The sequence below is a fragment of the Tenrec ecaudatus genome, unplaced genomic scaffold, assembly GCF_050624435.1.
Source record: "Tenrec ecaudatus isolate mTenEca1 unplaced genomic scaffold, mTenEca1.hap1 Scaffold_230, whole genome shotgun sequence".
Taxonomy (NCBI): Eukaryota; Metazoa; Chordata; class Mammalia; order Afrosoricida; family Tenrecidae; genus Tenrec; species Tenrec ecaudatus.
Window position 1 is genome coordinate 196520 of NW_027458508.1, and position 72089 is coordinate 268608.

The window sequence follows — 72089 nt, forward strand, 5'->3', positions numbered from 1 at the left end:
GCAAACCCAAGAATACTCTACACAGCCAAATTATTGATCAAGATAGATGAAGAAGTAATTGTCTTTTAGAGAAGGAAAAACTCAAAGAATACATTAGAAGAAACCCAGCCTGGATCCTTGTCGATCCAGTATAGGCAGAAGAACAGCACTCACCAAGCATAAGTAAGAGACTGCCACAGAGAACAACCTCACCCAGAGGGAAACAAAGAGAAAACAGCCCCCAAGATAGCATTGGATTAAGGGTGAAAAGAAGTCAAGAATGAAACACACACACACACACACTACATTAAAAAGAAAGGGAGGTGGGAAAACACCCAACACAAAAGGTGTAAGATGACATCACAGAGTCCATGGATGGAAATAATACCCCTGAATATCTATGAACTAAACTCAGGCATTAAAAGACTGAGGCTAGCAGACTAGTTTAGACTAGTTTAGAAATACAACTAATCAATCTGCTGCCAACAGGAGACACATGTCAAGACTACAAACAAAACTAGGCTGAGAATCAAATGCTGGAGAAAAACATACCAAAGAAACAGCAATTAAAAATAACCAAGGGTTGCAATCGTAATCTTGGATAAAACTGACCTCAAAGTGCAAACCATAAAAAGAGATGAGGAACGCTATATAATGCTCAAGGGAACAGTAGGCAAAGAACCACTAAGCATTGTAAACATATTCCCCAAATGACAGACCTGCTGAATACGTCAAACAAATGCTTCAAAATATGAAAAAGGAAGTCACAGCCTCAACAATTATAGTAGGTGACTTCAATATACCACTCTCTGAGAAAGAAATATCACAGGGAAAGAAACTCAACAAGGAGGCCAGAGATCTAAACACTACAATTAGTCAATTTGACCTGATATATATTTACAGAGCTTTTCATGAAAATACAAAATATTTCACATTCTTTTCAAGCCCACATAGCACATATTCGAAGATAGACGACATGCTGGGGCATAAGTCAAATCTGCATAAATTTAAGCACATTGATATCATATAGACTTCTCTCACTGACCACTGTGCCATAAGGCTGGAAATTAGCAAAAGGAAGATGAATAAAACAAGGCAAACAATTGGAGGATGAATAACTCTCTACTGAAAAAGGAGTGTGTACTGGCTCAGATCATAGATGAAATTAGGAAATTTCTAGAAACCAATGAGAATGAGAATAAGACGTACCAAAACTTATGGGACACAGCAAAGGCAGTTATCAGAGGAAGTTTCATAGCAATACATGCACACCTGAGAAAGGAAGAAAGCCATATGATTGATATGCTGGCACAAAATTTACAGCAACTAGGGCTGAGTCAACAGCACAATCGTGCTAATAGCAAAAGAAAAGAAATAATAAAAATCAGGGCTGAGATTTAGGAGAGGGAAAATAAGAAAACTATGGAAAAAATTAATGCTGCTAAAAGTTGGTTCTTTGAAAAGATAAACAGAATCAACATATCGTGGGTAAACCTAACCAAAGAAAGACGGGAACAAATTTCAATAGCAAGAATGAGGGATGAAAGAGGGGACATTACAACAGACTCTAATGAATTCAAAATGACAATTAAAGAGTATTACGAAGGACTGTATTCCAATGAATTCAACAACTTGGAAGACATGGTCAAATTTTGAAAAACAATCCCTCCCTCGAATTTCCCAGAGGAACATCAAGAATGTCAATAGACCCATAGCAATAGAAGAAATAGACAAGGATATCAAGGGATTACCAACCCAAATTCCCTGGGCCAGATGGCTTCACAGGACAATTCTACCAAGCATTTAGGGAAGAAATGACACCAATCCTACACAAAATCTTCCAGAACATAGAAAAGACGACAACCTCTTGAAGCAAGTATAAATATGATACCCAAACAGGGCAGGAATCCTACAAGAATTGAGAACTACAGACCAATATTCTTAATGAACACAGATGCAAAAATTGTTAACAAAATACTTGCCAATAGAATACAAATGTATATAAAACTAATACCATACATACTTGAATATAAGCCGACCTGAGTATAAGCCTAGGTACCTAGTTTTTACCTGGGAAACTAGAAAAACTGATGACTTGAGTATAAGCCTAGGGTGGGAAATGCAGGATGTGAATTAACACAGAGACCAGAGGGGAGAGACGGAGCGCAGCCACGGACACATCCTGACCAGTTCAGCTGCCAGCGTAAGTGAATCACTATGGGTGCTTCTGCAAATTGGAGCCTTCCACGTCATAGGATGGCTCTGATTGGTTAGATGTGAGTAACAAACATTCAAAGCCCTGCAGTATCAGTGGGGCTTTGAATGAACAGCGGAGGAACGACAATCACCTGTGAGATATTACACCTCGTATAAGTTAAACCCCAGTTTTTCAGCACATTTTTTGTGCTGAAAAATTCAGCTTATACACGAGTATATATGGTAATTCACCATGACCAAGCAAGATTCATACCAGGGATAGTTCAACATACGAAAGACCATTAGTATCATGTGCCACATTGACATGAAAAACTCTAAGAACCACATGATAATATTGATAGATGTGGAAAAAGCATTCGACAACATCCAACACCAATTCCTTTTTAAGACACGTCAGGAGATAGGAATGGAAGGACAATTCCTCAAGACAATACAAGCTATATATGAAGAACCAACAGCCAACATGGTAGTCAATGCAGAAAAGAGGAACACAATTCCACAGAAAAAGGGTCCAGACAAGGATGCCCCTTGTCCCCACTCTTATTTAACATCGTACTGGAGGTTTTAGCTCGCAGCATAAGGCAAAGGAGAGACATCAAAGGTATTCATCTGGGGAAGGAAGAGGTAAAACTATCGTTATATGTAGATGACATGATTTTATAAATGGAAAATCCCAAAAGATCCAAAAGGGGCAGAGTGGCAGGATACAAGATCAACAAACAGAAGTCCACTGGACTGCTATACATATCAGCTAAAATAACAGAAGAGGAGGTCAAAAAGGTGGTACCCATCACAATAGCCAAGCACAAATTAAAATATCTAGGGAAATAGCAGACTAAAAGAACAAAAGATTTATATGAGGAAAACTATGGAACACTATTACAAGAAACCAAGAGTGATTCAACAAATGGGAGAATATCCCATTTTTGTCGATCAGAAGACTCAATATAGTAAAGATGTCAGTTCTCTCCTAGGCACTATATAACTTTAATGCAATCCTGAGAGAATTACCCTCATCTTTCTTGAAAGAAATGGAAAAACTGATTACCAAATTCATATGGAGAGGGAAGAAGCCCAGAATTAGCAGAGACTCCCTAAGAAGGACACAGTGGGAGGGCTTGCTTTACCTGACTTTAGCACATATTATAATGCCATCATGGTCAAAACTGGGAGGTATTGGTATTATGACAGATACTTAGACTACTGGAAAAGAACTGAAAACCCAGAAATAAAATCATCAGCATACAGACAACTCACTTTTGATAAAGCCCCCAAAATATCAAAAGCAGGTACCCTCTTTAACAAGCGGTGTTGGAAAAATGGATATCTACCTGCAGAAAAATGAAGCATGACCCTCATCTGACTCCATGCACAAGAATAAACTCAAGGTAAATCACAGACCTTGAGGTAAAACTGCAAACTATTAGGTCCATCAATAAGGGAACTGGGACCAATCTGAGAATTTTGGCACTGGGAATACATGGGATAGCAGAAACAGGGAAGGACACAAATGCACATGAGTCACAAATTGACATGTGGGATACACTGAAGATAAAACATCTGTGTATATCAAAATAATTCACCAAGAGAGTAATAAGAGAGCCCACGGACTGGGAAAACATCTTTAGCCTGACACATCAGACAAAGGCCTTATTACTAAAATCTACAATACTCTGCTAGTTTCCAAAGAGAAAAAAACTAATTGCCCACCGAGGAGGTGGGCAAAGGACCTGAACAGCAGTTCCACAAGGGTACAAATCCGAATGCAAGGAGTTGGAAACAACCCAAATTTCCACCAACAAATGATTGGATTAAAAAACAGTGGTATATACATACAATGGAGTACTACACATCACTAAAAAGCAGTGATGACAAATACTAAGAGGACGCCTGGCCCTCCCACCAGAAGAACTTATTTCAAAAGACGGCATTGAATCTGCAGCTCCAGGAGAGGGACATATCTGATGGGAGCACATGGGTGATGATGAAGGGGGAGGAGGAGAAAGTGGAGCACATCCTGGCCCACCAGGTCTTGAGGACGATTATCCCGATTAGAGCAGCCTGTCCACAGAGAGGACCACATGGCCAGCCCCACTATGAGACATGATGCCCCTCACTGACCCATAGCTCTACCGGGGACAACACTGGAGACACAGTGTGGGAACTACGCCTGATCTGATCCCGCCACACCGAGGCAAAACACTAAGGGGGTGCAACAGAATAGCAAGGGAATGGAACGGCGAGGTCCTCAGGGAATGATGAAGGTGGACTTTGGGGCTAGGGTGTGGTACCCCAATTGATAGAACTGGAAAACACTCCTAAAGGCCCACACACAATCCTTGAACTAACTACAAACTTTTCTTTCTTGTGTTTTTTTTTGTCATTGATTTATTGTTGTTGGTTGGTTGTATATTGTTCCTTGGTATTTTTATGTCTTGTTTTTGTGCATGTTATTATCTCCGCTGGTCTTTCTAAATAAGATAGGCTGGATGAACAATCTGGAGGATAAAACAACAGGACCGACAGTTCAGGAGGGACATAGGAGAGGTGGGGGAAAAGGTAGTGGTGTTAACAAACCCAGGGACAAGGGAACAAGTGATCTAAATCTGTGGTGAGGAGGGGCTGGGAGGCCTGGTAGGGCATGATCAAGGGTAATGTAACAAAGAGGATTTGCTGAAACCCTGGTCGGGACTGAACATGATAGTGGGACAGAAGGAAAGTCAAGGGAAATAGAGGAAAGAGCTAGGAGACAAAGGGCATTTATAGAGGTTTAGATAAAGACATGTATATATGCAAATATATTTATATATGAGGATGGGTAAATAGATCTATGTGCATATATTTATACGTTTAGTATTAAGGTAGCAGAAGGACATTGGGCCTCCACTCAAGTACTCCCTTAATGCAAGAATACTTTCTTCTATTAAATTGACATTCTGTGATGCTGACCTTTTCAACGCAACTGCTGAAGACAAAGCGGGTGCATAAGCAAATGTGGTGAATAAAGCTGATGGTGCCCGGCTATCAAAAGATATAACGTCTGGGGTCTTAAAGGATTGAAGATAAACAAGTGGTCATCTAGCTCTGAAGCAACAAAGCCCACATGGAAGACGCACACCAGCTTGTGTGATCACAAGGTGCCAAAGGGATCAGTTATCAGGCATCAAAGAACAAAAAATCATAACATTTTGTGCTTGCCTCCATGATATGATCGCTGAAGACAAATGGGTGCATAAGCAAATGTGGCAAAGAAAGCTGATGGTGCCCGGATATCAAAAGGTATAGCGTCTGGTGTCTTAAAGGCAAACAAGCAGCCACTTAGCTCAGAAGCAACAAAGCCCACATGGAAGAACCACACCATCCCGTGCGATCACAAGGTGTTGAAGGGATCAGGTATCAGGCATCATCAGAACAAAAAATCTTACCATAGTGAATGAGGTGGGGGGGGCGGGGTGCAGATTGGAGATCCAAAGCCCATTTGTCAGTCACCGGAATCCCCTTGCAGAGGGGTGTAGGGGAGGAGGCAAGCCAGTCAAGGTGTGATGTAGCAACAATGAAAAATACAACTTTCCTCTAGTTCCTAAATGCTTCATCCTCCTGCACTATCATGATCTGATTTCTACCTTGCAAGTCTGGCTAGACCAGAGGATGTACACTGGTGCAGATAGGAACCAGAAACATAGGGAATCCAGGGTGGATGATCTCTTCAGGACCAGTGGTGAGAGTGGCACTACTAGAAGCGTAGAGGGAGAGTAGGTTGGAAGGGAGGAATCGATTTCAAGGATCTGCATTTGACCTTGTTACTAGGGGGTGGACAACAGAAAAGTGGGTGAAGGGAGATGTCGGACAAGGCAAGATATGACAAAATAATAATTTATAAATTATCCAGGGTTCATGAGGGAGGGGGAAGCGGGGATGGAGGGGATAAAATGAGGACCTGATGCCAAGGGCTTAAGTGGAGAGGAAATGTTTTGAGAATGATGAGGGCAATGAATGTACAAATGTGCTCTACACAACTGATGTATGTATGAATTGTGATAAGAGTTGTGTGAACTCCTAATAAAACAATTAGGCCTCCACTTACTCAATGCAAGAACACTTTGTTCTATTAAATTGGCATTCCAGGATGCATACATTCCCGACATGATTGCTGAAGAAAAATGTGTGCATAAGCAAATGTGGTGAAGAAGGCTGATGGTACGTGGCTATCAAAGCGTCTGGGATCTTAAAGCGTTGAAGATAAACAAGCGGCCATCTAGCTGAGAAGCATCAAAGCCAACATGGAAGAAGCACACAGCCTGTCTGACCACAAGGTGCAGAAGGGACTGGTTATCAGACATGAAAGAACTAAAAATCATATCAATGGGTGCCCACCTCCCTGATACGATCAATGAAGACAAACGTGTGTGTAAGCAAATGTAGTGAAGAAAAGTGATGGTGCCCAGCTATCAAAAGATATAGCGTCTGTGTTCTTAAAGGTTCTAAGATAAACAAGTGGCCATCTAGCTCAAAAGCAATAAAGCCCACATGGAAGAAACACACCAGCCTGTGTGACCACGAGCTGTCGAAGGGATCAGGTTTCAAGCATCAAGGAACAAAAGATCATATCATTGAAAATGTGGGTGAGTGCAGAGTGGAGACTCAAAGCCCATTGGTAGCCAATCGGACACCCCTTAGTGAAGGGTTGTGGGGAAGAGATGAACCAGTCAGAGTGCAGGGTAGCAGCGATGAAACATATAACTTTCCTCTAGTTCTTAAATACTTCCTCTCCTCCACTATCATGATCCCAATTCTACCTTACAAATCTGGCTAGACCAGAGGATGTACATTGGTACAGATAGCAACTGGAAACACAGGGAATCCAGGACAGATGACTCATTCAGGACCAGTGGTGAGAGTGGCGATGCCTGGAGGATGGAGAGAATGTGGGGTGGATAGGGGGAACTGATTACAAGAATCTACATATAGTCTCCTCCCTGGGGGAGGGACAGTTGAGAAGAAGGCGGTGGGAGACATCGGACAGTGTAGTATATGACAAAATAATCATAATTTATTAATGATGAAGGGTTCATGAGGTAGGGGACAGTGGGGAGGGAGGGGGAAAATAAGCAGCAGATATTAAGGGCTCAAATAGAAGGCAAATGTTTTGAGGATGATGATGGCAACAAATGTACATATGTTCTTGACACAATGGATCAAGAATATATTGTGATAAGAATTCTATGAGCCCCCAATAAAATGATTAAAAAAATAAGAAAAAAAGTAATGATGAATGCATGAAGCACATTGGAAAGAATTGGAGGAAATTATACTAAGCGAAGTAAGCCAAGCAGAAAATGAGAAGTACTATATGAGTCTGATGAGGAAAGCTTAAAAAAAAAAGTGCAAAACGGGCTTAGGGAAAAAACTATTGTATATAAACATTCCTGGGTTCAGGTTCAGGGAGTATGGCAGGGACCAGACCAAATCCAGGAATACATATGGTAGACAACTAAAAAGGAAGGGGAAAGAGAGAAAAAACAAAAACAAATGAGTAGTTGGGGAACAGGGCACTAACTCCCCCAAGGGGAGTGTATTATTCATATCTTCTCAGGGAAAGAGGGACCAGACTACAAAGCGGTGCTCTAAGATGTGAATGCAACATACTGGCATGAAGCAGGGAACCAGTAGAGGGGTCTGAGAGACAGGCCCCAATCCCAACTATGTGGACAACCACCCCTGCCCCCTGAAGAATTTACCTTAGGGGCAGCACTGAAGCTACAGCTCAGGGAGAGGGACATGTCTGATCAGAGCACACAGGAGCAAATGAGGGGGGAGGAAGAGAGAGTGGAGCACATCCTGGCCCACCAAGACTTGAAGATGATATCCCTGCTCAGAGCAGCCAATAGCTAGAGAGGGCCATATGGTCAACCCCACTATGAGACATGACATCCCTCACTGGCCCATAGCCCTATAGGGGACAACACTGGATACACAGTGAGGGAATTATGCCTGATCAGACCCCACCACACCGAGGCAAAACACTAAAGGCGTGCAACAGAACAGCAAGGGGAGCAGAGCAAGGACGTCTCGAGGGAATACCAAAAATAGACTTTGGGGCCATGGTGTGGCACTCCATCAGACTCCACCAGAAAACACTCCTAAATGTCAATAGACCTTGAACTATTTTCTTGTTTGTTGCTTTGTTTTGCTCTGTCTTGGTTTGTGCATAGTATTATCTCTGCAGGTCTGTCTAGATAAAAGAGTCTGGATAAACAATCTGGAGGAGAAAACAACAGGACCGAAGGTTCCAGGGGACATAGTAGAGGGAGAGGTGGGGGAAAGGAAGTGGTGTTAATAAATCCCAGGGACAATGGAATAACAAGTGATCCAAAATCAGTGATGAGGAGGGTGTAAAAGGCCTGGTAGGGCTCGTTCAAGGGTAATGTAACTGAGAGGAATTACTGAAACCCAAATGAAGGCTGAGCATGATAGTGGGACAAGATAAAAGTAAAAGGAAATAGAGGAAAGAACTAGAAGGCAAAGGACATTTATAGAGGTCTAAATACAGGCATGTACATATGCAAACATATTTATATATGACAATGGGGAAATAATCGATCTATGTGCATATATTTATAGTATTAACGTAGCAGATGGACATTGGGCCTCTACTCAAGTACTCCCTCAATGCAAGAACACTTGTTCTATTAAACTGGCATTCCATAAGGCTCACCTTCCCAACACGATCGCTGAAGACAGCACAGGTGCGTAAGCAAATGTGGTGAAGAAAGCTGGTAGTGCCTGGCTATCAAAAGATATAGCACCTAGGGTCTTAATGGCTTAAAAATAAAGAGGCCATTTAGCTGAGAAGCAATAAATCCCACATGGAAGAAGCACACTACCCTGTGTGATCATGAGATGTTGATGGGTTCAGGTATCAGGCATCAAAGAACAAAAATATTATTATCACTGTGAATGAGGGGCAGTGCAGAGTGGGGATCCAAAGCCCATCTGTAGGCAAGTGGAGATCCCCTCACAGAAGGGTCACAGGGAGGAGATGAGCAAGTCAAGGTGCTGTGTAGCAATGATGAAACATACAACTTTACTCTAGTTTCAATGCTTCCTCATCCCCACTATCATCATCCCAATTCTACCTTACAAATCCAGCTAGACCAAAGGATGTATACTGGTACACACAGGAACTGGAAACAGAGGCAATCCAGGACAGATGACCCTCTCAGGACCAGTGGTGAGAGCGGCGAAACAGGGAGGGTGGAGGGACGGAGGGGTAGAAAGCAGGAACTGATCACAAGGATCTACATGTAACCACCCCCTGGGGGACAGACAACAGAAATGTGGGTGAAGGAAGATGCTGGACAGTGTAAGACATGGCAAAATAATAATAATTTATAAATTTATCAAGGATTCATGAGGGAGAAGGGTTAGGAGGGAGGGGAAAAAGGAGGAGCTGATACCAAGGGCTCAAGCAGAAAGAAATATTTTGAGAATGATGATGGCAAGAAATGTACAAATGTGCTTGACACAATGGATGTACGTATGGATTGTGATAAATGTTGTACGAGCCCTCAGTAAAATGATTAAAAAAATAAAAAGCAATGGATGGTAATTAAAATAGGAAAAATCCCACAAAGAATGGTGTCTTGCTAGGCACCCGGTTGAGTAGTACTGCCAATCCCATGGGTGTCAGGGTAGAACTGTGCTTCACAGGGTTTTCGATGGTGATTTTTCAGAAGTAGATCACCAGGTCTTTCTTTCGATATCCCTTTCAATGTGGGTGGACTCAAACTGCCAGCCTCGCAGTCGGCAGTGGGATGCGTCAACTGTGTGCACTTGCAGCTCATTTCCCTTTCCACTGGGCAGCACGGATCTTGGAAGCAGCATCCACAGTCATATTTATCTGGTGGCCTGCTTCTTGTGTGGTTCTTCTTATATTCCAAATAGGTATTCTGAAAATGTCCACTGCTGATAACAAGTTGATTCTGACTCACAACGACCATATAGGGCAGAGAACTACTTCTTTCGGTTTTTGAGGTGGAAAATCTTTACAGGAACAGACGGCTTCATCTCGCTCCCACAGACTGGCTGATGGGTTTGAACGACTGACCTAGATTTTAACAGCACCCAAACATAGCCACTAAGTACCACTAGGACTCCTTTAGACACATCCCTACCACTCAGCAGTGTGAGAAAGCTGATGCCTGATATACAACGAGTCGAAGTCTCTCTGTCTTGAGATTTAGTAACACAAAACCTAGGAGCATAGTCCATTACAACTGGTAGAGATGTGTGGAGCCTGAGCTGGAGCAGCAGGGCCTTAGCACGTCTACTTGGTGGCTCTCTGGAAGGATGGAAGTCAGACTACTGTTTTTAAGTTATCACTTGCTTAAGTGGGTGGCTGTGGATGTTGAAGGTGATAAGGAATCTGGGGAAAGTCTTGTGAAGTAGCAAGTCCACTAAGGTCTATCACAGCATTAAGAACAAAGGACTCTGGGTTTCTTACAGAGGCCACAGAAAGCCATTATGGTGTCCAGCAAAATACACAGCAGAAAAAAGTATCAAACCAAAGATAGCGGGTTACCATCTTATATTTCCTTTTATCAAAGGCAGCCTCACCAGGAAAATCAAGATGGACAGTTGGGAAAAAAAAGAAAAAGCTGAAATGATGCTTAAAGAGAAAGAACATTTGATAAATCCATTGTAGTGTCCACAATAGCAGTAAAAACTGCCACTGAAAGCGATCTGACTAAAATCTTATATTTGCCAAGGGCAGCCTCATCGAGAAAACAAAGATTACCAGCTGAGAGAAAGAGAAAGAAAGTTAAAATGATAGCTAAATTGGAGGAAAATTCAGCGACAAAGGGAAGAAGCATGGTTGTTGTGCTTTGCAATATGCATTGTAAATTACAGTGAAACTTTACGCTAAAATTTGGAAAAGAATGGGCGCTACGCAGGGGGAAAGGTCATGCTATTTCTCCTTCTGTAGAATGAGTGTAAGACACTGAGTTCAGCCAACAAGCAAGGATATCCCTGTAGCAATGAGCCCATCTGGTAACCTAATCGACCTCAAGAATCATTCTCTTGTCAAATGAACCGGCAGTCATTGGAGAAATGGCAGATTCTGGGGTAAATGGCAGCAATGTACAAGGTAAATCTGGAGTATCTCAGGAACCACGTAATAAAACAACCAAAACAATGATGGTGCAGTGCAAAAACTTAGCAGATAGGTTGACCTGTCTGGCACAATTTGAACACCAGAAATCTAAGCACAGTAATGAATTATAAACCTTTGGTAATAAATCGGAAATTCTTTAATTCCATAACAACAGGTAAAAACCCACTGCCTTCAAGTTGATTCTGACTGTTCGTGTCCCTATGGGAAGAGTAAAACTGCTCCCCATGGTTTCTTGGTTTCTTTTTTTACCCTAGAGTTCTGAGAGCATACATGTTTATGGGAGCAATAGCTTGATCTTTCCCCTACAGAGAAAGATGGATGTGAATTGCTGACTTGTGGTTAGCAGTATCACACCAATCTGCACCACCAGGGCTCCTTATACCAATATGTGACACACGCCAACCGATAGATGGCATCGCCCTACTTTAATTAAAAAGGAAACAACAGAAAAGCACTAAGTCAAGGCATTTCTTTGAAACAGGGAAGAAGAGTCCCAAATAACCAGAAGCCTTGGGAATTTGGCAATACCAGACCAGCCCTACATGTACTTAAGGAAGTTTTCTAAATGGAAAGGAAAGAACATTAATCAAACACTCAAATGTACACAAAGGGGGAGGAAGGAGTCAGACAGAGATCTCAGAAAATAAGTACATATTACGACTACTGGATGTAGGGTGTACATTACTGTCACTGGAGGTTCACCAACAGAAAAAGGAGAGGGAACAGTAAACCAGGAATACTTAATATTTCACATTCATTGTTGATTGCATGCTAAATGTTACTGTAATTGCATGTTGTATAGTATAATATTTGTAGTAACCACTAAGAGAATATGTAAAGAGGAATTAAAGCTCATAACAAAAGATGCTAAATACAAAAAATAACAGGAAAATTGATAAAAAGAGAAACCAGATAAAAGAAACTCAAAACCCAATTAGCTAAAAGAATGAAGAAAATGTAAATAGCCAAAATATTGACACAAAAGGCAGAGTGATAGACTGGATAAAAAACATGATTCATCTTTTGTTACCTACACAAAACACACATTCACATTAGGACACAAACTGACTGAAAATAAAGGATGGAAAAAATGTTCCGTGCAACCAGCACCCAAAAAAAGGAGTGTGGTCATACTGATAAAGGCTATTACATAATAAAAGGGCTAATACTTCAAGAAGATACAACAATTATTAGCATATATTCACCTAACCTGTCCAAAAACATGACACAAACACTAATATCAAAGAAAAAAAATTACAGTGCCGCTATTAATATTTGTAGATTTGAAACCTTCAATTTCAGTTCTCGACAGAACATTTAAAAAGTGAATCAATAAGCACATTAAGAACATAAAGAAAATCATAAGCCAATTTAACTTAGAACACTCCATCCATCATCAGCAGACATTTTCACAGGATAATTTTTCCAGAACCAACTACAGATTAGGCCACAAATCTCAAGTTTTAAAACATTAAAATCATACAAAGCATACTTTCTGACCATAATGGTATGAAGTAAGAAATCAATCACAGGAAGAATAAAAATGAATAATTATTATTATACCAAAATTAAATATTGTACGACTAGAAAACAATTTCTCTATGTAAGAAATTAAAAGTGAAATAAAAATATACTTGGTATCAAATATAAAGGAAAGCACAACATACCAAATCCTTTGGGACACAGCACAAACCATTCTCAGAGGGAAATTCATAGCAATACATGCCCATATTTAAAAAGATGGATGAAAATCAATTGTTTAAATGAAAACTTGAACAAAAAGGAAAGGAAGAGCAAGAGGCCAAAGATACTAGCTGAAATGAATAATAAATACCAGTGAGAAAGAAATGCAATAGAATACAGTTAAACAACAGAAAAAAATCAATCAAACCAGAAGTTGGTTCTTTGAAAAGGATCACTGAAACAAACTACTGGATATACTGGGGGGGGGGGGGGGTGGAGGGCAAATAATCAAAAGAAATGAATCTGGAGACAACACAACATATTCATTGAATAAAGAATCATAACACTATGAAAAAGAACTGCAACAGATTTGAAAGTGCAGATGAATGGGACAAATTCCTGAAAATATACGACATACCTAAACTAATATGAATAGAAATAGGTTTAAGCAGAGTAATTATGAAATAAGCAATTCAGAATGTGATTAACCCCCTGCTCCACCCCTTCAAAAAAGGCCAAAAATATATATAAAAAGAAAATCAATGGCAAGATGGCTTCACTGGGATATTTCATAATAAATTCAGAAGTGCTGACACCAGTTCTATAGAAACTTTTAAAAACATTAAAGAAAGGGGACTAGAACATGTCCAACTGAACACATACACACAGGTAGATCCTTATGTAACAACCAGGATAGACTAGGCCCTAAGAAAAGACAGGTGGCCTGTGATCTCAGACAATGGCTTGAAAGTGAAGTAAAAGGAGGCTTCCATATATCAGAGACTGTGGGAGCAAGCAGAGAAGGGAAGGAAAGAGCAGGTCCACTGAAGAGGCGCCCAGTGGTCTCCTGCTACCCATCTGTAGCTCCATTCTGCACTGCTGGCTACAGCAACCCAGCTCCACTCCTCAAAGACTATCATTGTGAGCAGGGTCCAAAGCTTCACGTGTAATAAGCACGCAGGTCCCATGTGGTTTCCAGCTCTCCAAGCAAGCTGGCCTGCACAGTTCCCGGAGCATAGGTCCCAAAGGACCAGCCTAGGCTATCCCAAGGACAAACTTGGCACCATGATGGTTTTCCTGAAGATTGCCTGTGCTTTGACGGACTATGTTAAGAAGCTCTTGGCCTTAGGGAAGAATACACTCAAGTACAGTGTTCCTCCCCCTCCCAACTTTTCTTAGTACAGCCTTTTACTGCCCAAAGCCTTTTTTCCCTCCCCCGTCCCTCTTCTATTATTCATTTCTGGCACTACTCAACAAAGTCATCGACTCCCACAAAATCTAGCAGCCCTCCCAACCGTAATACCCGGCCACGATGCTGCAGTGGCAGCAGTCACTCCTGATTCATCAGAAGAAGGATTAACAAATGAACAACACTCAGATCTCAAGGAATTTTCTTAAAAAGAACAGGCTCTGAAACTATCATAAATTGAATTCAGAAAAATGTTGTCATGTACTTTCAACAAAGAGTTTGCGAGAACAATGGTCAGAATAGAAAAGCTAGATATCTTCAACAAAAACCTCTAAAAAGAAATGCAGAAAATATTAAGATAAGAGAATTAGGCAACAATTTAGAAGAACAGAGTAAGAGAATTGAAGAAATGGAAAGCTGAATTGGTGAGTTTGAAGGCATATCTCTTAACTCCAATTTATGAGTGATACAATCAGCTAAAAGAACAAAAGAATCTGAAGAAAACATAAGAATGAAGTGGGATTCTATCCATATAAGAAATTCCGGAATAATACTTCCTTAACAGAACAGAGGAGGAGAAAATAATTCTCCAGGAAGCAGAGAGAACCCAAAACACCACAGATCCCAAAAGAAAACACTGGAACATATTGTCGTTGAAATTTCCAAGACAGAAACAATTAGCAGGCTGAGAACAGCTTGGAAAAATTGTTTTAATTCATTTACAAAAACACTTTTATTGGCATATGACTCACATGTCATACAATAGCTCAATTATATTAAGATAAATTGTAATAATCATTATCACCACAATCAATTTTAGAACATTTTTTCTTTATTGTATTCATGTTATTTCCCCCAACCTCCCCTGCCATAGCCCCCAAAACCATTGTCTATATAGATTTAGTTATCCTGGATTTCATATACAGAAAAATGTATTTTTAAAAGCCTAACAACAATAACAAAAAAAAACAGATTAAAAAAAGCTCTAGAAAAGAAAGCAGAGGTTAAAAGAACTGGAATATATTTAAAATGAGTCAAAAGGGAGATGTATAAATTTTAACTTAAATACATCTGCAATAACCAATTTTACAATGCTATCTGTCTGATAACAGGGCTGTTCACATCCCATGGCTCTGGTCAGAGAGGATTCCCCAGAGCTTGCAAATGTTATCCACAACCTTAAAACCAGGTGTTCATAATTGAAGCTGATATCATTCCCTCCTTCAGATTTGAATTTCATGAGATAAAATCCTAGGATCTTACAGGCTGGTGTGCTTCTTCCACATGGACTTAGTTGATTCCTCACTTAGATGGCTGTTTAAGACCAGCTTTTAAGACCCCAGAGGCTATTTTTTTCTGATAGGTGGGCACCATCTAGTTTCTTCATTACACTTTCCTATAGCATTCATGTCTTGAGTGATTTCTCCATGAGGACGAGCATCAAATAGGACCATTTCATAAGAACTAATTGTACTTAGATTGAGGCTAGAATTAAGTGCAAGCTCAAAATCCATTCACATATTTATGGTTCATCTGGCTCTGGTTCACCTCAGAGATATAATTGTTATTTTCTGTTAGAGAACATTATCAATCATCCCCTTGGGCATAAGGCAATTTTATTGATAGTGTAATTAATTTAGCCAATGGTATAGAATTTAAAACAAAAATATGTCTTGTAAATTTAAATTTTATGTTTTCTTCCCATTGTCTCTCTTTTGTTGCCTTTAATAGATATTTTTATTAATTTATTTCTATTTCCATCCTTTTTGTCTTTTTTCTCATATTTTTCTGTGTTACCAATGTTCTTAGGAACCAAGACACCGCTCCTCTATCTGTCTCTAGGTGGGTCCGCCCACATGCAGATACACCCACATGTGAGTACCGTGAGTGAACATTGTTACCCATGCTGCACCATGCTTTAAGACAAAATTTCATTTATTTGTCAACAGAAATAAATATTTCAAACAAAACAAAACTGTAAACCAATATCCCTTATGAATATAGGGGCAAAATCTCAAAATCCTGGCCAACAGAATCCAACAATCTATCAAAAAGCTAAGCAAAAGAACCACAGCAGGTGAGATTGGTTCCAGGGATGCAAAGATGGTTTGAAATGAGAAAAATAATGAATGTGATCTACCATATAAAAAAGAAAAACAACCACATGAGCATTTCAATTGATTCAGAAAAGGTATTTGATAATATCTAACAGCCATTCTAGATACAAATACTAAAAAATAGGAATCGAAGGGAAATTCTCAGTGAAATCAGGGACATATATGAAAAACCAACTGCCAGCATCTTACTCAATAGGGAGAAACTGAAATTTTTTTAAATCTGGATGAGAAAGGCCAATCAGCTGCAGACAGACATGGACAATGGCCAAAGCCACCAAAGGAAATGGCCCAATGGAAAAATGTCCTAGACAACAAATGGTATGGCCCGGACCCCATATTAATCAGGTCCAGGGGAGCAATTTGTGTTTTTCCACAGAAAGAAGAAAACCCCATCTGGGTGCCAGAGAGACTGGTGAGATTAATTAAGGAGGATGAAGATCGTGCGAGCAGGAAGAATGAAGAAGACGATGATCAACCTAATAATGTTGCTGATACTGATGGTAATATGGACCCCAATAGTTAAAGGAATTTTTTTATGGGCCATAGCTAAAACTTGGCCTGTACCTATTCCCATACACTCGAAGGCGTCAATATTACCCTTATTCTTATCAACGCAATGTGATTTGGGAATACCATGTATTACGCCTAGAGGGGAGCCTCCTAAAGTATATAAGGCAAGCAATTTTACATTGGCATATAGTTTGTGTTTTACCACCATCAATACTAGTGCACCTTGTATATATGTAAGAAATGGATCTTTAGTCAATTGGGTGGATCCTTCTGGAGACTCTACATTTAATAATATTATATCCACCCTTATGAAAGTTGCACAAGGTGCTACAGGTGGAAGTGGCACCTCTGAGAAAGGAAAACGTGTAAATACAACAACACTTATGGTGATTCGTGAAGGATCCAGGCCCTCTGGGCCCATTAATGGATCAGTAGTGCCACCTTATGTGACCAGACGTGTCATATTACCTAGTTGCTCACCTGAAAAAAGTTTTCCGCCTACTTTTACTCAATGTCAGTCTCCAAATTATCGGAGCAACCCTATTATACCAGGTTTTGATATGACTCCGACTTTAGGTAAAGCAAAATGGAATAGTAATACTAATACCACTGGTCCTGATAATACCTGGCCATGGTATGAATGGATGGTATATAATCAACGTGGAGCATCTACGATAGTAACTCCTTTTGCAAAAATGTTTGGAATTAATGATACTTTATACAATGTCACTGGTGTATACAATACCACTACAAAGAGGCTGAAAGTAAATACTATGGTTAATATATCAAGAGTGCAATTTCAGCCATCACCTGTTTGTGTCCAGCCCCCATTTTTCTTTCTGTTAACATTCAACTTTAGTCATGCAAATGATACATTTTGGGAAGCTTCATGTAATAGCTTTAGCAGTCAGTGTTGGCTTGCTGAATGTTGGAATGGCTCTGAGCCATTTGCCTTGATAGTAAAGATTCCCACTATGATACCTGTACCGGTTGAAGCAGATCCCAATACTTTTCCTATTGCTACACTTTATAGATATAAAAGAGATTTTGGCATTACCGCAGCAATTATTACAGCTATTACTATCTCAGCTGCAGCAGCGGTTACAGCAGGATTGGCTATGTCTAATCAAGTAATGACAGCAAATGTCATTAGCAATATTACGCAATCTACATCAGAAGCTTTATCTACAGTCCATATGTTGGATGCTCGATTAATGTCTGGTTTACTGTTAGTGAACCAGAGAGTTGATTTATTACAACACCAAGTGGATACTCTTACGAGCATGGTGCAATTAAGTTGTGTTTCTTCAGCACCTAATTTGTGCATAACACCTTTAAAATTCTTGAATGAGTCTTCTTTTAGCAGCAAGAATATATCCCAGTATCTTACAGGACAATGGACAGCTGAGCTGGAAGAACTTCAAGAACAACTCCGGATGCAGATTACGACTCTTAATGGCACAAGAATGAAACCCATAACTGTTGGAGATTTTACTTCTTGGCTTTCTACTGCCTTTTCCTACTTTAAAGAGTGGGTGGGGGTGTTTACATTTGCTGCAATAATGTGCTGTGGAGGAGTGTTGTTGCTATGGTTGCTCTGCAAGCTTAAAGCCCAGCAAAAACGTGACAAAGTCATCATCACGCAGGCGCTCTTAGCGATTGAGCGCGGTGGTTCCCATGATCTTTGGCTTTCTTTGTTAAGAGAAAATTAACCCCCATAAGTTGTCAGCTCCTGCACCCCAAGGGAATTGTCCCATTGCACTGGGAAGAGTGACAGAAATTGGATCTTGGTCAGCCCTTGCACCATGTGGAGCTTTGCTCATTGCACACATTAGGGTGACCAGATTTGGGTTTTTATATCCATCTTGATCTCCTGGGGCTGCTGGAGGCTCCGGGATGGATCGATGGACTTTATATCAATCTTGATCTTTTGGAGCTGCTGGAGGCTCTGGAATTGATCGATGGATTAGGCTTAAAATAAAAAAGAAAGGAGGAGATGTGGGAAGCCATAGCTCTCGCGAGATGTGGGAAGCCACAGCTCTCTTGATGTGGGTAGCCGCAGCTCTCGCCGCCATTACTAGATGGCGCCGGGCAGTCAGGGCGGTGGTCCAACTAAGTGATAAACAACCACTTAGCGCATGCGCGATGCTGAGATGACGTAGTCATAACTCCACCCTGGAGTATGCAAACGAAGGTTCTGGCGAACTCACCAATCCATGCATGAGGTTTTGGCAAATGCACCAATCAGGGCACAGCAGGTCCCCATAGAGCATATATAAGCAGCAGTAGTTTGGGGTTTCGGGGTCTTTTACCGCATTATGAAAAATTAAATGCTTGTGGAAGAATCCTGTTGTGGTGCGTCTTTTCTTGCTGGCGAGACCTGGCGCGCGACAATCATGATTTTGTGTTTTGCCCCACATTTCCCTTCTACTCTAATCAAGCCCTTCTAATGTGATCTCTTTCATAGCAGTCGATAGTGAGAGCTAGGCACCATCTAGTTCTTCTGGTCTCCAGTGGTGGAGGGTGATCGTTGCTTGAGTCACTAGTCATTGATTCATTGTGCCCAATCAGTTCTCCTCTTCTGCTGTCCTCTGGATGGGGAGAGACCAACTGTTGCCCCTTTCCTGATTGCTCAGGAACTTTGAAAATCCCAGAGACGATGGTCCTGATCCCCCAGGCTCAACAACTCATTCCCTCACAGTTTTTGCATCTGTCTCAGAGATTTTTTCCACCCCCACCCCGTTTTATGACATTGGTCCCTGTATGCTCCACCATATACCTGGATCTATTTAACAACCTAGGTCAATACATTCTATAAACTTTTCAATGGCCGAGGATTCTGAAGAAGATTGCCAGGCTTCTCTTTCACAGCTCCTCTAAGTGGGTTGGGAATGACAACTTTTCCCTTAATAGCAGAGCTCATTAACTGTTTACACCCCTAGATACTTCTTACTCTTAGAAAACTCACTGCCATCGAATCCATGCTGACTCACAGCCAACTTATAGGGCAGCGTAGAATTGCCCCTGTGAGTGTCTGAGACTCGAACTCTTTATGGGAGCAGAATGCCTTATCTTTCTCCCACAAAGCAGCTGGTAGTTTCAAACTGCTGATATAGCAATTAGCAGCCCAACTTGTAGCCACTAGGCCACAAAGGCTCTTTTTCTTCTAAGCAAAGAGAGGGAAAATAAGCAAACGGAACATTCCCCTGGTGCTTCCCGTGGATGCTGCGATGGGAGCTGGATCCTGAAGGCCCGGATTGGCTAAAGCTCCATTTACACAGGAACACATGCCTCCCTTGTTAGTATTTGCATTGGGCAAGCCATTTCCTGCGCTGACATTTTGCATCTAGTTAAATGCCAGCAACTCCAGAGAGATGTAGCTTTTACCTGTGGCTCTGCCCTTCTGGACAAGCCTTTGGTGCTCGATGGGGCTACTTTCAGTCTATGATCTTACATGTCCTTTTGGATCCCTTCGTCTCTTGTTTTTGTTTTGATTAACACAAACTGGATGAACAGCTTCAGGCTTAATATAATCGCTGCTGAATATTTCATTGGGAAATGTTAAGAAGGCAGTTGGCATCCATGATCTAAGTGTATGCATAGAGATTTCTTTTCAGATGGTAAAGTGGCTTTGAATAATTATTGTTATTAATAGTGAATTAAAGACAAATGTGCCTCAAAATGTGAACATTAGGTGTGTGTGTGTGTGTGTGTGTGTGTGTGTGTGTGTGCATGTTTTAAAGAGCACATGGCTTGGTGATAGAGAGGGCGAAGCACTGGTGAGGAGCACATGAAAGTGTTCAGAGAGATGACAAAGGGTAGTGATGAAACAAAACAGATTCCAACCTCAAATCCTCTGCTCCCTGCCTCAGAGGGAGGTCGCAACAAGGAGCAGAAAAGCCAAGGGCATTTCCTGCCCTCTCACAGCTGGCAAGCGCCACAGAAGGCACAGGGTTTTAATGCCGAGGCGTTGCTGCTGTGAGGCAGGGAGGGGGGCTTGCCATAGTTTCCACACGCTGACATCACAAACATACCGCAAGTGGGTGCCTTTAACACACCAAAGTCAATGTTCTCACAGCACCGGAGGCTGACAGCATCATGCCAGTGCACCAGCTTGATGGGCACGCTCTCTTTGTCCATCCCTGGGGGCTGAGGGCTGGTGGGCGGTATTCTTGTTTTGGCTTCAATAACCTCCATGGTTGGTGGTCCTTGGAGCTCTCTGCATGGCAGCTGCCTTCTTCCCTTGGAGTTGGTTTGCTTCAGTGTTGAATTGAATCATTTTGTATCAGCCAAGTCATTGGTGTAAGGTACAGCCTCTTTAAGTCACAAAGAAAATCTCTGCCCAGGTGGGATTATATCCACAGTAAAAAATCCCACTCCTGTAGAGCTCACTCCAGCTCATCATGGCCCTCTCCAGGGGGGTTCCATGGCTGGGCATCTTTATGGAAGCACACAGCCACAGTTTTTCTCCAGAGAAACAGCTAGTGGGTTCTGAACTACTGACCTTGTTGTGAATAGCCCCCTTCTTAACGTGTGCGCCAGAAGCCCTGCTCTGCGGTTTGATGAGCAGCCCTTCTGGCCATTGCTAAGGGCTACATGGCAAAGCCATTTGGTACAAGCAACGTTGTCATCAGCAAAGAATGAGTTTAGCTGGCCTCAGTAGGATACTCAGCCGGGAAGTGATAAACTGCTTGGCTTGGGTTTTATGCAGGAGAACCATGGGAGTTGAGATGTGCAGTCTCTTGATTTGAACCCAGACACTCTATCTCCCAGCCTGAACTCTCACCATCATACTCAACTTTTGGGGGTCAAATGTTTGACTCACCTGAGAGATGTGCAGGTGAAAGCGTGCCCCAGGAACATCTCCCTCTCATCCCTGTCATCTCAGAGAGTTCTCCAGATAAGGATTGGTGGTTCATGTGAAGGGACATATTGTAGCATTTCCCTTGCACTCCTCAAAGGCAAGAAAATGACCCACAGCACCTCGAGTTGCCAGCAGTGTCAAAGGGGATGTGCTCCTTGAGACTCAAGCTGAGTCCCCAGGAGACAAGCTCTCAACTGTGGAATTAGCGCTTTTGAAAAGGGGCAAATCTTCCAGCAGTTCTCTCTTCAGAGGCCTGGCCGTACGCTCTGCAGACTTGTGGGCACGCTCACTCTGGTGAACCCAAATTCTTGGGAGAGGCTGATCTGTCCCTAGAAAACTGGCCACATGCAAAAGCATAGAGACCAATAGCTGCCTCCTGCTGGAAGGATCTGGAAGGAGAAGGGTGGCTGGAGTCCTCTAGGAGGGAAGTTGAGAGGCAGGAGAGGCAGCAAAGCCACAGTTCCAGCAGGTGGTGTCCTAAGGCTAAGGGAGCTTGCCAAGGATCAAGTGAGTCCTGGAGGTGTCTGCAGCCCATCTTGCTGAGGGCCTCCATTTATTTCATATATCTATGGATAATGGGAAGGGCCCCCAAGGCCCGCTGGCTGACCTCATATGATACGCCGTGAACTATCCACCTTGGCATCCTCCAAAGTCTCTGAAAGCTGCAGCCCCTCCCACCCACTGGCAGCCTTCTTGGACAGGATCTCCTCCACACTGCTGCAACCATGGGCTCACACACAAGGACCATTGTGAGGACGGTGCAGGACCAGGTGGTGCTTCAATCTCTTGTGTGTACTTTTGCTATGAGTCAGGAGCTCACTCAATGGTATCTAACAAGTTATTGTGAGATGACATAAGAGGACTTCGTGGAGGCCCTTCCAAGAGAGGGTTGGAACATAGCATGGTAAGAGGCCTGGTCAGGAATGTGCTCATTGTGCTCATTGTTTCCATCCCCTTCTCCCGGAAGCCAATGCTCTAGGAAGGAAAGGCAGGCCCAGAGACAGGGAAGGGCTAGGGAAGAGGGAGCGATAGGAGAGCAATAGAAAAGACAGGTTACTCTCCCTCATTCCCAGTATAGCTCCTCAAACCTCAGGTAAAGCCTCTGATTCTGAGGCTGAGGCTTATAATAGGATCAGACTGAACATTTAATCCCTCAAGCTTCCTGGAAAGTGTGGGAGCTGATTAAGATGGCAAGAGATGAAGAAGGAGGAATCTACTGGTTACAGATGTGAAAGCACCTGTTAGTGAAGCCTTCTCAGTTTCTTATTGCCTTATCAATGTCATCAGTCCACTTAATGTACTCACTTTCCAAACGCCTATTAACCAATTGTACATACCTTGAGTTCTTTCTAGGAGGCAATAATAATATTCTCATTTCCGAGTTGAGGCCACAGAAGTTTGGACAACTTCTGGTTGTTGTTGTTGCTGGCAGGTGCTCATCAAGTTGGTTCCAACTCATAGCAACCCCTGTGCATACCGGAAGGGAGCATGGCCCCGTCCTGTGTCCCCCTCTCTGAAGGGCACTTGCCTCAAATCTTTAAATTCAAAGCTTCTTGTTTTGTCAAATGAAATCATTTCTTCAGTCAATCTCAGAAATCTTTATGTAAAAACGTTGGAAACGCCTTTCACTCAAGGTCTAGGGAGGCTGAGTAAGGTGGGAGGGGCTCCAGGACAGATGGTGGGAATCACTCCTGCAGGTGGGTGGTAGGTTGGCGAGGCCAGTCTCACTTGCCTCCCTGGTGACTGACCTCAACCAGCACTGTGCAGCTGGACACATGGCATGAAGTGACCTCTGGTCTTCGTGGCGGTGGATGCCAGTAGACCGTCAGGTATGGGAGACCCATGAGAAAATAGGTAACTTTTCTCTTTCTCTCCAAGTTTCTCTGTGATCTCTTTATGCTGCCTGAGCCCGCATGCATACTGACAAAGGCAGACATGTGCACACACATGGCAAAGTAAATAGAGACGCCCACATTCACAGACGTATTCATCCACGTGCAAATAGGCACATATGTGCACATGCATGCCAAAGCAGACACAGACATCCATGAATGCACATGTATTCGTGAAAGTTGATTTTCATGGGGAAAAAGATCAGATCTATCACTGTCAAGTCCACTCCAACTCAAAGCAACTGTAGAACACAGAGGAGAACTGCCCCATTGGGTTTCCAAAGCTGTCATCTTGTCAGACACAGTCAGCCACCACTTTCTCCTGCAGAGCAGCTGGGGTTTTCCAACTGCCGACCTTTCACTTAGCAGCCGAGCACTTGCTGATTTTCATAGGAGTCTGGAAATCAGTTTCATTGCCTGCTAGTCACACCTCCTCTGTGAGTTAGCACAGCCTGGTAAGCTTGGAAGGAGAAAAATCTTCCTTCCCGAGGTAGTTGAGTGGTTTTCCCCTGAGGAAATGGTTCAGAAAAAGATTTCCTTCAAGAAATCAGAACACTCTTGAAGAGAAATTTCCTGCCAAAACATTTGTTTGCTTGACACTGAGACAAGTGAAGCAGCCCCCTGACTTCCCCCTTGGGTCCTCTTTCTCATCATGACTGCTCTGCTCAGCTACAAGGCTCCAGGTCCTGGGAGCAAGGGTGCCCTTCTATTTGGAACCTCACAGGGCTACACTGTGAGTCAGGGAAAGACCTGGAAACTTGAGCATCCTGAAACGAGGCCTGCATAGCAATATCATCTGTCATCAGGCTCATCATTTCTCTCATTTTTTGTAAGATCATTGAGCCCTTGGAGCCCTGAGAAGTTCTCTCAGAGGAAGCCACCCTCCTCCCATGAATCCAAGAGGGACTGCTTAAAGATTGTTGTCTTCTACTTACAGGAATACCAGCAACCAATTGCCATTGAGTCAACTCGGACTCATGGAGAGCCCAAGTGTTTTAGAGAAGTTCAGTCCCTAGAATTTTCCATGGCTGGGGTGGGTTTTTTTCCAGAGGCATATCACCAGGCCCTTCTTGGAAGGCACCTCTGGGTGAACTCAAACCTTTAACCCGTAGTTCGCAGCCTAGCTCATGAACAATACCATCCAAGGACGGTACAGTTACTTGCTAATGGTCACCTGCAGTAGATGAACCGAGGTCAAGTAACTGCCTGAGAAACATCAACCAGAGGAAAGCAGAGTGAACCCCAGGGTTCTTGGGAAGAGGGCCAGAGAGAGAAAAAGGAGAAAACAGCTTTCTCGGGACATCAGAAAGGAAAGGACTCCACTTTGTGGATGCCATAGAACAATCCCAAGCCAAGCACGGGTGAGAAACAGACCCCACCCAAACCCAGCGGGCTGGATTCTGTCGCCAAGTGTTGAACACCAGACATGGATATGACAGAGCCGCTAGTCGTCCGTGGAAAGAAACTGTTTGCCCATGGTCTGGTAGTTTTGTAGCATTTGAACAACCAGGCCTCTGCTGCCCCTTCTGGCCTGAAATATAATTGCAGCCATAACCGCCCAGCGTTTCAATGGGTAGAACTCCCTGGGGAGGGCTAACTACCCAAATCATTTGGGAGATCATTTTAGGATTGTCCAGGAGATCTTTCTTTGGCTGTGTCTATAATATGAACGATGGTGTCTTTGTTTTAAAAAAAGAAAGTTTTTATTGTAAGGTGGGTTAAGGTTTACAGAGAAAATCAGCTTTGCACGTAACAATTTATACACGTTTTGTTATGTGACATTGATGACAATCTCCTGCAATGTAATATCACTCATGCCATTGAAACTCTGCTTCCTGTTTTCATTCACCCTTCTCCCCTAACCTTGCCTGCCTTTTGAATTTGACCTTGGGCAAATACTGCCTATTTGCTTTTGCATGGATGATGGTTCTGAGGAATGTGTGCTCCTCAGTGCTATGATTCATTTTGGTGTAGTTGTTCTTATCAGGTGCCATTGAGCCAGTTGCAACCCACATTGACCCTATGCCAAACAGACAGAAACACTACCTAGCCCTGAATAATTCTCCTAATTGTTCCCAAGCTTGAGCCCCTTGTTTCAGTCACTGTCAATCCATCTCCTTAAGGGGCTTCCTCTCTTTCACTGTCCCTCTACTTCACCTGGCATGATGTCCTTCTCCCGGGACTAGTCTCTCTTAATAACATGACCAAAGTTTGTGAGAGGAAGTCTCACCATCCTTGCCTTTAAGGAGCCCTCTGACCATACTTCTTCTAAGACAGATCTGTTTGTTCCCTTGGCAGTCCATGTTACTTTCAATATTCTTCACCAGCACCACAATTCAGACATATCAATTCTTCTTCAGCCTTCCTTATTCAATGTCTGACTTTCACATACTTATGAGGCAATTTAAATTACTATGGCTTGGGTAAGGTGCACCTTAGTCCTCAAAGTAACATCCTTGCTTTTTAGCACTCTACAGACGAATTGTGCACCAAATGTATCCATATGGAATGCGTCATTTGATCTCATGATTGCAGCTTCCAAGAGCATTGATTATAGACCTCATCAAGACAAAAAATCCGTGACAACTTCAACAAATAACAACAAGTAAAAAAAAAAACAACAAACTTCTCCATTTATCATGGTACCTATTGATCAAGTTGTGAGGATGTGTGTCTTCTTGACATTGAGTTGTAAACCATACTGAGGGCTGCAATCTTTTCTCATAAGGTTCACTTTATAAACCTGTCTATTTTTCAGGGGGTTGAATTCAGTTCCAGACCTGAAGGGTGATGAAGGACCATAGTAGTGGGGATCTCACTAGTCTATCTAACCAATAAACCTCATCTTTTATCATTATTATTATTACTATTGGTAGTAGTAGTATGACTTTCAGTTTTCTTACACATTACTCCCCACTCTATCTAGGACCATGTACCATGATCCCTTTCAGAGCAGCTGTTTGTCATAGGCAGGCACCATTTAGTTCTTCTGACCTTAGCATCATAGAGGCTGAGGTACGCATAGTCCATTACTGATTTGGACTAATTGTTGCCAGGCATCTTGAGCTTCTTCAATGTTATTTGCTCCAGACAGGGTGCAATAGTTTATTGTGCCAGCCTGGCCGATAAACACAAGTAGGATTAATCGAAGGGCAGAGGGATAAATGGCTTCGTGAGCCTCGCCTTGCTAGTTCTATGCCTCAATTTAAAGGGGTACACTACCTGTGGGATGCCTAGCTTATGGACTCTGTCGCTGTAAGTTGAGGTCCATTTAATCCCACAGGATTGGAATGTTCGTCTCTGGAGCTGGGGACTGACAGTTGGTGACAGTTGGTGACTTGCCTTGCTGTTTGCTGCCTGGGTATATATAGCCCAGCTCTCTCTACAGAAAGGGACTGGCAACTGGCGGCTCTCAAGCCTTAAAGGACTGCTAGTGTCTCACTGTTTTATAATTTAACTGTTAGTTTCTTGTGTTATCTATCTGTATATAATTTAGTGGTTCATTTCTTGTATTGCATATCTAGCTTTATAAATATATTTATATATAATTACTAGCAATATGGTTTTGTCTCTCTAGAGAACCCTGTCCAACACATAGGGTGAGACCAAGAACCGACTTTTAGTTTGCTACTCACTAGCTTTTGAAGACCCCAGTCACTTCCCTGATGGATACAGAACATTGTCCTTGTGAGCTAGTTTGTACCAATTGATCTTGAGGTCTCTCAGAGCTATGTTCCTGATCCCCGATATTTAGGACACGCTCCCTCAAGGGGTTTTGTTCTAGCTAAGACATTTCCTAACTATGCCTCCTGGATGCACTATTATATTCATGGTCATATTTGTAGTATATGCTAATATGTATATAGAACTATTCTCTGGCAAACCTATATTTATTCATGGGGCTATTCCCATTCCCCTTCCCACAACTGCTCAGATTTTGTGGTTTTTCTATCTATCTATTTATCTCTCTAGCTATCCTTGTATGTTATTGTTATTATTGGAGTATTTATCTCTGTTGCCTTTAATGCTTGTAGTCTACTGAGAAAGGATAGTGTTTTGATGTTCCAAATGTTTCCCCATTTTCTGGGTTACATGACACAAACCAATAGAAGAAGAGAAAAGAAAAAAATTTAACCCAAGTAATAACACCAACAATAAAACCAATTTAGTCTTTTGGTTAAGAATTAGTCAGACTTTCCCACTCCTAGGCTAACCCTTGAAAGAAAATGAATGAGATAAAAGACCATAGGGAGGAAGAAAGGAGAGTGGGAGGCAAGGGAATAAAGAAAGAAGGTGGCAGGGTTGTGTGAACAATTAATGTGGACCTTCTTTGATGTGTATTAAAAATAATATTGACTGGTTTTTTCAATACTCACCAAAAATTATTTATATCAATCAAGAAAACCTCACTACCCTGGAATCAATTCTGACATATAGCAACCCTTTGGACAGAGTATAGAACTGCTCCTGTGGGTTTCCAAGGCTGTAAATCTTTACAGGAGTAGAAAATCTCATCTTTCTCTTGTGGAGTGGGGGTGGGGGGAGTTTCGAACTTCTGATGTTGCAGTTAGAAGTCCAACTCATAATCTACCTCACCAACAGGGCTCCTCCTTTCATCATTAATCTAGACTGTTTGACCTTCTTGGCTTACTGGGTTTGGTTTTCTCGCCTTGGAAGACATGGTACCAAAATACACACCATTTTCTAGCCCCCCAAAAAATCAAAAGTAAGCAAAACAAAACAGGAAAAACTAGCAACCCAATCCAAACCAACTAACCTATTTAGCCATATAGATAAAGGATACTTGTAGCCAACCTCTGTGTTGGGGGCAATAGGGATGGATGGGGACTGTGGTTAACAGGCACGTGTCAGCTCATCCACAGGGGACATTCAAATTCTAGCTCCAGACTGTTGTTGCCTTGGGGAAATGCAAGGATTTTAAGGCCTGATTTTCTGTTTGTAACTGAGATGCTGAGAATATAAAATTCGATGTGAAATCGTCAACTTTTCAAATATTGGATCACATTAGTTAAAACCACTTTTCAGGCTGCTCATCATCATACTAGCACATCATTAGGCTAAAATCATATCAAAGACGTCTGGTTTGTCCCCTGTGCCCTTTAAGGACAACTGAAACATAAGGACGGGAATGGGACATTCATTCTTCCTCTAGACCCTCACCCTTTGCCTCCATCGGCTGGCGTTCATAGAAGAATGAATTAATGCAACTGTTGTTGTATTAGCTTCAGTACAATTTGACTCACATGTGATGCCAATGATAGTGTTACATAATTTGACCATTCTGTTGGTCTCCCTTCTTTGGTATGTATACACATATGGATCTCTTCCAGTCCGTTAGCCAAGTAGCTGTATTCCAAATTTCCTGACATAGATGAGTGAGTGCTGCCAGTGCTTTATCAGCTTGTGGAAACATTTCAATAGATATTCCAGCAATTCCTGGCATCTTGTTTTGGGCTAGTGCTTTCCATGCATCTTGAATTTCTTCTTTCCTGACCATTGGTTCTTGCTCATATGTTACCTCCTGAAATGGTTGAATGTTGGTCTATTCTTTTTGATACAGTGACTCCATATTGTTTCCATCTTCCTCAGATGTTTCCTTCATCATTCAATATTTTGCCCATAGAATTTTTTAATATTGCACCTCAAGACTTGACATTTTTCTTCAGTTCTTTCAGTTTAAGATATGCTGAATATGTTCTGTTTTGGTTTTCTAACTCTAGGCTTTTGCACATTTTGTGATAATATTTTACTTTGTATTCTCGAGTTGTCCTTTGAAATTTTCTATTTAGCTCTTTACTTCATCATTTCTTCCTTTTGCTTTAGCTACTCTCTGATTAAGAGTAAGTTTCAGAGTCTCTTTGGACATGCACTTGTATCTTTTCTTTATTTCCTTTTTTTTATAATGACACTGTGCTTTATTCAGAGATGTTCTCAAAATTTGGTTGGTTATTATCAAGGTTGTATATTGACTCTCGTGTACTTGTTTGCATTTTCTTGAACTTCAACTTGAGCTCACATATGAACAATTGCTGATCTGTTCCACAATCAGCCCCTGGACTGGTTTCAGTTGCTGATATTGAGCTTCTTTTATTGTCTCTTCCCACAGCTGTAGTCAATTTGATTTCCGTGTATTCCATCTGGAGAAGTCCACATTTATGGTCACCTTTTTTGTTGTTGATCAAATGTTTGAAGAAATCATTAATCATGCAAAATTCTAACATACAATCAAGATAAATTGGTAATTATTGGTGATTGGAGTGCAAATGTTGGAACCAAAGAGGAAAGAACAGAAGTTGGAAAACATAGTATATGCTATCAGCAATTTATTGGTCTTGCAAACTCTGTCATGCGATCTCCAGCTTGGTTTCTATCACCAAGACCATATTTTTCAACTACTGATCCTTCCTCTTTGTTTTCAACTTTTGCATTCCAAGAGCATTTTGATAGCAAGTCTGACAAATTTGGGACTGAATATGGTGGTAGAATTATTCAATTTCTGCATCACCAGCTTTGGGTGGTTGGTGCATAAATTTGAACAATAGTTGTATTGATTGGTTCTCCTTGAAGGGGCATAGATAGCATCCTATCAAAGATAGCATTGTACATTAAAATAGATCTTAAAATGTCCTTTTGATGATGAATGCAATGTTGTTTCTCTTGATTGTGTCATTTCCAGCAGAGTAAACCGTAAGATTTTCTGTTTCAAAATGGTCAATATCAGTCCATTTCAGCTAACTAATGCTTACAATATCAATCTTTATGTATTCCATTTCATTTTTAATGACTTCCAATGTCCCTAGATTCATATTTCATACATCCCAAGTTTCAATTATTAATGACGATTTGAACTGTTTCTCCTCATTTTGAGTTGTGCCCCATCAGCAAATGAAGGTCCTGATGGCTATACTCGATTTGCATCATTATGGTCGACTTGCCTATGAAAAGTCAGCTCTTCCTCTTCCTCAGCCGTATTTTGAGTACTTTCCAAGTTGAAGAGCTCATCTTCTGGCACACGTTCTGACAATGTTCTTCTGTTGTTCATGGGGGGTCTAGTAACTGACAGTGTTGCTGCTATCCATAGGGTTTTCAATGGCTCATTCTTCCCATGCAGGCAGCCAATTCCTTCTTCATTGTCTGTTCTTTGTCTGGAAGCTCTTTGGGTGACCCTGCTGGTATATGAAATGCCAATCACATAGCTCCCAGTATCTCACAAAACAAAAGTCACCACAGTACCACAAAATGCCAGACAAGTGATGGACCTCTATTCTTAGTGAGGCGTGGCCTGGTGGGAGGAGTGTGCCCTTAGGTGGTTCTGATCCACTTACTGGAACAAATACTGTTAGTTCTTATTTCATAAATGTGAAATGCATAAAAGAGACCCCCCAAAAATATCCTCCAATTCAGACTTTCTGCCTTTTAAAAGAGGATAACCCACTCTGATTCAAAGTCATTGAGGTGTTTTGTTTTCCCCTCCCTCTGAGGCTACAGAGACTAGACTAATCACAGCTGAGGTGGAGCGACTGAAATGACTTAAAGCACCAGCTAGACTGGCTGTCAGAAGCAGCTACAGTCAACAGCTACAGACTGACAGAGCTGCTCAGCCAAGAGCTGTGGGTTCTCAACTCCCACTTCTACTGATGGGCACAGCCAGTGGCCTCTGGGAGTTGACTGGAACCCAGCAGCCAGCTGTGAGGAGCAAGCTAATTCATCTCAGCCTGGCCCAGGTCATCAAGTCACTGAAGGAGTATCGGGAAAGAGGGAAGAAATTTGGGGTCCCACATTTGGCCACAGACAAAAGTTGTTCTGTGTTTAGACAGTAGTTCTGGGCCTGAGTTTGGGGCAGGTGTGATGGAGGAAAGTCGGCTCCCTCCCTGCATCTGAGAACAGATGGTGGGGCTGCCCTGGAAACAGCAGGCCAGTCAGCTGGAGCAAAAAAGGCTTGGCCTCTAAAGCCCTGGCAGGGCAGACTGAAGCTACCTGGACTGTTTTTTCTTAACCCAATAGCTCCTGCTACCCTCACCACCCCCAACTAGGTAAAGGGGAAGAAAGATGCATTTTCTTTACAGAGGCAACTTTCTAGAAAGGAGACCAGCCCACCAGCTGTGAAAGGTCCCCTTAAACCATTTTACTTTGAGCAGGAGGAAGAAATGTTGAGATTCCCAGAGCCACGTGGAATTGTGGATCCTCTAGTTTAGGTTCCAGTGATGCCAGATCGATTTTTCTAGAGAAAGTCAAAATTCCTGTTTTCTTAAAAACCTCCTGATTTTTTCAAAGGCGATTCAATAACATTGGATAGAAGCCAAGTAGGCCAAAGAGCCCTGATGGCACAGTGGGTTATGTGTTGGGCAGCTAACTAGAAGGTCAGTAGTTTGAAACCACCAGTCACACTGGGGGAGCGGGGGTTGGGGGCTGTGCAGAGATGAGACCTTCTAGTCCATATAGAATTTCAGCCTCAGAAACCCACAGGGGCAGTTCCGCTCGGTCTTACAGGGTCACTGTGAGTTGGAATCTTCTAGATGGCAGTGAATAAGCAGGCCAACCAGAGTCCACACAGGTCCTCATATGGCCATGGGAGTCCCCAGTCTGTGACCCTCACAGAATCGACCTTTGTGTATCGATGTTAAAAGTGAGATCCAGAGAGGGGAGTGCCTGACCCCTTGAGGAGCACCGAGTTGACTTTCCAGTCTCCAATCTGGATTTCTACCCCTGAGCTCCAAATATACATTAATCACATTCATTTTTACCAGTTAGTACAGGAATCACCAAAGACAGCAATCAAAGGAAATCATAAAAAGTTTAACTTCCTGTATTTTTTCCATAAAACAACCCAGCAAACTGAATGGCCAGATCTAACCTCTGGCTAGCCAAAAAAGTACTACCATGAGCAGACATCAAACAAGCATCCACTCTCCATCTTTGTGATTTGTTTCTCTAGTACACCACTCCAGGTAGCATAATGTGTTAGTCCAGGTAGACCAGAGAAACAAATTCACAGACACTCATGTGTATAAGAAAGAGCTTTGTATAAAAGAGCAATTGTATATTGAGAAACATCCCAGCCCAGTCCAGATCAAGTCCGTAAGTCCAATATTATCCCCTATGTCCAATACTGGTCAATAAATTCCTCTTTAGACTCATGTAGCCATGCAATAATGCCAAATGCAAGAATATCACAGACCAGTGGGTGGAAAGTCATGTAGATCCAGTAGCGGTGAAGGATCTTGGTGCTGGCAGGGGTCACTATGTGGCTCCTCCAGCTCCAGGGCTCTGGCTCTCTCAGTGTGTCTCCATGTGGTTTGTCAACAGGATTGTGTAGAAAAGAGACAGTGTGTTCCACCACAAGATAGCAATACAGGAATACCCAAAATCCTCTGGAGAAAGCCAGGCCCCACAGAGGCCTCATTCGCTGTGACCCTATTGACAGGCTAGACTTTACCCTTTCTCAAGTTATTAGATTATGTAACTGCCTACAGTGGGTTTTCCAACAATTCCTGGAGCCTTGTTTTTGACTAATGCTTTCAGTGCAACTTGGACTTCTTCTTTCAGTACCTTTGGTTCTTATATGATACCTCTTAACATGATGCAATATTGACTAGTTCTTTTTAGTATAGCGACTCCATATATTCCTTTAATCTTTAAAATTTTTTCAGTTTTATTGACATATAATTCAGATGTCATATAATACAATAGTTTAAACTTGTTAAAAAGAGGTGTGTAATGATCTGATCACTGAAGAAAAATGGCTATCAAAAGATATAGGGTCTTAGAGACTTCAAAGTAAATAAGCAGCTGTCTAGCTCAGAAACAAGAAAACCCACATGGAAGAAGCACACCAGCCTGTGTGATCATGAGGTGCCAAAGGGATCAGTTATCAGGCATCAAAGAACAAAAAAAGTCATATAATTGTGTGCTCACCTTCCCGATATGATTGCTGAAGACAAATGGGCGCATAAACAAATGTGGTGAAACAAATCCTGGCTGTCAAAAGAGATAGCGTCTGGGCTCTTAAAGACTTGAAGGTAAACAAGCAGCCATCTAGCTCAGAAGCAACAAAGGCAACATGGAAGAAGCACACCAGCCTGTGTGATCATGATGTTTCAAAGGGATCAGGTATCAGGCATCAAAGAACAAAAAATTTATATCATTGTGAATGAGGGCAGTGAAGATTGGGAACCCAAGAACCATGTGTAGGCAAGTGGTCATCCCCTTTCAGAAGGGTTGTCGGGAGATGATCCAGTCGGTGCAGTGTAGCAATGATGAAACATACAACTTTCCTCTAATTCCTAAATGCTTCCTCTCCCAACCCCCTCCTGTATCATGATCCCAATTCTGCCGCACAAATCTGGCTAGACCAGAGGATGTACACTGGTACAGATAGGAACTTGAAACACAGGGAATCCAGGTCAGACGCTCTCTTTAGGACCAGTGCTAAGAATGGCTATACCGTGAGGGTGGAGGGAAAGTGGGGTATTAAGGGGGGACCGATTACAAGGACCTACATAACCTCCACCCTGGGGGAAGAACAACAGAAAAGTGGGTGAAGGGAGATGTCGGACAGTGTAAGATATGGCAAAATAATAATTTATAAATTATCAAGGGTTCATGAGGGAGGGGGTAGCGGGGAGGGTTGGAGAAAATGAGGAGTTGATACCAAGGGCTCAAGTAGAAAGCAAAGGTTTTAAGAATAATGATGGCAACAAATGTAGAAATGTGCTCGACACAATGTATGTATGGGTTGTGATAAGAGATGTGCAAGCTCCTGATAAAATGATACAAACAAATACATAAATAAATAGAAAATAACTAGAGCAAAGCTGTATGTTTCATTGTTGCTCCACTGCACCCTGAACACCTCTTCTCTTCCCACAACCGTTCTGTAAGGGGATGTCCACTTTCCTTCAGATGGGTTTTGGCCTCGTCCCTACTCCATACCCTTCCTCATTCACAATGATGTGATTTTTTTTGTTCTTTAATGCCTGATCCCTTCAACACCTCGTGATCACACATGCTGGTGTGCTTCTCCCACGTGGGCTTTGCTGTTTCTGAGCTAGATCGCGGATTGTTTATTTTCAAGCTTTTAAGGTGAGCATCACGGCATGCCAGTTCAATAGAACAAAGTGTTCTTGCAATTGAGGGAGAAAAGAAGTGGAGGTCCAATGTCCATCTGCTACCTTAATTCTAAACCTATCAAAATTAACAAGGGTTTAGGAGGGAGGGGGTAGGGAGGGAGATAGAAAAACGAGGAGCTGATACCAAGGGCTCAATTAGAAAGGAAATGTGTTGAGAATGATGAGGTCAACAAATGCACAAATGTCCTAAACACAATGGAATGATGTATTGATTGTGATAAGGGTTGTACAAGCCCACAATAAAATGATTTTAAAAAAAAGGGGGGGACTGATTACAAGGATTTACATATAACCCCCTCCATGGAGTTGCACAACAGAAAAGTGGATGAAGGGAGATGTGGGCACTGTAAGACATGACAAAATAATTGATAAATGATCAAGGTTCCATGAAGCAGGGGAAAAAGTGAGGAGCTGATATAAAGGGAGTAAGGAGAAAGCAAATGTTTTGAGAATGACATCAAAAATGTACAAATGAGCGTGACACAATGTATGTACATATGGATAGTTATATGAGCCCTCAATAGAATGATTTTTATTTTTAAAAAAGGGAAAAGAGGAAGTTTCGGGGGGTGTGGGCGGTACATCTATTCCAAGCTATGCTGCTCCCTAAACTATGTGCTCAGATTAGTATTGGAAAATTCGTCTCACCTCATGGATAAAGTCAAATGGAACCCCAAGGACTCTTTCCGGAGGGCCGCGTTCCACCGGAAGAAGGCACCGGTCACCGCCTCCCCACTTCCGGTCATATTTCTGTACCGCGTATGGAATTGTCCCTTTGCAACCACCGTAGCCACGCAACCTGCGTCCTTGCCTTCCCATTGGTTGGGGATTTTTACCGCCAAAGCGCAGGCGATTTCCTAGACCTGCGCTAATAAGCGCGGCGCGAACTAGGCTGCAGGGAGCCCGCAGACTCTTCGGTCAAGTGGGCGGCCGACAAGGAGGTCCCGGTACCAGGTCTACCCGCCATGTTCTGTGAAAAGGCGACGGAGGTGGTCCGCGAACTGCACCACACGCCAGAAGGGCAGCTGCCCGCCTTTAATATGACGGGCTGGACGGCAGAGGGCGGGATGGAGGTCCGGGGAGCTTGGCTGAAAGGGGCTGGAGGGTGAGCGGGATCTCCCCTGGGCTGCTCTTTTCGCGGTTTGCTTCAGATTCCCCTGAGGGTGTGAGCCAAGTTCCGGAAGGGAAAGTAACAGCATAACAAAAGGTTACTGTGGGAGAAAGAAGGAAGTTACTGTACAACTCAGCAATTGCGCTTCCTCAAAGTCTACTTCCTTCCGTTTTGCTTCATTTTTAGCTTTGTTGCTTTTCCTTTGCTTAGCCAAGTAAAAAGTTGCCTAATACGAACTAAAGTAAATTCGAATCCACCTCCATTCTGCCGAAGAAAGCTGGAAGCTTTCTGTTCTTTTAAAGATTGACAGCCTCAGAAACCCACAGAACCAGTCGTTTTTATTGGATCTAGCGTTTTATGCGCGTTAGTGTGCGCGCACGCACTCAGTGAGCAAAATGTGATGATGAAGTAGGCCTCTGGTGCCAGACTGAGATTCATACTCTGTTCGATCACTGTGGACTCAGGCTTTCTGTGCGTCCAGTGTTCTCACCAACAAAAATGGGCATGATGATGGTACAGAGCTCTTGGTGTAGTGAGGAACTGTACCTGACACACTCAGGGCTGAGTCCCTGTATGCTGTTTCTACAAGAAATAATAATAGTGCTAACAGTCGTATTGTTACTATTATGATTATTTGTCCACTACAATAACATGGAAGTAGGAATGATGTTCAGCACTTAGCTTGCAATTGTCTCTCCTCATAATTGTGTGAGATCTGAGCTGTCTCCCCCCACCTCAAACATGTGAATGGAGAATTGAAGTTAGGAGATTTGTCAGTGGTGATATAGCCAGTAAGAGCAGAGCTAGAGCTTGAACCCTGGAAGTCTGGCTCAAGAGCCTGTACGTTTAAGCATCGTAGTAAACAATCATAGGGCAGCAACTAGATAGATGTCAGTGAGAGGACCAAGAAACACAAGTGAATAGAATGCAATGTGGTAAGTGAAACTGGTGTTGCGTAGATGGGAGCATAAAGAGAAATGCTACTGGGGGGTTGGGAGTGGGTGTTCGAGCCTTGTATGAAGTATTAGCCCTCACACAGGCAGGTGATAAACAATGGCTTAAGACTCATGATCACAACTGGAAAGGTTATGTATGGAGATGTCAATGGTGGGTTCTAGGATTAGAAAAACTTCGGCATTATTCCACAGGCATTTGGAATCAGGTAGAGGTTTTCAGGTAGGGGTGTGGCGGGATGTTTTTATATTTTGGAGTACTTATTGGCAGTAAAATGAGGCCTGGAGTTATGCATTGGGCTGCTAGCCTAATGGTCAGCAATTCAAACACACCAGCCATTCTATGGGAGAAAGATAGCCGCTTCTGTAAAGATTTACAGCTGTGTAAACCATAGGGAGCAATTTTCTCCGTCCTATAGGGTCATTTAATCAAAATGTACTTAATGGAAGTGGTTTTGGTTATTGGCAATATGGAAAATGCATCAGAAGAGAAGAACTAATGGAGGCAGAGAGATGAGCTAGTGGTGAGAAATGTGGATGATTGAAACTCAATTCTACAGATATTGATAAATGAGTTTTTTAAGTGATTGAAGACTAGCAGGACTTGTAACTTTTAGAATTGTGGAGATGAAATGGGTAATAAATGACATCAAGAGTAAACAAGGCTATTCATCATCATCAAATATTTTCAACATATAATTGGCTACAGGGTTGGTTGAACCCAAGACTGTATTTTGGCTGAAAGAATATGTGATGTCACTTCTTTTCAAATGGTCAACTATCTTATTAACATTTATGAATTTTAGAATTAAAACATTTTATTTGTCTAAGTGAAAAATTTCTATCTTAAGGTAGATGGTAGGAAAAATTCCTTTGGCCTTTCTTTTCTTGCAGTACAAACCAAAACTGTGTCTTTGGGGGGAAAAATTGGGAGAAATATTTTAAAACTTGTATTTGTTGTTTTTGCAGTGAAAATGTGTACTTTCATGCTCGATTAAGCCTTTATTTTTGATATAGGTACATAAATAGCCAGAATTTATGCAATGGCTATGGATTTTAAATAAATTATATATATAAATTGAGGATAAATGTAGTACAGATAGACTTAGGGGACTAATTGAATGCATTGGGGAATCCATGGATATATATCAAGAGCAGTTTATATATTCCAGGAGGATGGACTCAGACAAATTCTGGAGGAGATGAAGGCTTTATATGAACAAAACCAATCCGATGTGTAAGTTTTCATAAGATTTTTTTTAAGTTATCAGAGTTAAGAATTAATTAGAAATAATATTAGCTAGTTGATTTTGCATCATATTTGTTTTTTTTTAATCTCTGTGCACCTGATTATATTCTAACTATATAATTTAGCCCAGCTCTAAAGGACTTAATATTGCTTATTGTTATATCTGCATTTTGGGTGCTTTAATGCATATTTGTTGGTTGATTGATATGACGGAATTAGGATAGACCCAAATTGAGATACAAGTGAATAAAAGCACTAACAAAGTGGAATACATACATTTTACTTTTTAAAAAAATTAATAGATGTTTTAATGCATTGAGTAAAGAGAATAGACAATATATAGTAGGCAGTATAGACAATAGACAACATGATAGCTACATGTTGGACTGCTGACTGCAAGATCAGCTGTTTGGAACCATCAGCTACTCTGAGGAGGAAAGATGAAGCTTTCTACTCCTATAAAGTGACAGTCTTAAAAATCCAGAGGGGCAGTTCTACCCTGTCCTATGGGCAGAACTGCTTTGTGTGGAAATCAACTCACTGGCAGAGTTTGGTTTGAGTATCGGCGCAGTAGAGATTATTCATAGTTGGAGTGGAGTTTATACAGAACTAGTGCTGCAGAAAGCTCAAAAGGTTTCTAGATTTACAGATAGTAAAAGTTAAGCCTGGGATTTGGCACAGTGAAGAATTTGAGCTGTAAGACAAAGTAATAGTGCCCTGTGATTTGGTCAAAAAACAAACCAAGCTCACTGCCATTGAGTCAATGCCGACTCATAGTGACTCTATGGGACAGGATAGACTGCCTGTGTGGGTTTCTGAGCCTTTTTTAAAACAGTTTTATTGGTACTTAATCCACATATATCACACAATTCAATAGTTCAGTCATATCAAGAAGACTTACATAATCATTAACACAATCAATTCTTTAGAGATAAAATTACAAATAATGAGTAAGAAAGAAAAGACCACCTTGTCTTAGAACAAGCAAGAAATGCTCTCACCTAAACAGCAGTTGTCAACCTGTTGGTTACGACCCGTTGGGGGTCAAACAACCCTTTCACAGGAGTCACCTAAGACCTGAAAACACATTTCCAATGGTCTTAGGAACCAAGACACTGTTCCTCTAGCTGTCTCTAGGCAGGGCTGCCCATATGCAGATATGCCCACATACGAGTAACTGGCGTGAAAACTGTTACCCATGCTACACTATGCTTTACAACAAAATTAATTTCATTTGTAGTTAGAAATTAGTCTTTCACAATAGAAAATGTTTTTGTGATTAATCACTCTGCTTTAATTATGTTCAAATTGTAACAATGAAAATACTTCCTGCTTATCAGGTTTTACATGACGATTCATAACAGTAGCAAAATTACAGTTATGAAGTAGCAACAAAAATAATTTTATGGTTGGGGGGGTCACCACAATATGAGGGACTGTAGTAAATGTATATTAGGAAGGTTGAAAACCACTGACCAAGAACAAGCTTCAGGTTAGAAGGGAGGTCATCTGACCATGTATCCAGTTCATTCCAGCATAATCACACTTACAATGATCTCTATCTGATAGAAAAGCTGTTCGAGACACTTTCCTGTGACTAGAGGGGATCTGCTGGTGGCTTAATCTGACTAGATACTCTGCAGATGGGTTTGGGGCCCCCCTATCTTCTATAGCATTCTATAAATTGGGTCTTCGAAATTTGGGCTCTGATACTTTTCCCTTTGTCATTTTTGAATTTTGTTTTGCGTGCCTTTGGGTCACGCAAGCTGGTGTGCTTCTTCTTTGTGGACATAGTTCACTCCTCGTTTAGATGACTACTTGTTTGAATTTAAGACTCCACACACTATTCCGATTGATAGTGAGCACCATTTGTTTTCTTCACCACACTTAGCTGTAGCACCCTTATCTTCAGTGATCATTACATGAGGTGGGCAAGGCCATGTTATCCTAACTAACTGTCTTTGGATTGGGACTAAAGTTAAATTGGGGCCAGAATCCATCTGCTTGTCCCTGGGATATGCATAGCTCGGGTTTACTTTGACAGCCATACTATGACAAATTAATACCCTGTAAGACCAACTACCCCACCAACAGCAGCAAAACAACTAGCAGACAACTAAAGACAAACACAAACAAAACAAGCAAATGAAAGGCAGGGAAAAAAACCCATAGAAACAGAAAAGTAACACATTGTCAATCATTCCCCCTGGAGTATAAGATGATTGCACTGGCAACACCATCAAGTTTTCCGATGACACATCATTCTGCTGTAAGTTTGAGGAGTCTGCAAGTACAGTTCTAACTTGAGCCGAAACCCATGAGTTGTTGCTCCACACAGTTAGATCTCATATTCAGTTGAATTCTGTTTACCCTAAGCAGGGGGGATCGATGCCAGGGGAAACATCCTGGATCAATTCTTCCAAGTTTAAATCCCTGCCCAACAGATCAAAGCCAGTCATATCACTGAGAGGGGAGCATCAAGGTACTAAATATATGGTGATTCTGAGTCCCTTTTGATGGACTCCAACCAAATGGGGTTCCCCCCAAGGTCCAATGACCATCACTTCCACAGGTCCAGGGCAGCCACTCTGCTTCCTCTTCTATCTAAGCACCCCAGTCCTCAGTCCAAGGGTACAGGCACCTTTGAGGCCAGGCTCAGTTCATTCTGCTGGGCCTCTGTGTTAAGCGCTTGTGTAGCCCGAGTGATGCCATGCTGACCACAAGGTTTACCGTACCACAAGGTCAGCATCCAGTGACATCTTGGTGTTTAGTCCATGGCATGTTTTATTGAGCTTTGGCTAGAGACATATTTGTAGTGTTTACCCAGGAACATAAAATCTGTCCCTATAGGTTCCCTACAATCATTGTTTAGCACCCCTTCCCAATGTGAGGATATTTCTCCCCAATCACCTACCATGCTCGCCAACAGAACTATCAGTGATGTTCCTCTCCCCTGGCCTAAACTTGATTTCCTGGCAAGGTTCTTTCATTTCTGTGGGGATTTGCCCCAGCCTTGTCTTGGTGTAGACCCTCAGGTGGATGGTCTTATCCCATATCCCACCTCTTTGTGGAGTGACCCACTTTGGAGGATATTTTTGGTTTAAGGATTATTTTAGGACTTGGGTTTTTCCAGTTTACGTGGCTCTAGAAAGTCTAGAGTTCTTGGTAATTTGAAATTCAATTTTGAATTTTTCCCTTTTGATCAGCATTCGTTTATAGATTCTTTAATCAAAAAGTTCACACTATCAATAGAATTGCCATGTGCCCCTGGGGGTGATTGATAATGTTCTCTAATATAAAATTACAATGATGTCTCTTAAGATTAACCAGAGATGTACGTAAACCATAGATAACATGAATGGGATTTAGACTTGCATTTAATTCTAGCCCAATATGAGAATTAGTTCTTGTGACTTGGCCCTTTTTGATGCTCACTGAAGATATGGATGCTATAGCAAAGTGTAGTAAAGAAATTTAGATGGTATGATTTTTAGAAAGAATGGCGCATGGGGGTCTTATTTTTAAACAAGCAGCCTTCTGAGTGAAATGTCACCTAAGTCCACATGGAAGAAGCACATCAGCCTTTGTGACCAGAGGAGTGTGAATAATTAAAACTCAAATATGAAGGAGGGAATAGTATTAGAGCTTAAATTGTGAACACCTGATTTGCAGAAGGATATGGATGACAGTGGAAATCCAAAATCATTTGCAAGTTCCACACAAGTGGTTTAAGATTCCGGTGAATCCTCTCTGACTCAGTTGAAGGATGTCAGTAGTCTTGCTATCAGACAGAGAGTGTTATAGAGATGATTACAATAAAGCATGATATCATTTGACCTCTGTTTTGACCCATTTTACTTCAGTAAAAACAAAGTGCAGGGGGAATATGTATGGATAAAGCTCTGTGAGTCCTCTCTGAGCATAGACAAGTGGTGTGGTTAGCCTTGCTGTTATGCAGAGTGCATTGGAAAGTGGATTATTGCAGATGCAATTCCTTTAAAATTTAGCACCATATCCATTGATCTCCTTTTTGACCCATTTTAAATTGATTTTAGTTTTTTATATTTTCTATCTTTTCAGTTGGGATACTTTTGTTTTACTTTGTTATTTTTAGTAGGTTTTTTTGCTGTTTTTAAATGTTTTAGTGTATATGAAATCTAGGGTAGGTATATCTATTGAGACAATATCTTGATTAATGGTTCCTGAGTTGTGGCCGGGGCGGTTTGAAGGAAGTGAGTACAATAATAACAGTGAGTACAAGAAGGAAGAAAATGTTCTAAATTCGATTGTGGAAATGATTGTACAACTCTTCTTAATATGATTGAACCATTTAATTATATAATTTGCGATGGACTTTTTAACAGTTTATTGGTATATAATTCACATATCGTTGTAGAATCATCACCATAATCAGGTTTAGATATTTTCTTCATTCTTGGACTCATTGTTATTAGCTCCCCATTTCCTCCCCACCTCCCCTGCCCTGCCCCAAGGAACCATGAATCCAGTTACTGCCTCTGATTCACCTATCTTGGATTTTATATACAGAAAAACAGTGAAAACAATAAAAACAACACTAACAAGACTATGAAAGTAAAACAAAAACCTCAGTCAAAAGAAAGCTACAAGTATCTTAAGAACTAGAACACATTTAGATGGCTCATAAGGGAGAGCAAATGGTGGGGTGCTGAGTTTGAACCTAACCGCATCCGCAGGAATCCACTGCGCTCTGCATGCTAGCGAGGCCCTCCACCCCTCGTCCATGGTCACAGTGAGGCTCCAAGGGTTTGCTTCATGAGTATTTTCCCTTCACTTTTTTTTTTAATTGAAACAGCTTTAAAATGGGTCCAAAGGAAAATCAAATAAGATATACTGCATTTTGATCTATGTCTGACATATTGATTTACAGTGTCTGATAATAGAGCTCTTCACATCCCTCAGCTATAACGAGAGGGAATTCACAAGAGGCTTGATCTCTTTGTGGACCCTCTAAATGGATTTTGGGCTTCCACTGACAACCATAGCCTTCTACAAACCAATTGTTCACAATTTAAGCTTTGATATCATTCCAGCCTTTAGATTTGGATTATGTTCACACAGGCTGATGTGCTCCTTCCATGTGACACCCCACTTAGATGGCTGCTTGTTTGAAAACAAACCTTTAAAATCCCCAACACTATTTTTTCTAATAGCTGGGCACCATCTAGGTTCTTCACCACATTTTGCTGTAGACTCATATCTTCAGTGATTTCTTCATGAGGGCAACCACCAAGCAGGACCATGTCATAAGAACTAGCTGTTCTTAGATTGGGACTAGAATTAAGTACAAGCCTAAAATCCACTCATGGTTTATAAATGACTCTGGTTCACCTAAGAGACATCATTGTCATTTTATGTTACAGAACATTATCAATTATCATCCCCTTGCTGACTCATGACAACTTTATAGGGCAGGGTAGAACTGTCCTGTGATTCTCCCAGCCTGCACATCATCACAGGAGTAAAAAGCCTCATCCTTCCCCCACAGACTTGGCTGGTGACTTTAAACTGCTGATGTTTCACTTAGGAGTCTAATGTGTAACCGGTACACTTTGATGGTGTCATTAGTTTAGCCAATGTTACAGAATTTAGAACATTGTCGAGAAAGGGAAATTATACAAGTATGGGCCAGCTGTGAACTGCAATACATGAATTGTTGACTTGTGTAAATTAAACCTTTAAGTGACTGAGCACTATTTACAGAAACAACAGGAGTTGGTGATAGGGCAAACGTTCCAATAATATTTACAAGAGCAGAGCCACACCTGCCATAAAAAGCAAAGAAGCATTAAAACAGACTGGTAGTTCTGGGCCACTGTTCTTGGTGGCAAGAGATTGAAACCAAGTCCCGTGCTGTGGTTGACTTCTTTCACTAGTTTAATGACATCGAGTCCCATCCATATTGTAGATTGTGCCAATTCTTCATTTCTCTGATTGGCTGAGTAACATCAGCAGCAGCAGTAGTGTGTACACATATATATCACATTTTCCTATTCATGGGCATTAGGTGGTTCTTATCTTCACCCATTGCAAATAGTATAGCAAGGAATGTTGGTGTACAAGTCTGTTTGCATGTCTTTTCAAATCTGGGTGTAGTAGATCAGATTTTTGTTGAGCTGCGACACTACTACCTACATTAGCGATACCATTTTACATTCCTACCAGCAATGGATACAGGAAATTTTTTTTTTTTGGTAGTGAGTTTGGTTAGGTTTATTTATTTTATTAAATCATTTTATTGGGGGCTTGTATAACTAACTCTTTGCACAATCCATAAATCCATCTATTATGTCAAGCACATTTGTTGCCATCATCATTCTCAAAACATTTTCTTTCTTCTTGAGTCTTTGGTATCCGCTCATTTTTTACCCTTCTTCTCCCTCCCTCCCTACCTCACAAAACTTTGATAATTTATAAAAATTTTTTCATGTCTTACACTGTCCAATATCTCCCTTCACCCACTTTTCTGTTTTCCACCCCCAGGGAGGGGGTTATATGTGGATCATTGGTTCCTCTTTTCTCCCCCACCTTCCCCTTACCCTCCTGGTATTGCTGCACTCATTGATCCCGAAGGGTTTATCTGCCCTGGATTCCCTGTGTTTCCGGCTCTTATCTGTATCAGTGTACAGCCTCTGGTCTACCCGGATTTATAAGGTAGAATTGAGATCATGATAATTGGGGGAGGAAGCATTAAAGAACTAGAGGAAAGTTGCGTGTTTCATCAGTGTTATACTGCACACTGACTGGCTCGTCTCCTCCCTGTGACCCTGCTGTAAAGGGATGTCTACTTGCCTACAGATGGACTTTGAGTCTCCACTCCGCACTCCCCCTCATTCACAACGATGATTTTTTTTTGTTCTTTGATGACTGGTACCTGTTCCTATAGATACCTCGTGATCACACAGGTTAGTGTGCTTCATCCATGTGGGTCTCTATCTTCAAGCCTTTAAGATCCCAGAGGCCATATCTTTTGATAGCTGGTACCATCAGCTTTCTTTTTCACATTTACTTATGCACCTGTTTTGTCTTCAGCAATCATGTAGGGAAGGTGAGCATCATGGAATGCCAATTTGATAGAACAAAGTGTTCTTGCATTGAGGGAGTATTTGAGTAGAGTCCCAATGTCCTTTAATACTAAACCTATAAATACATGCACATTAGATCTACTTCTCCATCATCATATATAAATATTGGCATGTACACACCTGTATTTAGACCTTTAAATACTCTTTGACTCCTAATTCTTTCCTCTATTTCCTTTTGCTTTCTTCTTGTCCCACTATCATGCTCAGTCTTCATTTGGATTTCAGTAATTCCTCTAGGTTATACTGCTCTTGATCAAGCCCTACCAGGCCTCCTGCACCCTCCTGGCCATTGATTTTGAATCACTTATTGTTCCCTTGTCCCTAGGTTTGTTAACACCCACTTCCTTTCCCCCCACCCCCGCCTCCCCTGCTCCCATATCTCCCCAGAACCAGCAGTCCGTTGTTTTCTCCTTCAGATTGTTTATCCCGCCTATTTTTTCTAGATAGAATTGCAGAGATAATAATATGCACAAAAAACAAGACAGAGCAAAACGAAGCAACAAAAGAAAACCAAAAAAAGACACACAAAAAAAGAAAAGCCTGTAAATAGTTCAAGGTCTGTTTGTTGACCTTTAGGAGTGTTTTCCAGTTGAGTCTGATGGGGTGGCACACTCTGGCCCCAAAGTCTATTTTTTGTACTCCCTCAAGACTTCTTTGCTCTGCTTCCTTTGCTGTTCTGTTGCATGGCTCTTAGTGTTTTGCCTCAGTGTGATAGGGTCAGATTGGGCACAGTTCCCACACTGTGTTTCCAGTGTTGTCCCCTGGTAGCACTATGGGTCAGTGAGGTACATCGTGTCTCATAGTGGACTGGCTATATGGTCCTCTCTGTGCTTTGACTTCTCTGAGTGGAAATATCGTCCTCAGGGCTTGGTGGGCCAGGATGTGTTCCACTTTGAACTACTTTCTTGTATTCATAACACTTGTAAATTCTTGTTTTAAAAATTTGTCCCCATCTTCCTGATGTCCTTCTGAGAAAACAATCACTGTAAGCAATGTCTGGTTAAATTATATATCAAAAGAAATCTTTTTATTTACCCACCTATAAATGTGATTTTTTTTAGGACATTTGATGTATGTTTTTAAGTACTTGGTATTAGGTGTATTTGTGCTTAGTTTGTACAATGTAGACCATAATCTGGTACCCATAGAGTGACAGCAGATAGAAAAACCTAACAGCACAGGGTGTGCATTTTTCCTGTTTTCAGGGCCTAGTGCATTATGTGGAACAAAGCATGGTGGACCCTTTTTATATTCATCTAATTGCTTTAAAATGCTAAAGTAGATACTTACTCCTTTTGTTCTTCTGGTTTTAAAATGTGATCCATATCAAGTGTCTAAGAAGATGTGCATTTTATAGGGTGAAACTACTTCCTCTGTATATGAAAAAACCCTAAAGTATAGTAAAAAATATAGATGGGGAAATAGCAAATATTTGTTGAATGAATAAACTGCTGACTCCATGTCCAGCTACAGTAGTGTGGTGAGGATTCGGAAGTGCTCCTAGAAGCGGAGTGCTCATACAATAGAAACATCATGTAAGACCACCTTCTTCGGGCCATGATGTCAGGTTTTCTCTTACCTCAGTGAACAAATAGGACACTTGTCTTTTGAAATAATAGAAAGCAATCAGTGTGCAAAACTGTACAATACCAAATGGTTAAAGGAGATTAAATTATTATAGTATCATTGCATTGACAAGTTAGTTAACTTGGCTTTTTCTTACTTTAATCTTGTAATGTGTAAATAAAAGTTCTGAAGTAGAAGCAGCACAATTTGCTTAGGTAAACTGTTACGTACAAATAGGTAAAAATGTGTACGTGTATCAGTCCTTTGAAAAATATCATGGAAAAATTAATTTTTTTGGTTCTGTAGTGCCAGGAACTGGATTTAATGGTTTCTTGTGGGGATTGTAGGGGTGGTTGGTGGGAAACAGGAAGCTAATAACAATGAGTACAAGAAATAAGAAAATGTTCTAAAATTGATTGTAGTGGTAATTGTACAGTTTTTTGTACAATTCTTAATAACTATTGAATTGTTTGATGTGAATTGTTACATGTCAATAAAACTTAAAAATTTTTGTTGTTCTGCAGTGTATTTATCCATTTTCTCTTTAATTCTCTTCCTAGTAATGAAGCAAAATCAGACGGAAGAAGCAATTTGATACCAACCATCAAATTTCGGCACTGTTCTTTGTTAAGAAATCGACGCTGCACTATTGCGTACTTGTAAGCTGCTGTGATTTTACTTGTAGTAGCAGGAAACAAAGAAGAGTTTTCCATGGGGTTTCTCAATTAAGTTTCTGGTTGATAGCAACAGATCTCAGATTTATTTATCTCTGTGGTTATGCATGGAGCCCTGGTAGCATGGTTACTTGTTGGGCTGTGATCTACATGGTCCACAGTTCAAAACCACTAGTAGTTCCGAGGGGAAAAGGCCGTGTTTCTATTCCTGTAAATAATTACAATCTCGGAAACCCACAGGGGTTTGCTATGAGTCAGCATTGGCTTGATGGAAGTGAGAGTGTTTTCAGTGTTTATGCGCTGGACTGTTAACCAGAAACAGCATTTCAAAACCACCAGCTGTTCTGCGGGGAAAAGATGAGGCTTTCTACTCTTAAAAAAGAGTTACAATCTCGGAAACTCACTGGTGCGCTTCTATCCTGTCCTTACAGTGTCAGTATGAGTCAAACAACTCCATGTGGCAGTGAGTTATTTCTTTTAAGTTTGATTTAATGTAAGCATTTTAATTTCGTTTTTCCAGTTTAAAATTTGTATTGTAAAAGATTGCACTATTCTTGAAAGCAGAGAGAATAATATAGTGAAGCTCCTGGAGTTGTCTTATAAATTTAACAATACATTTTCCATAATTTATGACATATGTATGTTAGGCTACTTAAAACTAAGTACTAAACATCAGATAACATTTTACCACTATATACTTTAGGATACATCTCTAAGAAATAAGGGCCTTTCTGATCTTTTTCCACATTACTGCTGTGTCACCATCACAGTTACGACAATGAACAGTGCTAGGGGCATCAGCCCAGTTCCTATTCCCGATTTCTGGTAGTCCCAAAGATGTCTTCTTAGAGTAGATCTATTTGCATCAGAATCTTAAAAAAAAAAAATCCACAAATGACAGTTTAGTTGATAAGATCCTTGAGTCCTTACTGATAGAACAATGTCTGATTTCCTGCTTGTTTGTATGCTAATACTCTCTCAATGTCCTAGGTATGACCGGTTACTGCGGATTCGTGCACTTAGGTGGGAATATGGCAGTGTGTTGCCTAATGCTTTACGATTTCACATGTCTGCTGAAGAAGTAAGTTAGCACTTTTTCAAGTTAATGATTTTGGGAAAATACTGAGATCCTGGCTTTTTTTTCTACAATGATGTTTACTGGTATTTCTCTGTTTTCTGTAAATTTTCTATATTTTGTTTGTGAGAATGTGTAGAGGTAAATATAAACTACTAACTCTGCAGTTTGTATATATAATTTATTGACACATACTTTTTGAATTAAGCAACCATTCTTACCATACTTTTCTGAGTTATTCCTCACTAGCATAAGCTTACTACTCCAAGATTCCTAGCTAATCTTTTGAGTTGCTATCATTTGATCCATGATTTGATCACCTTTTCAGCAATAAGTTTTCAGCGTTTTTTAAGCAGTTAGTACTTACTGCGATAGGCATGGGAAGTATAAAACCAAACTCATTACTCTCAAGTCGATTGTGACTAAAACTGCCTCAGAGGTTTATAAGGCTATACATTATTTTTGTTTTGAACTGTCTTATTTGGCACATAATCCATATACACTATCAATCTTTATGGAAACCAACTGCCATATTTTTCTCTTACAGAGTAGCTAAGTGGATTCAAATTGCCAACCTTTCCATTAATAGTGACAAATGTAGCAACTGCCACTGGGGTACCCTCCTGGAAGGGAGTAGTAGTAAGTAATTCTAGTGCTACAGGGAAAACTGACAAACAATAAAAAAAGGAGTTTCTTTTATTTATTAGTGATTCATCAGTGGAGTTGAAAAGCCGACATTATTCTTAGGAGATATGTAGTTTTCTAGTCAGCATGAATAAATATTCAGAATAAGATGAGTATTTGTCACTGAAGGTAGGGTGCTAGACCAGTATTTCAAGATAGAACATTAGAGTCAGAACACTTGGTTTCAACTCCTGACACTGCTTTCTAATCTTGGGCAAGTAACCTCATTGCTCTGTGTTCACTCCTTTATTTACAAAATGGGGTCATAGTGTGTCCTACTACAGCCTTGGTTCTCAACCTTCCTAATGCCATGACCCTTGAATAGAGTTCCTCATGTTGTGGTGATCCCCAATCTTAAAATCATTTTTGTTGCTACTTCATAACTGTAATTTTGCTACCGTTGTGAATTATAATGTAAACATCTGATATGTAGGATATATTTTTAGTTTACAAATTGAACATATTTAAAGCATAGTGATTAATCACAAAAATAGGTAATTATATCTTGTGAAATACTGATTTCTAATTATAAATAAATGAAATTTTGTCTTGAAGCATGGTGTAGCATGAGTAACAGTCTTAATATAACAATAGTGAACTACATTGCTACATTTTGCGACAGTGTGCGTAAAAAGCCAGAAGGTTGAGATAGTTTCTTTCTCACTAGATCAGAAATTCTCCAGACAGTCTTTGCAAGAGCACAAGATCATCTTCCACAACAAATCTACTTCTTTATTTAGACTTGATAACAAACAAGCTGGAAAACCCTGTTTCACAAAGATAAGTTGTTGGAAATGGAAGAAAAAGGTGCAACACAGTCTCAGACAGAACAGGACCTGACTGCAAACACTTGATCCAGAATTTTGTGACTGGCATTGTAGAGAAATCAGTTCTCGCTGCATCGCTGTTAGTTCAATAAACGGCTCTTGTGCTATCTCAGGAACATCTTCAACTTTGACTGTAAATGGGCTTCTGGCAAGTGCAAATGAGGTGTCGGGTAGATTTGGAAAGTACGATGAAATTTCATCTGCAAGCATATGCAAGTGTTCTTTCACAGAAATTGTAATCCTTTTGTCTGGTTCAGTGTCATGTTCTTCAAAGAAAACAGATAGGGTAGGCATGTAAATTTTATTTTCTTTTTATTATTTTTTTGGTAAATTTTATTTTCATCCAATTTTTTCCCCCAAAGCTGATGTTTCCTTTGGAATGATCAGATATTTTCAGATAAATCAAGGCATGTTGCATTTTGTCCTTGCAGTAATAAATTGTAACTCATTCAAGATGGCAAAGATGGCAATCAAACTATTTTCTGTATCTCACTTTTATCGCTGCAAAATGCTTTGAACTGCGGTCATGTTTTCTGATAAAAAACGTTTTGAGTTCATCACCATGCTCAAAAACACCTTTTAAAACTTTTCCTCTGGACAACCGTCTCACTTCAGTTGCGAAAGCAGTAGACTGTTTAAAGTGCTCGCCTTTACAAAATTGACAGAATTTATGATGCTTCTCATTACTTCTTGTAACTCTTTTGGCCGTGTATTTGTTGCTAATATTTTCTGATGAGTTATACAGTGAGTTCCGGTGACTTTCGGTGACTCAGTACCAAACGTTGAAATTCAGATTGACATCCTAGCATAGTGGAGCATCATCTGCAAACACCACAAACCTTTTCCCAAGAGATCTTATGCTCTTTCAGAATGAACCAACTATCAAATACATCACGTGTAGTAGTTGCCATTTTAAGAGGTTTGCAAAAAAAGAAACTCATATTTAAAGTCGCCATCATTAATATGCCTCAGGTAAACAGTAACTGTGAACAGTTTGCAACGTCTGTAGATTCATCACGCTGGATGCTAAATATTGGAAGTGGAGCAGATTTACTTTCCTGGATTATCTGATCAAGAATATCAGCAGCCTTGTCTGCTATTCTTCTGCAGGCAGTGTCATTTGATAAGAAAATTGCGCTCAATTTTGTAACAAATTCATCTCTGATCATAACTCGAACAATTTACTGGCCCCTGGCAACAGTGAATCCTCAGCAATGGTGTAGGGTTTCATAGCGCTGGTGATTCTGAGTGCCACCAAATATGAAACTTCAATGACTGCTACGTTTTGTTTGTGGTACTTGCCACCAGTGTCAAGTCTGGCTTTCTTGAGTTTATCATCAGCTTTGCTTTTAAAATAGTTGGTATCCTTGCCAGCAAAGCTCGGATATTTGCTATCAAAATGGCATATTAGTTTGTTCAGCTTCATAGATTCAACTAATAGAACTTCACAACAAGTAAGACATTGTAGTTTCTCAGTTCCTGCTGTCATTGAAGTAAAACCATACCATAAAAAATCCTCACTATCTTTTCTTAACGTTCTTCTACATGATCCATTGTCATGGGATGGTTGGCTAATGAAAATAATATATAACCATAGCTTTAATAATACAAAAGATGGCTCTCCCTCCTCCACCACTGCCACCTCCTCCTGCTGTTCCTGCAGCTGCCTGTGTGCTCGTTTGGTGCAGACCTGGTACCTCTTTTGAGAAGACTTCAGCATTCACCCTGGCCAACAAAAAACTCAAGGGAGGAGTCAAGACTGAGAACAACGATCAGATTAACTTGAAGGTGGTAGGGCAGGATGGTTCTGTGGTGCAGTTTAAGATTCAGAGGCACACCCACTTAGTAAGCTAATGGAAGCCTATTGTGAACAGGGTTTGTCAATGAGTCAGATCTGATTTGATTCGACAGACAGCCAATCAATGAAACAGACACACCTGCACAGTTGGAAATGGAGGATGAAGATACAATTGATGTGTTCCAGCAGCAGACAGGAGGCATCTTCTAAGGGAGCCTGCTCCTTTCCTCCAGAACTCTCTTCCAGCCGACCAAGAATCCATTCTCGATTAGAAAACCACAGTTTGATTCCACCACCTCCTGACAACTACAGTATAGTTTTCTCTTTATTTCATTTCCCCTTCCTCATTCCTTTATTGTACACAAAGTAACTGGTGCATGTACACAAGCATATTAAATTTTTCCCTTTGTTTATTTATTCGTTTACTAAATCATCAATGGTATGTTTTGATCGACATCAGGTGGAGATGGGATGGGGAAAACACTGGTTCTGTGATAGCTCCCCTTCTCCATCAGTGGCTTGCTCATTCAGCTTCTCTCTTTGTATTTCAGTAGGTTATTTTGCTCTCACTGTTTAACAAAAACAAAAAAAATGACATGAAAAAAATCCTTGCATGCCTTGTTCGATTGAAGAATTTTTATGTTTTTCATTTATCATTGTAAAACCAAGGACAGTTTTATAACATTTTTGTATGTAGCTATTACATGTAGGGCAATCTGTCTTTAAGTAGGCGTAAATTACTCTCAATGAAGCCTAGATAGTTTTCCCTTCAAGTCAAGCGTCTTGTTTAAATTTCTTATTTAAAAAAAAATAGTACTAAAGATGATACATGGCACAATTTAGTCAATACAGTTTATTAAAATTTCCTATGATTTAACATTCTCTATGTTGTGTTTTTACATACCTGTTACTATCACAAGGAGCAGTATTCACATCAACCACAGCTGAATATAAAAAGACCAATCAGCATCCAGATAAAGTTCCCATGGTACAGATATCGATTTTTTGCAGTAGTTTATGATTTTACCCAGAAATAATAATTCATGAAGTGTCATTTACCACCAATACTGCTGCTTTTAACACTGTCGCTGCTTTTAACACAGTAGCTGCTTTTAACACAGCAGCTGCTCTCTACGCATGTGTGACTTGTCCACATAAACACATTGTGGTGCCAACCCTGTCACATCCACCTTTATTTGTACAAGTTGAATGTGATGGGGTTGTCTGATTATGTCATTACGCTGCGTACTCGTATGTGGGCAGACCCTCCTGGAGATGGATAGAGGAGCAGTGACTTGGTTCCTAAGACCATTGGAAATACATGTTTTCCAATGGTCTTAAGTGACTCCTGTGAAAGGGTCCTTTGACCCCAAAAGAGGTCGTAACCCACAGGTTGAGAACTGCTGTATTAACAGGGTTGTTACAGGATGATTAAGGCTGCCCATTTGGAACATGGCATAGAACGGAATGTGATCAATGCTGTTATTGTGTGAGTTTGGTATAGTACAGCACTTATGAAAGAAAGTGTTAGTCTGGGTTGACTAGAGGAACAGTCATACACTCATGTGTATAAGAACTTTATATAAAAGAGCAATTATATATTGAGAAAACATCTCAGCCCAGTTCAGATCAAGTTCATAAGTCCGATATTAGCCTATATGTTCGGTACTAGTCGATAAATTCCTCTTTAGATTCACAGTATATGTAATGATGCCAAATGCAGGAATATCGCAGGCCAGTGGGTAGAAGGTCTTGTGGATCCAGTGGCAGTGTATGCATTTCAGTGTTGGCACGGGTCTCCTCCAGCTCTCTGACTGTCTCAGCGCAGAAAAGGAAGGCAGAGAGACTGGGTTTGATCTCCATTGAGCTACTTATTTCTGTCATGCCTCAAAATGAGGTCATCAAGCTGCAATTTTATTGACAGGCTGACAGGATATAATGTAATTGCCACGGCATGTATTCAGTAAATTTGCCATGAGTTTTATAAACAATTTACTTGCTAACTGCATTTAAAAAATTTAACTTGAGTTTAATTGACATAATTCATATACCACACAACCCAGTGGTTTAAATATATTAAAAAGAGCTGTGCAGTTATGATCCCCATCAATTTTAGAACATTTTCTTCAGTCTTAAACTCACCATTTGCCCCAGCCTGCCCTGTCCTAACCCAAAGAAACTTAATCCATTTATAGTCTTCACAGTAACTAAGTCCTATCCTAGATTTTATTTAAAGAAAATCATATGCGTATGGATTGTGATAAGAGTCCTATGAGCCCCTAATAAAATGTAAAACACAAAATAAAAAAAACACCTAACTATCCTAAGTCATCATGGCAAAATATTGAATGCTCAATAAACCACTGAAAACTCCAAAAAAAAAGAAAGAAAATCATATGCAAAAAAAACAGCCCTCAATCCAAAAGAAAATATAAAAACTAGAACAAATTTAAAAGGGACCAAAAGAGAGAAAAACAATAACGTTAAAAATTATCTTTGTTAATCTACTTTCCAATGCACTCAGTGTATAACAAGACTATTTCCATTCTTTGTTCATGGTCTAAGGAGATTCACTGGAGGCTTAATCTGTGTGGGAACTGTGCAAATGGAGTTTGGGCTTCCACTGTCATCCGCAGTCTGCTCAGGTTTTAATCTCTAATACCATTGCCTCCTCTGATCTTGGATTGCTAAGTACATTTCCATGCTTTATTTTTATTCTGTTCATGTTCTGGAGAAAGAAACAAAGTACCTCAGCTTCTTGAGGGAACTACTAAATAATTACGTTACCAGTTAATTTTTCAGGTTCTTTTTCCATGGTCTTTGTGCCGGAATCTTACATTAAGTGGACTTGAGGGGTGCCTCTTTATTATGGTGAAATGAACAGAACATGTTCTTTCTCTAATAACAATAGCTATAGTATTTTTTAAAAACATAGAGTGTTTAAGAGTAATAGTTCTTGTAGGATTTTATCTTAAAATTTAAGTAACCAATAGATGAGGATTTTATTTTAAACATAAATACATGAACTTGTCGTGCATAAACTTTTTTAGTTTAGTACAAGGTAGTCATGACAAGGCACACAAGTAAGACTTCAAGATGCTGTTTTTAGAACCAGAAAATTATAATTAACAATTATAATGTTAGTCTTGAGATTAGATTTCCATACTTTAGACTTCATTTTGACCTTGAGTTCAATGGAAATCCCTTATAGCTGGGGTCCAATTTCGGTGTTAATAGAGTCTCTACAAGGTCTAGTCTATGGAGAGAATCACTGCCTCTGCCTTTTCCTTCTCAGAGCATAAACCGAAATTCAGTTTCTATATGTGAACATTTCACTTTGAACTCACCGATAAGGGATAGGTGATGCCATCTTTAACAAAGATTAGTGTATTATTTTTTTCCATGAAGGTAGACAAATAGTAGTTTACAAGTTAGAGACTCCAAGACACTTTAGAGAGAGATAATCTTATGTCATAATTTCTTTTTTAAAAATCATTTTATTGGGGCTCATACAACTATTATCACAATCCATACATACATACATTAATTGTGTAAAACACCCACTGCCATTGACTTTTAACAATCCTTAAGGATGAGCAAAGTAGAACTGGCTCTTTAGGTTTCTGAAGCTGTATTTCTTTATAGGAGCAGAAATCCCCTTTCTCCCTAGGTGTAACTGGTTGAGTCAAACTGTTGACCTTGGCTTTAGCCAACACATAACCCAATACTAACCAACATAGTAGTGGTGGGTGCCTTCTCGTCAGTTCCGCCTCACAGTGGCCCTGTCTAGATCAGCATGAAGTACTACTGGACTCTGCATCCTCACAATTGTTATGTTTGAACCCATTGTTGAGTTACCGTATCAATTCATCTCCTTGAGTTGTTTTTGTTTTTCCCACTGACTTTGCACTGTACCAAGTATTGTGTCGTTTTCTAAGGACTGGTCTCCTGAAAACATGCCCAAAACTTGTGAGACAAGTCTTGCCATACTCATCTCTAAGGATCAGTCTGGCTGTGATCTCCCGAGACAGATTTGTTTGTTCAGTTAGCAGTCCATGGTACTTTCGGTGTTCTTTGCCAACATGCTAATTCAAAGGCATCTATTCTTTGGTCTTTATTAATTGTTGTCCAACTTTCATATGCTTATGAGGCAATGGAAAATCCCATGGCTAAGGTCAATGGAAAATCCCATGGCATTGCTCAGTCCTCAAAGTGTGACATCCTTGCTCTTCATCACTTTAAAGTAGAATTTCAGAAATCCAAAATATGTTTAGTGAAAGAAATTTGTCACAAAATAATAAATACTGTGTGGATCTATTTAAAGTACAAATAATGAACAGCACTAAACTAGTGTTTTAGGGATGCATTCTTGGGTGATAATGTAAAATTTTCAGAATGGAACAAAATGATAAGTCTCCATTTTGGGGCTGAAGATGTGTTACTCCTTGACCAGGCTGTTTTCTTAATAATGTCATTAACCTGTACATCTTTGTTTTGCCTACCTTTCTGTAATTATACATAAATAAGATTCTGAGGAGATTGCAACTAATGTCACAAAACAAAATATATATAAATTATTGTATAAAACATGAGTTTTCTCTGTAAACTTTCACCCTAACCATAATAGACTTTAAAAAATAACAAATGCCTTTTATTATTATTTCCTTCCCCCAGCCCTTTGGCAACTCTTAATCTACTTTTTTACATTTATAGAATTCCGATGACTGACTTTCCTACAAATGCAGTCGTAAAATAATGTGACCTCTTGCGCCACTTTACATGTGATAAAGGTTTACCCTTGTCAGATACAACTTAGAACTGAATTCCAAAGTAAGCCTCACTATCTTCTATTGTGTGCACTCCTCATTTTGCTTGTCCTTCCTTCTCTTTGGGGACATTTGCATTGTCTGCTCAAGCATGTTGTTCCATTCTTATAAAAAGAGTCCGTGCAGTATTTAAAGCGACCATAACTGAATCATGTGTTTTTCGTAGTGTTGTTTCTGGTTGAATGGTTTTTTTAGATCTGTGCTTAGGTCTACTGGTTTGTAAGCTATGTGATAACAAGAATTTTGTCTGTTTTGGTTGAATGCTCCATCCTAAGTGCACAGACAGTTCCTGACTCGTAGAAGACAACCATTAATGTTCGCTATATAAATACAGGAATGCCACACTCATGATCTACATGGGCGTATGTGCTGTTTGAAGTCACGATTACACAATGTTGGCAAGCTTGTTTTCTTTGTCACTTGGTAAAAAGACCATTTTTCTGTTTTCAGATAGAATGGTTCAATTGTTATAAGAAGTCCCTTGCTACTTACATGAGGTCATTGGGAGGAAATGAAGGTTTGGACATAACACAGGATATGAAGCCTCCCAAAAGCTTATATATTGAAGTAAGTTTTACCTCTTGAGAATGGATTTTATTGAATGTGTGGATTATGCTCCTATTATGTAAGAAGGAGATATGAATATAGTTTTGTTAGGTGCCACCAAGTCCTATTCATAGTAACTAGATGTACAACAGAATGAAACACTGCCTTGCCCCGCACCCTCTTCTCAAACATTGCTGTTTGAGCCCATTATTGCAGTCATGGTGTCAATGTATACCACTGAGAGGCTTCCTCTTTTTGACCATCCAGGGACTTGCCATCCAGATGACATATACACGGAGTCGGCCTCTTTAAGGGGCACTCCCGCTGTAGCTCTTCCAGCATAGCTTTGTTTGCTCTTCTGGCTGTTGATGTTTTGTCAGTGCTTTTCTGCGATATCATAATTCATAGTTATCAATTCACCTCTGTCTTATTCATTGTTCACCTTTCATATACATATTAGGTGATTAAAAAATAGCATGGCTGGGGTCAGATAAACCGAGGACTAGTTTTCATAGTTTTACTGAGATAAAAGGACCCCTGGTGGTACAGTGGTTACACATTGGGTTGCGATCAGCATGGTCCGCAGTTCAAAACCCACAAAAACTCTGTCCCTTGACTCCACCCCTTGAGGGATAAGATGGGGTTCCTGCCAGGTCTAGAGGCCAGGTGTGTGGATTTCTCACCCAATGGGGGGGGGTTAAATTAAACCTCTCAAGTCTACTTTGAGATTGGTGCGGGAAGTGCTAGGCTTCTCTTTCCCCCTTGCCCCCTAATTGTGTTGTTTTGCTAACACATTTCCTGCTTGGGGGTGGCAAGGTGAGGAATGTTGAGCAAGGGCTGGTGGAACTGTAGAACAAAGCAAAAGTTAAGCTTGGCTAGTGACTGTCTGCACCAAGCTGACTCTGCAAAGCTGTTCTTCACCAGAGGACAGCAAGCCAAGAGGCTTGGTCAGCTGGGTTAGCTCAGGGACCAGAAAAAATTGGCTATGCCAGGCAGGAGGGAAGCTTCCCCAGCGTGTGGACAGCCTATAACAAAGAGGGGAATCTGTTAGTAGTTGCTACTGCTCTCTCAGTTTAAGAAGCTTGGATGTACTTCATATTGAGATTCTCTTCCATGAAGTTTAGGATATCGCTCCTAGTGGACCTTCTCTATAATTGCTGAGAGTTGTCCGAGTTTGTTGTCTGACAGTCATTTTGCTGACTCTGCTGCTCTTTAACACTTTAAAGAAGTCTTTTGCAGCATTTATCTCATGGCTTGATTTCTTCACTAATTCCATGAATGTTGATTATGCATTGAAATAAATGAAATCCGTGTCAATTTATTTTTTTCTCTTTTTATCATTGTGTTTATTGGCCCGAGCATGAGGCTTTTTTTTTTCATCGAGCCATAATCCCTACAGAAAGCTTTAGTCTCAGTTCTTCATTAATGTGTTGAATCCTCTTAGCTTTCCATAAGCAAAGTTGTATCATATGCATATCACAAGGTCTCTGCTTTTACACTGGAGATTTTAATACTTTCATATTGAAAGTTACTACCACTAAGGAAGTACTTAACAAGGAGCTTCAAATGTTTCTGGGACTTTTTTCAGTTTTTAAATTCCATATTTGCACACACTTGAAGTCCCTGTCATATAGTTGTCATTTTGTTACTTGTTAAGTGGGTTATCCTCTCTTTGCTCCTCATTTCTTCCAGTAGTACCACGTACTTTGGCGCTTAGTTAATTTTTGGATTTTGAACCATCTTTATTATCCTCTTTTGTATACTTTTGAATATTGAATAAAGAAGACCAAAGAAAAATGTTTGCATTCAACTTAGGTGTTGGCTAGATATGTTAGGTAGCCAGAATAGGGGCCATAAAGGGGGAGTGTTAGTCTGGGTAGACAAGAGAAACAAATTCATAGAAACTCATGTTTATAAGAAAGAGGTTTATATAGAAGAACAACTGAATATTGTGAAAACGTCCCAGCCCAGTCCAGGTCAAGTCCGTGAGCCCAATATTAGCCCATATGTCTGATACCAATCTGTAAAGGCCTCGTCAGACTCACGAAACATGCAATGACTCCGATTGCAGGACGATCTTGAACCAGCGAGTAGAAAGTTTTTGGATCCAGTAGCATTGTAAACATCTCAGCGCTGGCAGGGTTCTCTATGTAGCTTCTCTGGCTCCAGAGGTCTGTTGCATCAGGGTAGGTCCGTGTGGCTTTCCCAGCTACCAGGACGTAGTGCTATGTGTCTTGCCAGTAGAGCATCTCCAAGGAAGTGAGCTGAGAGAGAGAAGCGTCTCCTGTTTAAGGAGGAAATACTGGAGTTCCCAGAATTCTCAGGCGAAGGCAATGCCCACACAGAGGCCTCACTGGCTATCCTGATTGACCAACTAGACTCCACCACTTCACTCTTAATCCTCTCAAGTCCCAAATTGACATCAGATTACATAAGCACCACAAGGGGGTTGTCTCCGCAGTAACTGCATAAGGCTAAAGCAAAAGGATTGGAAGAAATCAGGCATCCATTAAATTTTAGAACAATCAAACTGAGCATGCTCAGACAAGAGCTCCCTCCGCCCCGAGGGGAGGTCCACCAGGGCACACAGATTAGGCTCAGTTACATTACCTCACACAGGTGGGCCTAAACTCAAGCCAGTGGAACCAACCAATACCTTCAACCATGCTTCCCCCAGCCGTTGTGGAGAGGAGGGAATAAAGACCCTGCCTTGACTTCCTTCCATCCCAGCATTCTCCACAAGTGGGGGGTGGGAGCCCTTTTGGCCCCTGGGATTTCCTGGTTCCACGTGCTGGGTTATGTGTTCCTGTTCTTTCTATGTGTTTTTTCCCCATTCAGCAGTGAACCCATGTGCAGTTCTGCGGATCCTTGTATGCTTTCTTAAAACAATGTGTATTTTTTGAGGCTGTAATACCTGAAACTTCCCTTTTCCCCATAAAATCACTTGGATTACAAACCTGCTTCTGCTGTGTGAATTCTTTCAGGTACCTGAATCCAGGAACCTAACACCTTTTTCTCTATATTGCTTCATCTTGCAATCTACTATCCTTGTATTTCAATCTAAAGGAATGTCTCAACATTCCCTCAGGTTTTATTTGTTTTCTTGAATTTTATCCTCATTTATAAAGGAAAGTTTTGCTGGCTATAGGAATCTTGGATGGCTGTTCATTTCTTTCATTATTTTAAATATGTGACTCTATTACCTCCTGGTTTCCAGGGTTTCTATATATGTAAATTGGTACTTCATTTTATTTGATATTGTCAAGATTTTATCTTTTTTTTAAAGAGTTTGATGATAAGATATTTTGGTGTGGATCTCTCAGGCTTTTTTCTGATTTGGAAATTCTTAAGTGTCATTGATATGTACATTCTTGTCCTTTGTCAAGTTTTGGTAATGTTCTGCTGTTGTCTATTAAGTTTTATTTAGTTACCCTTTGCCCTCTTCTGGGACTTCCATAATATTTGCATTGATTTGCTTGAGGGTGTTCCTTGGGATCATGTTTCTTTACTTTTGTTCCTCAGACTCAATAAGCTGTTCTGTTCTTCTGCCAACTCAAATATCCTGTTGAGTTATCCAGTAACGTTGTTTCTCTTATTTGTTAGTGCTAGTAATTGGATTGGCTTCTTTAAATGTAGGAAGACATATCAGAGGGCCGTATTTGACTTTCTCTGGCTTCACTGTTTCCATGAGGCAGAGTTCAGACATGCCTCCATCCTTCATCCTTCAATATCTATTCTGACACCACCCACTCCTCCCTCACACACTGCCTTTCTGTCGGGTTCAATTATCGGTCCCAGTTGGCCTCACAGAACTCACAGACAATATTCACAATTTAGTGGGCTTATTAAGGAAGGTAACTAGTTACCACAAGTCAGCATCAGGAAACAGTAAGTGTACCTCTCCTGTCATCCAGCAGTCATGTCAGTCTTTAGTCCTTAGCCTCTCAGTCACATAGTCCCTTTGCCTCTTTGGGCCAGAAAGGCAGCCCACTGCTCTGCCTCAAAGTATCATAGTCTCAGTATTGCTCCTCTGTTTTATGTCATGGACGCCTTGCCTCAGCCTCTGGTCTTGGCCTAGTTCCTCTGTTCTGTCCCATGGTCTCTGTGCTGCAGCCTTTGATGCCTCCATCTCAGTCTCTACCACTTCAGACAAAGATCTCAAGTATGTCCCACTAGGGCCTCTTACACCTTGATGGTCCAGCATTTCTCTGTGTTCCTGCTTCTGAGATGGCTTTTCCACATAACCATCCCTCCAAAATGGGATTTTAACCATAGCCATATAAGCTAGAATTGATAATACAATGCATAAGAGATTATGGCTAGATGGGCCTTATTCATTGACTACATCTCTTCACCTCTTTCTTAGGATCCCTGCTGGCATTGTAGGATAGGCATTGATTGGACTGCTAACCATAAGGTTCCAGAACCAAACTCTCTGGTATTGAGTCAATGCTGATTCCTAGGGATCCCCTATGGGTTTCTGAGTAGAAAGCCCAGGCTTTTTCCTACTGGTACTGGTAGTTTTGAACTGTCGACCATGCAGATTGCAACCCAGTGATTAACTGCTGTACCACCAGGGTTCTGAGGTTCTTAAGGTTCAAATTTACCAACTGTTGCTCAGGAGAAAGATGAGACTATTAGTTTCTGTAAGGATTTACAGCCTTGGAAAACCAATATAGGGTCATTGTGAGTTAGAATCAACTAGAGGGCGGTGATAGAATCTCTTTATAGATATTTTAATTTATGTATATATATTGCTAACCCAGTTTTCTTTTGTTCTTTGGGCCTGTTTTTTTTCCTAATTGTTTTATTAGGGGCTCATAGAACTCTTATCACAATCCATATATATACATACATCAATTGTAAAAAGCACATCTGTACATTCTTTGCCCTAATCATTTTTTTACATTTTATTAGGGGCTCATACAATTCTTATCACAATCCACACATATACATACATCAATTGTGTAAAGCACATTCCTACATTCTTTGCCCTAATCATTTTGAAAGCATTTGCTCTCCACTTAAGCCCTTTGCATTAGGTCCTCTTTTTTTCCCCCCTCCCTCCCTTGCCCCCCTCCCTCATGAGCCCTTGATAATTTATAGATTGTTATTTTGTCATATCTTTCCCTATCCGGAGGCTCCCTTCCTCCCTTTCTCTGCCGTCCATCTCCCAGGGAGGAGGTCACATGTGGATCCTTGTAATCAGTTCCCGCTTTCCAACCCACTCACCCTCCACTCTCCCAGCATTGCCCCTCATACCATTGGTCCTGAAGTTATCATCCACCCTGGATTCCCTGTGCCTCCAGCTCCCATATGCACCAGTGTACAACCTCTGCCCTATCCAGTCCTGCAAGGTAGAATTCGGATCATGGTAGTTGGGGGAGGAAGCATCCAGGATCTGGGAGAAAGCTGTGTTCTTCATCGGTACTGCATCGCACCCTGACTGACCCATCTCCTCTCCTAAACCCCTCTATGAGGGGATCTCCAGTGGCCGACAAATGGGCTTTGAGTCTCCACGCTGCACTTACCCCTTCATTCACTATGGTGTGTGTGTGTGTGTGTGTGTGTGTGTGTGTGTGTGTGTGTGTGTGTGTAAAATTAAAAACTTTTATACAATAGCCTATACTGCAGGATAAAGTGTAGCTATCTGCTTTGTACTCCTCCTGGATCATTGCAGTATCCCCACTTTGGGAAACACTGCTAGAGAGGGACAGGAGTATGGAAATGCTTATAGTGCCCTCTCTGCAACAAACTTTGATTCACAGTTTTAAGGTAATAGTGATGTGTGAGCTGAACTATATTAAGCTTACATTTTATAGGTCAAAAATGATTGGATGTTGGCACTTTAATTTCAAGCATCTTAATGTAATCTAACATTCCATCTTCCATAAATTTTGTTTTATTATTAAAATACTAAATGAAAACTAATTGATTGCTAAGTTACTGTGTAAGCAAAATGAAAGAGCATGAAACTGAATCTTTTAAATGTATTTTTAAGTATTCCTGAGAAACAAGAGATTGGAAGACTTGATTTCCTTTAAAAAACAGTTTGTTCACTCCCTCAATGCATGAATATCTCCTTTTATTAAATTGGAACTCTATGATGCTCACTCTCCCGACACAACGGCTGGAGCCAAAGTGGGTGAACAAGTAAATGTGGTGAAGAAAGCTGATGGTGCCCGGCTATCAAAAGAGATAGTGACTGGGGTCTTAAAGGCTTGAAGATAAACAAGCGGCCATCTAGCTCAGAAGCAACAAAGTCCACATGGAAGAACACACCAGGCTGTGTGATCGAGTGGTCCCAAAGGGATCAGTTACCAGGCATCAAAGAACAAAAAATCATATCATTGACTGCACACCTCCATGATAGGATCGCTGAAGACAAATGGGTGCATAAGCAAATGTGGTGAAGAAAGCTGATGGTGCCTGGCTATCAAAAGAGATAGTGTCTGGGGTCTTAAAGGCTTGAAGGTGAAAAAGCGGCCATCTAGCTCAGAAGCAAAAAAGCCCACATGGAAGAAGCACACCGGCCAGTGCGATCACGAGGTGCCAAGGGACCAGGTATAAGGCATCATGCAAAAAAAAAAAAGATATGTGTGTATGTATGTGTACATGTGTGTATATGTATATATGTATATGTATATATATATACCATATTAAATGAAGGGGGAAGTGCAGAGTGGAGACCCAAGGCCCAAGTGTCGGCCAATGGAGATCCCCTCATAGAGGGGTTTAGGAGAGGAGATGGGTTGATTAGGGTGCGAGGTAGTACCGATGAAGAACACAACTTTCCTCCAGATCCTGGATGTTTCCTCCCCCCAACTACCATGATCCGAATTCTACCTTGCAGGGCTGGATAGGGCAGAGGCTGTACACTGGTACATATGAGGGCTGGAGGTACAGGGAATCCAAGGTGGGTGATACCTTCAGGACCAAGGGTGTGAGGGACGATGCTGGGAGAGTGGAGGGTGAGTGGGTTGGAAAGGGGGTACTGATTACAAGGATCCACATGTGACCTCTTCCCTGGGAGAGGGACAGCAGAGAAGGGGGGTAAGGGAGACTCCGGATAGGGCACGATATGACAAAATAACGATGTATAAATTACCAAGTGCACACGAGGGAGGGGGGAAAGGGGAGGGAGGGGGAAAATATTAAAAAGAGGACCTGATGCAAGGGGCTTAAGTGGAGAGCAAATGCCTTGAGAATGATTGGGGCAGGGAATGTATGGATGTGCTTTATACAATTGATGTATGTATATGTATGGATTGTGATAAGAGTTGTATGAGTCCCTAATAAAATGTAAAAAAAAAGAAAAGAGAAAAATATGATTAGGGCAAAGACTGTACAGATGTACTTTATACAATTGATGTATGTATATGTATGAACTGTGATAAGAATTGTATGAGCCCCAATAAATTGTTAAAAAGAAAAACAGTTTGTTTTTAGATGTATGTTCTTTTATCCTGATGGATTATGGGAAGGATCTGGTCAATCTAGTTGAGGTAAAATGCTCTTTTCTTTCTTGTTTGCCACTGTTATGTCCCTCATTTTTATTCCTTCTGATTAATATAGTGCATTGTTTGAGAGGAAAACGTCCAACTATGTAGTCTCCTTTTATCTAAATCCCTGGTTTCCTTATTGGTAATACCATCCATGTATACATTTGCAAAGCTTATTTTTCCCTTCCCGGTGACGTAGGAAATTGAGATCTTTAGGTTTAGGACCACAGTAAATATCTGGGAATAGTAAGGTTCCTAAGTACACAGAGGAGGAAACAGACACATAAAATACAGTACTTTTACTGTTCGGGCATTTATATAATCCCACTTCATGTTATGATCACTGCATATTTTAAAAGGTAATTTGGATAAAATATCTGATTTTCTTTTCAGGTACGGTGTCTAAGAGACTATGGAGATTTTGAAGTTGATGATGGTACCTCTGTGATACTATGAAAAAACAGCCAGGTATTTATTGTCTTAAGAATGTATACTTTGAACTTCAATAAAAGTATTGAATGAAGAAAATGTTCAAATCAATAGTAAAATAATTACCTTGTGATGATAATTTATAGCACAGGCATTATGTTTAATATAGATCACCTTGTTTTGTACTTTTTGTAAATGTTAAGACTTACAAATATTGAATATACAATGGACTGCAAAAAGTGGGAAAATTCCATTCTGTGATTCCATTTATCTACCATGTGTTCTAAGCAATGTACTAGTAAAATTTTTATCTATTAATTACAAACAGATATAATTTTTATGAGTATATTACTTGGGCTTTGTTTGTTGTTTTTTCATTCTCTTTTGTTTTGTTTTTTCTATAGCACCTATATCTTTAGTGACTTCTTTAAGCATTAAAGAGGGCCACATCCTAAGAACTCATAGTTCTTAGATTGGGGCTAGATTTAAATGGGAGCACAAAATCCATTCACATATCTGTGGTTTATATATGTCTCTGGTTCACTTTAGAAACAACATTATCATTTTATGATAACGAAAACTTTTCAAACCATCTTCCTGGGGCATAAGGTAACGATAGTGTTATTCATTTAGCTAATGATACAGAATTTAAAACACGGTTGAGAAAAGCATATAGAAGTATAGGCTGGTTTCAGACATCAATTCATGCTCGAATTGTTGACTTATATAGATTAAATTGAAGTTTCTGAACAATTTATTAAAAAATCTTTTCTGGGGGGACTCATACAGCTCTTATTACAATTCATCCATACATACATTGTGTCAAGCACATTTGTACATTTGTTGCCATATAATTTTCAAAACATTTTCTTTCTACTTGAGCCCTTGGTACCAGCTCCTCATTTTCACCCTCCTTCCCCCACCCTCCCTCATGAACCCTTGATTATTTATAAATTATTATTATTTTGGCATATCTCACACTGTCCAACGTCTCCCTTCACCCACTTTTCTGTTGTCTGTCCCCCATGGAGGAGTTTATATGTAGATCTTTATAATCCCTTGCCCCTTTCTACCCTACCTTCCCTCCACCCTCCCGGTATCGCCACTCTCACTTCTCGTCCTCAGAGGGTCATCTGTCCTGGATTGCCTCTGTTTCTAGTTCCTGTCTGTACCAGTGTACATCCTCTGGTCTACCCGTGTTTGTAAGGTAGAATTGGGATCATGATAGTGGGAGGGAGGAAGCGTTAAAGAACTAAAGGAAAGCTGTATGTTTTATCTTTACTATACTATACCCTGACTGGTTTGTCTCCTCCCCAAGGCCCTTCTGTAAGGGTATGTCCAGTTGCCTATAGATGGGTTTTGTGTCCCCATTTCGCACTCCCACTCATCACAGTGATAGGACTTTTTGTTTTTTGATGCCTGATACCTGATCCCATTGACACCTTGTGATCACACAGGCTGGACTGGACACTATTTACACAAATAATTAGGGTTGATGTTGGAACAAAACTTTCAACAAAATTCATTCCAAAAGGTAGCAACATGCATACCTGACTAATACATGTCATAACAAAATAAGAAGAGCATTAAAGTAGTAAATATTTGGTATTCCCGGATCACCATTCATTAGGCACCCTGAAGGCCAGAGAGTCAAACCAAAGTCCAATAACTGCCAATTCCATAACTTGGGATAGCAGTCATCATCTTCTCACACTGATGAATTTCAGTCTTAAATCAAAGGGCTCCTGATGAGTTTGAATGAAAGCCCAGTTTACAAACTCCAGTGAATGTAGCTTCCACATGGATTCTTTCTGGTGTGGCTTATGAAAGATATTGTGTGCCTCAAAAGAACAATATTAAGTCCACTAGTCTGTAGCACACACCCTGGATTACCAAGAGCTGGATAGAAAGTAGGTCCAAAAGGTCCAATTAGGTGGGCCTCTACTCAAGTACTCCCTCAACGCAAGAACACTTTGTTCTAGTCACCTGGCATTCTGTGATAACCTTCCCGCCAGAATTGCTGAAGACAAATGGGTGCATAAGCAAATATAATGAAGAAAGGTGATGGTATCCAGCAATGCAAAGATATAGCATCTGGGGTCTTACAGGCTTGAAGATGAACAAGTGACTCTCTAAGAAGCAACAAAGCCCACATGGAAGAAGCACACCAGCTTGTGTGAAAAAGAGGTGTCGAAGGGATCAGGTATCTGGCATCAAAGACCCAGAACAAAAAGCCTTATTGATGTGATTGAGGGGGAGGGTGGACTGGAGACCCCAAACCCATTTGTAGACAGCTGTGAGAGTAGTGGTACCAAGAGGGGGCACTGATCACAATGTAACCTCTCCCTGGGCATGGGCAGTAGAAAAGAGGGTAAAGAGAGAACTCAGACAGTGTAAGACATGAAAAATTAATAACAATTTATGAATTATTAAGAGTTCGTGAAGAAGGGAAGAGGGAAAAATGAGGAGCCCATGCCAAGGGCTCAAGTAGAATGAAATTGTTTTGAAAATGATGATGGCAACAATGAACAAATGTGCTAGACACAATGGATGGATGCATAGATTGTGATAAGAGCTGTATAAGCCCCCAAGAAAATGATTTTGATCAGAATTGTGTTCTATCTATAGATTTATTGCTTTCAGTAATATTCATATTTTGATTTTTCTGTAGTTTCCTTTGTACAGGTCTTTTGTTTCTTTGGTTAAATTTATTCCCAGGTATTCATCTTTTGTATGGATATTATAAATGATATTGTTTTCTCTTTTTTTATATTTTTTTCTTGATGTTTTTATTTTGGAGCTCTCTTCAATAGCATATTAAAATTGATTTCTGCTTATTAATCTTGTATGCCATTACTTTAACAGATTCGTTAGTACTTTCCAACAATCTTTCTGTGGAGTCCTTGGGGCTCTCACTATGTAAAATCATACTATCTGCAAATAGTGACAGCTTGACCTATTTTTTGCCCAATTATATTCCTTTTATTTTAAAATTTTTTTGCTGTCTGTCTGGCTAAGATGTTTATTGTAGTACAATGTTGAATAAGAATATTGATGAGGGACACTCTTATCTACTTCCTGTTTTCATTTTTTCTAAATGATCGCGATCAGGTTTTGAGGATTATGCTCATTTCATAGAATGCGTGTGGGAGTTTGCTGTCAGTTTCTATATTTTGGAATAGTCTGCACAGAATTAGTTATGGCTCTTCCCTGAATACTTGCTAGCATTCTCCTGTGAAGCCAACATACATACTTCTTTAGAATCTTTCTTGGTTGGAAGTCTCTTGGTGACCTCTAATTCTTCTTTTGCTCTACATGTATCTTTTTATTTCATTTGGATCTTTTGTGATGGTACCCTTTTCATCTCAAATTCTAGATATTTGCATCTTTCTTTTCCTTTGTTAAGTTTTCTATCAGTTTGTCGATTTTGTTAATCTTTTCATAACCAACTTTTTGTCTTGTTGATTTCCCCCCCATTTTTCAGTTCATTTATTTCTGCTTCAATTTTTATTAGTTCTTTCCCTTTATTGTTGAAGGACTTATGTGGTTTCCCTCTTTCTACTTGTTGGAAGTGTTTTATTAGTATTGGTTTTGGATTTCTCTCATATTTCGTGTGTGTATTGATTGCTATAAATTGACTTCAGATAACTGCATTTGTTGTATCCGAGTTTTTGGTATGATGTGTTATAGGTTTGCTTGTTTTAAGGAGTTTCTTAATTTCTCGTTTTCGTTTACTCTAGTGTCCAGTCATTTTGAAATGGTATGTTGTTCAGTCTCCATGTGTTTGTCTTTTTGTTCCTTTTCTTTCTGTTGTAGATTTCCAGTTTTATAACATTGTGATCTGAGAAAATGAATTGTTGAATTCAAAATTCCTTTATTTTTTCCTCCTCAGGAAATAACCTTTATTTCTCCCTTGTATTTGAGGGATATTTTTGTTCAGTATAATATTCTTGGCTGGCTTCCTTCCGCCCCACCCCCCCTTCCACCCGTCACAATTGTATATATGTCATTCCATTGTCTTCTTGCCTGCAGGTCTTTTGCTGAGAAGTCTGAATTTATCCTTATCAACTTTCCTTTGTAGATGACTTTTCCTTTTTCTCTAGCTGCCCTCAGATTCTCTCCTTTTCTTTATGTCTTGATGTTTTCTCTTTGGTTGTCCATTCTTCTCAGCTTGTTGAATAGTGTGTTGAAATTTTCTTCCATGGTTTCTTGTACTATTCTCTGTAGATTTTTATTTTGGTGGTGTTCTTTTCCCAGCATTTCTTTTCTTTTTTCTTTTCTTAGATGGGTTCTTATGATAGTGTCCTACAGGATTTATTTGGATGCTTCCGGGGTTTTTTGTTGATTGCTTCTCTTGTCTACTGTCGTGAGGGTAATTGTCTTCAAGCTCATTTATTTTATTTTCCTTTTCCATTTTATTCCTCTAGCCTTTTACTATGTTGCCTAATTCAGTTATCTCATTGCTTGTCTTCTAGAATCCTTTGGTTTAAGGATTTTAGTTTCTCAATTTCTTCTGTTTTTCTCATGAACATTCCCCAGATCTCTTGACCTAAGCATCATTCTTCTGAATTCTGTTACTGGTGGTTCACAATCACATCTTCAGACTATTCCATTGGTTTGAGTGCTACTTGGTTGTTCATGTTTGTTTTTCTTGAATTTGGAAGCTTTCTGTGCTTGACTGCTGTTTCTTCAGCATTGTGGTGTGTGAGCTGCTGGTCATACAGAGGTAGAGTTTGTCTAGTGACACAGGTGAGTTCTAATAGGAGCTGGAAAACATACAGTGGTGAAATGAAAAGAAGGGGAAAGGTGCCTAAGTGGGGATAGTGGCTGGGAAAAATAGAATAAAATAAAAGTAATGATAAGAATAAAGTAATGATAGTAATAAGTGACTGTGAATAAGCCAACAGACTTGCAAAAATAATGGGAAAATATTTTCAGAGGGGTAATCACAATAAGGAGCTCTGGTCATATAATGGTTACGTATTGAGTTATAATCCGAAAGGTCAACATTTTAAAACCACCAGCTGCTCTGCCAAAAAAAGGAGACTTTCTATTCCCATAAACAGTTACAGTCTCAGAAACTCACCGGACAGTTTTACCCTGTCCTATAGGATCACTGTGAGTTGACACTTGCGGGCAGAGAGTTAATCTCAATTAATAGGTTTCATGGAAAGATATTTAATGAGAGAACAGCAAGAAAATAGAAAGATAATTGATAGAAGTACAAGGATCAAAAAAAAAAGACTTGGGTATGGTTGTGGGTACCAGATTCTGCTATTGTGGCAATGTGAATGAATGTGAGCATATCTGTGCACTTAGGAGGTCCTGGAAAGCCCATGCTAGAGTGGGTATGCTGGGATACACAGACCTGTCTCTTCCTGGGAGGAATGTGGATTCTCAGGAGGGTGGAGTCACTCCAGAAGAGGAAGTAGGAGATCAAAAAAGAGAGAGAGAGAGTATTAAAATAGAACAAAAGTACAAAATCCAAAAATATATATAATAAAGCTACCTTGTGGGTGGGGATTCCTGCTCTTTTAGTAGTCTGTGTGTACATGTATGTGGTATCATGGCGCTGGCACACGGGATGGAATGCCTTGTAGAACAAAGCAGGAAAAGAGGAGGAAGATGGGGAAATGGTACAGAGCGTACCTTGGGTACTGAGTATGTGTGTACCAAGCTGCCCAAGTGATCTGCTAGCTATCTGTGTCCCTAGAGGCCAGGGAAGTAGAGGGTTGGCTGGCTGACTGTCTTTTCTCAGGGGCCACGAAGAATCACGATGCTTGTAGAAGCAACTCATGTTGCTGCTCATCCGTAAAGGGGGTCTGTCAGCAGGCCTTGCTGCTTTCCACTTTGAGAAACTTGGGTCAACATGGCTTTTAAGTTGAATTTCTTGCTACCAGGAAGTGCAGAATCTTTCGCAGAGTGGAAACTCTTTGGTAGTTGCTGAGCACATCTTCCCGGGCTTGTTATATGGTGGCCATCTTACCCCATTTTCTGTCTTTTTCTACTTGAGGTATTATAGTAGTATAGATGTATTTTTTTCTCACAACAACAACCTTACATTATTTATTGTTAAACTTGATTAGGAAGCAAAAGAACAAGGAATAAACCAGATTATTTGCCGATTGAAGTTCAATTCCTCAGATGGGGACAAAAATCTTAATTCATGATTTGAGCCTGGGAAAATGCGGCCATGCGTGCCATCCTTCAGGGGGCTCCTTACAGACCCAGCTTGGTTCTTCTCCAATGTCTTCTCTTGGAGTTGTACCTGATTTTATTACCGGTTTTCATTCGAATCCATTGGGGAATCGGCAGATTCTGCTTCTGTTTCTTGGCCAGGAATCTCTTGATCCTGAAAGTCTTATGAGATGACATGGTGAAGTCGGAGCACCACCACACTCGGGGTGGCAGAGAGACGGAGAGGTAGATGTATTTTTTAATATCATTTTACTAGGGGCTCTTACACCTCTTATAGCAATCCATATATCAATTGTATCAAGCACATTTGTACATATGTTGTCACCATTATTTTCAAAACATTTTCTAATTGAGGCCTTGGTATCAGCTCCTGTTTTATTTCCCTCCCTCCCTCCCTCACCCTCATGACTCCTTGTTAAATTATAAATTATTATTATTTTCATATTTTACACTGTCTGCAGTCTCCCTTTACTCTGTTGCTTGTCCCCTGCAGGTGGGGAGTGGCTTATATGTCGATCATTGTGACTGGTTTTCCTTTTCTCCCCTTCCTCTCCCCTCTTCCCCTTCCCCTCATGGTATTGCTACTCCCATTACTGTTCCTGAGGGATTTATCTGTCCTGGATTCCGTGTACCAAGAGCTCTGATATGTACTAGGGTACATGTTCCTGTCAAGCCAGATTTGTAAGCTAGAATTGGGGTCAGGATAGTGGGGTGCCAAGGTCAATTAAAGAGCTAGAGTAGTGTGTATTTT